Source organism: Pseudophryne corroboree, chromosome 2, assembly GCF_028390025.1.
Source record: "Pseudophryne corroboree isolate aPseCor3 chromosome 2, aPseCor3.hap2, whole genome shotgun sequence".
NCBI classification, from domain to species: Eukaryota; Metazoa; Chordata; class Amphibia; order Anura; family Myobatrachidae; genus Pseudophryne; species Pseudophryne corroboree.
The window spans coordinates 901,860,149-901,932,237 of record NC_086445.1 but is presented as its reverse complement, the minus strand read 5'-3'; the positions used below and the strand labels follow the sequence as shown (position 1 = coordinate 901,932,237).

The following is a 72,089-nucleotide window of genomic DNA, read 5'->3' as shown; positions in this document are numbered from 1 at the left end:
TAAACAAATAATAAATAGTGCATCTTTAACAGGTCTTACAGAAAAACATTATTATTTAAATTGTTATTAGATCATATCTCACTCATTTCTCCAAGATATAAAGAATTGTAGAGTCTATGTACTAAGACTTGGCGAGAGATAAAGTGGAGAGAGATAAAGTACCAGCCAATCAGCTCCTAAATTCCATGTTAGAGGCAGGATTTGAAAAATGACAGTTAGGAGATGATTGGCTGGTACTTTATCTCTCTCCACTTTATCTCCATCCAAGGTTTAGTACATAGAACCCTATCACCTTTAGAAAGTTACTTTTTTTCTATTAATCTTCTGTGAGTAGGTGAGTTGGTGAAAGCTCAACAATATTCTGAATGCACTCCTGATGCATGGGTGAAAGTTCTAAAGGATTGCACATGCCTAATCCAGGTAAAAAATATTGTGCATCAGGCTGCACACACAGAATTGCTTATCACACCAGCACTACACCATAATTCCCAACTGTCCCGCTTTTAGGCGGGACAGTCCCACCTTTTTGGGACTGCCCCCCTGACCCTGCGCAGTCCACAGGGTCCTGATTTTACCAACTGCAATGTTGTATGCCACACTGATGCAATGCTAGGGGTCAAATGATCCCTGGAGGGGTGTGTTAGTCCACCACCCCTCTAGCTACTGTTTTCATTAATTTCAGCGCTAAAACATCCTTATCGTGGCGATGCAGGATGTCTCAGCGCTAAGATAAAAATAAGATTTTAAACCTACCGGTAAATCTTTTTCTCCTAGTCCGTAGAGGATGCTGGGGACTCCGTAAGGACCATGGGGAATAGACGGGCTCCACAGGAGACATGGGCACTATAAAGAAACTTTAGAATGGGTCTGCACTGGCTCCTCCCTCTATGCCCCTCCTCCAGACCTCAGTTAGAGAAACTGTGCCCAGAGGAGATGGACAGTATGAGGAAAGGATTTTGTTAATCCAAGGGCAAGATTCACACCAGCCCACACCATCCACACCGTATAACCTGGAATATACGAACCAGTCAACAGTATGAAACAGAACAGCATCAGTCAAAGACTGAACAAAACTGTAACATAACCCTTATGCAAGCAATAACTATATACAAGTCTTGCAGAATGTTGTCCGCACTGGGACGGGCGCCCAGCATCCTCTACGGACTAGGAGAAAAAGATTTACCGGTAGGTTTAAAATCTTATTTTCTCTTACGTCCTAGAGGATGCTGGGGACTCCGTAAGGACCATGGGGATTATACCAAAGCTCCAGACCGGGCGGGAGAGTGCGGACGACTCTGCAGCACTGACTGAGCAAACGCAAGGTCCTCATCAGCCAGGGTATCAAACTTATAGAACTTTGCAAAAGTGTTTGAACCTGACCAGGTAGCTGCTCGGCAAAGCTGTAAAGCAGAGACGCCTCGGGCAGCCGCCCAAGAAGAGGCCACCTTCCTAGTGGAATGGGCCTTTACCAAATGTGTTAACGGCAATCCTGCCGTAGAATGAGCCTGCTGAATCGTGTTACAGATCCAGCGAGCAATAGTCTGCTTCGAAGCAGGATCGCCAACTTTGTTGACTGCATACAGGACAAACAGTGCCTCTGTTTTCCAAACTCGAGCCGTCCTGGCTACATAGATTTTTAAGACCCTGACTACATCCAGGGACTTGGAATCCTCCAAGTCACTCGTAGCCACAGGCACCACAATAGGTTGGTTCATATGAAATGAAGAAACCACCTTAGGCAAAAATTGAGGACGAGTCCTCAACTCCGCTCTATCCACATGGAAGGTCAAATAGGGGCTCTTGTGAGGCAAGGCCGCCAATTCGGACACCCGCCTTGCAGATGCAAAGGCCAACAACTTAACCACTTTCCAAGTGAGATACTTTAATTCCACGGTTTGAAGAGGCTCAAACCAGTGAGACTTAAGGAACTGTAACACCACGTTAAGGTCCCATGGTGCCACTGGGGGCACAAAAGGAGGCTGGATATGCAGCACTCCCTTCACAAAAGTCTGGACTTCTGGTAGAGAAGCCAATTCATTCTGAAAGAAAATGGACAGGGCCGAAATCTGTACCTTAATGGAACCCAATTTTAGGCCCAAATTCACTCCAGTCTGTAGGAAGTGGAGAAAACGGCTGAGATGGAATTCTTCCGAAGGAGCATTCTTGGTCTCACACCAAGACACATACTTCCTCCAGATACGGTGATAATGTTTCGCTGTCACCTCCTTCCTAGCCCTTATCAGAGTAGGAATAACCTCATCCGGAATGCCCTTTTCAGCTAGGATCCGGCGTTCAACCGCCATGCCGTCAAATGCAGCCGCGGTAAGTCTTGGAACAGACAGGGCCCCTGTTGCAACAGGTCCTCTCTGAGAGGAAGAGGCCACGGATCTTCTGTGAGCATTTCCTACAGATCCGGATACCAGGCCCTTCGAGGCCAATCTGGAACAATGAGAATTGCCTGTACTCCTTTTCGTCTTATGATTCTCAATATTTTTGAGATGAGAGGAAGAGGAGGGAACACATAGACCGACTGAAAAACCCACAGAGTCACCAGGGCGTCCACTGCTACCGCCTGAGGGTCCCTTGACCTGGCACAATACCTCGGGAGCTTTTTGTTGAGGCGTGACGCCATCATGTCTATTTGAGGCAGTCCCCACTGACTTGCAATTTCTGCAAAGACTTCTTGATGAAGTCCCCACTCTCCTGGATGGAGATCGTGTCTGCTGAGGAAGTCCGCTTCCCAGCTGTCCACTCCCGGAATGAAGACTGCTGTAAGAGCGCTTTCATGATTTTACGCCCAGCGAAGAATTCTGGTGGCTTCCGCCATTGCCACTCTGCTCCTTGTTCCGCCTTGGCGGTTTACATGAGCCACTGCCGTGACGTTGTCTGACTGAATCAGAACCGGTAGGCCGCAAAGAAAATTCTCCGCTTGACGTAGGCCGTTGTATATGGCCCTCAATTCCAGTACGTTGATGTGCAGACAAGCCTCCTGGCTCGACCACAAACCCTGGAAGTTTCTTCCGTGTGTGACTGCTCCCCATCCTCGGAGGCTCGCGTCCGTGGTCACCAGAACCCAGTCCTGAATGCCAAACCTGCGACCCTCTAGAAGGTGAGCACTCTGCAGCCACCACAAGAGAGATACCCTGGCCCTGGGGGACAGGCTGATCATCTGATGAATATGTAGATGTGACCCGGGCCACTTGTCCAGAAGGTCCCACTGAAAGGTCCTCGCATGGAACCTGCCGAATGGAATGGCCTCGTAAGACGCCACCATCTTTCCCAGAACTCGAGTGCATTGATGGACTGACACCCTTTTTGGCTTTAACAGGTCCCTGACCACGTTCTGGAGTTCCTGGGCCTTTTCCATCAGGAGAAAAACCCTTTTTTGTTCCGTATCCAGAATCATGCCTAAGAAAGGCAAACGGGTCGTTGGAACCAACTGTGACTTTGGTAGATTGAGAATCCAGCCGTGCTGCTGCAACACCCTCAGGGAGAGCGATACGCTGTTCAGCAGCTGTTCTCTCGATCTCGCTTTTATTAGGAGATCGTCCAAGTACGGGATAATTGTGACTCCCTGCTTGCGTAGGAGTACCATCATTTCCGCCATTACCTTGGTGAAAATCCTCGGGGCCGTGAAAAGCCCAAACGGCAACGTCTGAAATTGGTAATGACAATCCTGTACAGCAAATCTCAGGAACGCCTGATGAGGAGGATATATGGGGACATGAAGGTATGCATCCTCTATGTCCAGGGACACCATATAATCCCCCCCCTCCAGGCTGGCGATGACCGCTCTGAGCGATTCCATCTTGAATTTGAACCTTTTCTAGTATAGGTTTAAGGATTTTAAATTCAGAATGGGTCTGACTGAACCGTCCAGTTTCGGGACCACAAACAGGGTTGAGTAGTACCCCGTCCCCTGTTGAAGCAGGGGCACCTTGACCACCACTTGTTGAAGACACAGCTTTTGAATTGCATTTAAAACTACTTCCCTCTCAGGGGAATAAGCTGGTAGGGCCAATTTGAAAAACCGTCGAGGAGGCCCCTCTTCGAATTCCAGCTTGTAACCCTGGGAAACAATGTCTATTGCCCAGGGATCCACCTGTGATTGAATCCAGACGTGGCTGAAAAGTCGAAGACGTGCCCCCACTGGGGCGGACTCCCTCAGCGGAGCCCCAGCGTCATGCGGTGGATTTTGTAGAAGCCGGGGAGGACTTCTGCTCCTGGGAACTAGCTGTAGTTGGCAGCTTTTTCCCTCTGCCCTTACCTCTGGCAAGAAAGGAAGATCCCCGTACTCTCTTGGATTCAGAGCCGGCCTTAGCTATAGGCAGACTAGGCATTTGCCTAGGGCATTCAAGCATGTCTAGGGGCATCCAAGCATGTCCCTGCAGTATCTCATGCTGAGAGGGACAGTCCGCAAACTAACTGTTACTTTCCAAATGTATTCAATCAGTACTTGTATACACTGCTGTTTACATTTGTCAAAAAAAATGCACACTGTGCCTTAAACTTCCTCTGACATGCTTGAATGCCCCTGACTTGTGAGAACTCAGACAGACAGCAGAAGCCCAGTAAATGCAAATCCTGGACCTGTGACATTTTTACTGACTATATAAGGTTATTACTGGATGGCTCCTTATGATAACACATGTGTATTTTGGAAGACTGCTTCACAGAAACCTGACATCACCTATCCTGCTTGTGCACATGGGGGAGGGGGACCCTGCCATCCTGTGTGTGTCCCTTATCCCTGTGCAAACCCCAGGTGTCTGCAGGGACATAACATGGGCAGTGTTCTCCCCACACTTTATTTCCTAGTCAGTCCATACCGTAAAATTCCCCTGCCAGCTAGCACTGTAACGTGGTCAGTAAGTTGCGTTGTGCTATTTCTATATGAAACATCAGTGCAGCGTGACTTTCAGACACATCAGACTGGAGGGCAGAGCATTTAGCTCCCACAGTATAAAGTAAAGTGCATGCAGTTAACGGGAGTAAGAGACACCAGCAAACACACTGAATAGTGAAGAGAATGGACAGTTTCTACATGTTTGATACTGATCTTTTTGTATAACCAGCAAGTGTGGCAGTATCTGTGGCAGTATATGTGTATTATGGGCATTACTAATGTGGGGCATATGTGTAAGGTGCATTACTGTGTGGCATTATGTGTATTATGGGCATTACTAATGTGGGGCATATGTGTAAGGTTCCTTTACTGTGTGGAATTATATGTATTATGGTCATTACTGTGTGGCATTGTGCAGAGTTGAACTGGCCCACAGGGTAACCCCCCGGTGGGCCCCACTACCTGAGCATTGCAGGTACAGATGCAGAACTAGCGGCGGAGCTAGGGGGCACCAGACAAAATTTTGCCTAGGGCATCAAATTGGCTAGGGCCGACTCTGCTTGGATTTATGCGACTGAAAGGACTGCATCTGATAATGAGGCGTTTTCTTAGGCTGTGAGGAAACATAAGGCAAAAAAGTTGATTTACCTGCAGTAGCTGTGGAAACCCGGTCCGTGAGACCTTCCCCAAATAAGTCCTCACCCTTGTAAGGCAAAACCTCCATATGCCTCTTCGAGTGGGCATCACCCGTCCATTGTCGGGTCCATAGGGCTCTCCTAGCAGAAATTGCCACAGCGTTGGCTCTGGAACCCAGTAGGCCAACGTCTCTCTGAGCATCCCTCATATATAGGACAGCATCCTTAATATGACCCAGGGTCAATAAAATGGTTTCCTTATCCAGCGTATCAATATCAGCAGATAAGGTATCTGTCCACGCTGCAACAGCGCTACAAACCCAAGCCGACGCTATCGCCGGTCTGAGTAACGTACCAGTATGTGTGTAAATTGACTTCAAGGTAGTTTCCTGCCTGCGATCAGCAGGATCCTTGAGTGTTGCGGTATCTTGAGACGGCAGCGCTACCATCTTTATAAGCGTGTCAACGCTTTGTCCACCGTTGGGGAGGATTCCCACCGTATCCTGTCCTTAGCCGGGAAAGGATACGCCATAAAATAAGAATTTACTTACCGATAATTCTATTTCTCGTAGTCCGTAGTGGATGCTGGGGACTCCGTAAGGACCATGGGGAATAGCGGCTCCGCAGGAGACTGGGCACATCTAAAGAAAGCTTTAGGACTATCTGGTGTGCACTGGCTCCTCCCCCTATGACCCTCCTCCAAGCCTCAGTTAGGATACTGTGCCCGGACGAGCGTACACAATAAGGAAGGATCTTGAATCCCGGGTAAGACTCATACCAGCCACACCAATCACACCGTACAACTTGTGATCTGAACCCAGTTAACAGCATGATAACAGAGGAGCCTCTAGAAAAGATGGCTCACTACAGCAATAACCCGATTTTTTGGTAACAATAACTATGTACCAGTATTGCAGACAATCCGCACTTGGGATGGGCGCCCAGCATCCACTACGGACTACGAGAAATAGAATTATCGGTAAGTAAATTCTTATTTTCTCTAACGTCCTAAGTGGATGCTGGGGACTCCGTAAGGACCATGGGGATTATACCAAAGCTCCCAAACGGGCGGGAGAGTGCGGATGACTCTGCAGCACCAAATGAGAGAACTCCAGGTCCTCCTCAGCCAGGGTATCAATTTTGTAGAATTTTACAAACGTATTTGCTCCTGACCAAGTAGCTGCTCGGCAAAGTTGTAAAGCCGAGACCCCTCGGGCAGCCGCCCAAGATGAGCCCACCTTCCTTGTGGAGTGGGCATTTACAGATTTTTGGCTGTGGCAGGCTTGCCACAGAATGTGCAAGCTGAATTGTACTACAAATCCAACGAGCAATAGTCTGCTTAGAAGCAGGAGCACCCAGCTTGTTGGGTGCATACAGGATAAACAGCGAGTCAGTTTTCCTGACTCCAGCCGTCCTGGAAACATATATTTTCAGGGCCCTGACAACGTCTAGCAACTTGGAGTCCTCCAAGTCCCTAGTAGCCGCAGGCACCACAATAGGTTGGTTCAGGTGAAACGCTGAAACCACCTTAGGGAGAAACTGAGGACGAGTCCTCAATTCCGCCCTGTCCGAATGGAAAATCAGATAAGGGCTTTTACAGGATAAAGCCGCCAATTCTGACACGCGCCTGGCCCAGGCCAGGGCCAACAGCATGACCACTTTCCATGTGAGATATTTTAACTCCACAGATTTAAGTGGTTCAACCAATGTGACTTTTGGAACCCAAAAACTACATTGAGATCCCAAAGTGCCACTGGAGGCACAAAAGGAGGCTGTATATGCAGTACCCCTTTTACAAACGTCTGAACTTCAGGGACTGAAGCTAGTTCTTTTTGGAAGAAAATTGACAGGACCGAAATTTGAACCTTAATGGACCCCAATTTCAGGCCCATAGACACTCCTGTTTGCAGGAAATGTAGGAATCGACCCAGTTGAATTTCCTCCGTCGGGCCTTACTGGCCTCGCACCACGCAACATATTTTCGCCAAATGCGGTGATAATGTTTTGCGGTTACATCCTTCCTGGCTTTGATCAGGATAGGGATGACTTCATCCGGAATGCCTTTTTTCCTTCAGCATCCGGCGTTCAACCGCCATGCCGTCAAACGCAGCCGCGGTAAGTCTTGGAACAGACAGGGTCCTTGCTGGAGCAGGTCCCTTCTTAGAGATAGAGGCCACGGATCCTCCGTGAGCATCTCTTGAAGTTCCGGTTACCAAGTCCCTCTTGGCCAATCCGGAGCCACGAATATAGTGCTTACTCCTCTCCATCTTATCAATCTCAGTACCTTGGGTATGAGAGGCAGAGGAGGGAACACATACACTGACTGGTACACACACGGTGTTACCAGAGCGTCTACAGCTATTGCCTGAGGGTCCCTTGACCTGGCGCAATACCTGTCGAGTTTTTCCCAACGGTTTATAATCATGTGGAAGACTTCTGGGTGAAGTCCCCACTCTCCCGGGTGGAGGTCGTGCTGAGGAAGTCTGCTTCCCAGTTGTCCACTCCCGGAATGAATACTGCTGACAGTGCTATCACATGATTTTCCGCCCAGCGAAGAATCCTTGCAGCTTCTGCCATTGCCCTCCTGCTTCTTGTGCCACCCTGTCTGTTTACGTGGGTGACTGCCGTGATGTTGTCCGACTGGATCAACACCGGCTGACCTTGAAGCAGAGGTCTTGCTAAGCTTAGAGCATTGTAAATGGCCCTTAGCTTCAGGATATTTATGTGAAGTGATGTCTCCAGGCTTGACCATAAGCCCTGGATATTCCTTCACTGTGTGACTGCTCCCCAGCCTCGCAGGCTGGCATCCGTGGTCACCAGGACCCAGTCCTGAATGCCGAATCTGCGGCCCTCTAGAAGATGAGCACTCTGCAACCACCACAGGAGGGACACCCTTGTCCTTGGTGACAGGGTTATCCGCTGATGCATCTGAAGATGCGACCCGGACCATTTGTCCAGCAGGTCCCACTGGAAAGTTCTTGCGTGGAATCTGCCGAATGGGATTGCTTCGTAGGAAGCCACCATTTTACCCAGAACCCTTGTGCATTGATGCACTGAGACTTGGCTCGGTTTTAGGAGGTTCCTGACTAGCTCGGATAACTCCCTGGCTTTCTCCTCCGGGAGAAACACCTTTTTCTGGACTGTGTCCAGGATCATCCCTAGGAACAGAAGACAAGTCGTCGGAACCAGCTGCGATTTTAGAATATTGAGAATCCAATCGTGCTGCCGCAACACTACCTGAGATAGTGCTACACCGACCTCCAACTGTTCCCTGGATCTTACCCTTATCAGGGAATCGTCCAAGTAAGGGATAACTAAAATTCCCTTCCTTCGAAGGAATATCATCATTTCGGCCATTACCTTGGTAAAGACCCGGGGTGCCGTGGACCATCCATACGGCAGCGTCTGAACTGATAGTGACAGTTCTGTACCATAAACCTGAGGTACCCTTGATGAGAAGGGTAAATTTTGACATGAAGGTAAGCATCCTTGATGTCCCAAGACATCATGTAGTCCCCTTCTTCCAGGTTCGCAATCACTGCTCTGAGTGACTCAATCTTGAATTTGAACCTCTGTATGTAAGTGTTCAAAGATTTTAGATTTAGAATCGGTCTCACCGAGCCGTCCGGCTTCGGTACCACAACAGTGTGGAATAATACCCCGTTCCCTGTTGCAGGAGGGGTACCTTGATTATCACCTGCTGGGAATACAGCTTGTGAATGGCTTCCAAAACTGTCTCCCTGTCAGAAGGAGACATCGGTAAAGCCGACTTTAGGAAACGGCGAGGGGAAGACGTCTCGAATTCTAATTTGTACCCCTGAGATATCACCTGAAGGATCCAGGGGTCTACTTGCGAGTGAGCCCACTGCGCGCTGAAATTCATTGAGACGGGCCCCCCACCGTGCCTGATTCTGCTTGTAAAGCCCCAGCGTCATACTGAGGGCTTGGCAGAGGCGGGAGAGGGTTTCTGTTTCTGGGAACTGGCTGATTTCTGCAGCCTTTTTCCTCTCCCTCTGTCACGGGGCAGAAATGAGGAACCTTTTGCCCGCTTGTCCACGAAAAGACTGCGCCTGATAATACGGCGTCTTCTCATGTTGAGAGGCGACCTGGGGTACAAACGTGGATTTCCCAGCTGTTGCCGTGGCCACCAGGTCTGAAAGACCGACCCCAAATAACTCCTCCCTTTAATAAGGCAATACTTCCAAATGCCGTTTGGAATACGCATCACCTGACCACTGACGTGTCCATAACCTTCTACTGGTAGAAATGGACAACGCACTTAGACTTGATGCCAGTCGGCAAATATTCCGCTGTGCATCACGCATATATAGAAATGCATCTTTTAAATGCTCTATAGGCAAAAATATACTGTCCCTATCTAGGGTATCAATATTTTTAGTCAGGGAATCCGACCACGCCAACCCAGCACTGCACATCCAGGCTGAGGCGATTGTTGGTCGCAGTATAACACCAGTATGTGTGTAAATACATTTTAGGATACCCTCCTGCTTTCTATCAGCAGGATCCTTAAGGGCGGCCATCTCAGGAGAGGCTAGAGCCCTTACAAGCGTGTGAGCGCTTTATCCACCCTAGGGGGTGCTTCCCAACGCACCCTAACCTCTGGCGGGAAAGGATATAATGCCAGTAACATTTTAGAAATTATTAGTTGTTATCGGGGGAAAACCACGCATCATCACACACCTCATTTAATTTCTCAGATTCAGGAAAACTACAGGTAGTTTTTCCTCACCGAACATAATACCCCTTTTTGGTGGTACTCGTATTATCAGAAATGTGTAAAACATTTTTCATTGCCTCAATCATGTAACGTGTGGCCCTACTGGAAGTCACATTTGTCTCTTCACCGTCGACACTGGAGTCAGTATCCGTGTCGGCGTCTATATCTGCCATCTGAGGTAACGGGCGCTTTAGAGCCCCTGACGGCCTATGAGACGTCTGGACAGGCACAAGCTGAGTAGCCGGCTGTCTCATGTCAACCACTGTCTTTTATACAGAGCTGACACTGTCACGTAATTCCTTCCAACAGTTCATCCACTCAGGTGTCGACCCCCTAGGGGGTGACATCACTATTACAGGCAATCTGCTCCGTCTCCACATCATTTTTCTCCTCATACATGTCGACACAAACGTACCGACATACAGCACACACACAGGGAATGCTCTGATAGAGGACAGGACCCCACTAGCCCTTTGGGGAGACAGAGGGAGAGTTTGCCAGCACACACCAGAGCGCTATATATATACAGGGATAACCTTATATAAGTGTTTTTCCCCTTATAGCTGCTGTATCTTTAATACTGCGCGTAATTAGTGCCCCCCCTCTCTTTTTTAACCCTTTCTGTAGTGTAGTGACTGCAGGGGAGAGACAGGGAGCTTCCCTCCAACGGAGCTGTGAGGGAAAATGGCGCCAGTGTGCTGAGGAGATAGGCTCCACCCCCTTATCGGCGGCCTTATCTCCCGTTTTTCTATGTATTCTGGCAGGGGTTAAATGCATCCATATAGCCCAGGAGCTATATGTGATGCATTTTTTGCCGTCCAAGGTGTTTTTTATTGCGTCTCAGGGCGCCCCCCCCCCCAGCGCCCTGCACCCTCAGTGACCGGAGTGTGAAGTGAGAGCAATGGCGCACAGCTGCAGTGCTGTGCGCTACCTTGTTGAAGACAGGACGTCTTCTGCCGCCGATTTTCCGGACCTCTTCTGCCTTCTGGCTCTGTAAGGGGGCCGGCGGCGCGGCTCTGGGACTCATCCAGGCTGGGCCTGTGATCGTCCCTCTGGAGCTAATGTCCAGTAGCCTAAGAAGCCCAATCCACTCTGCACGCAGGTGAGTTCGCTTCTTCTCCCCTTAGTCCCTCGATGCAGTGAGCCTGTTGCCAGCAGGTCTCACTGAAAATAAAAAACCTAAACTAAAACTTTCACTAAGAAGCTCAGGAGAGCCCCTAGTGTGCACCCTTCTCGTTCGGGCACAAAGATCTAACTGAGGCTTGGAGGAGGGTCGTAGGGGGAGGAGCCAGTGCACACCAGATAGTCCTAAAGCTTTCTTTAGATGTGCCCAGTCTCCTGCTGAGCCGCTATTCCCCATGGTCCTTACGGAGTCCCCAGCATCCACTTAGGACGTTAGAGAAAAATCCTTTTGGGAATCTGCAGTTTTTTGTCTGGAGTTTCCCAAGCCCCTTCAAACAACTCGTTTAGCTCATGTGAAGGGCGAAAAGTAACCTCAGGCTTCTTTTCTTTAAACATGTGGACCCTCGTGTCAGGTACAGAGGGGTCATCTGTTATATGCAACACGTCTTTTATTGCAATAATCATATAATGAATACTTTTTGCCAACCTTGGCTGCAACTTCGCATCATCGTAGTCGACACTGGAGTCAGAATCCGTAACGGTATCAGTGTCTACTACTTGGGATAGTGGGCGCTTTTGAGACCCAGACGGTCCCTGCGACATAGTGAAAGTCAGGGCTTGACTCCCTGTACATTCCCTGGACTCCGCTTTTTCCAGCCTTTTGTGTAATAAATTCACATTTGCATTTAAAACATTCCACATATCTAACCAGTCAGGTGTCGGCGTTGCCGACGGAAACACCACACTCATTTGCTCCACCTCCTCCCTAGAAGAGCCTTCCGCTTCAGACATGCCGACACACTCATACCGACACCCCACACACTCAGGGAAATCTCTAATCTGGAGACAGTTCCCCAACAAGGCCCTTTGGAGAGACAGAGAGAGAGAATGCCAGCACACACCCAGCGCCAATGACCCTGGAAAAAAAATCCCAGATATATATAGCGCTTTTTATGATATATCAACTGCGCCAAATTATGTGCCCCCCCCTTCTTTAAAACACTCTGTCACTGTGTTCAGCAGGGGAGAGTCCAGGGAGCCAGCTTCTCAGCGGTGTGCTGTGCAGAAAATGGCGCGGGTTAGTGCTGAGGGATCAAGCTCCGCCCCCTCAGCGGCGGGCTTCGGTCCCGCTCGATTTCTTTAAAAACTGGCGGGGGTTTTCTATATACAGCCCTCAGAGCCTATATATAATGTCTGGCCAGTCCTAGAGGTTTAAAATTGCTGCCCAGGACGCCCCCCCTGTGCCCTGCACCCATCAGTGCCTGCCTTGTGTGTTGTGTGTGGGAGCAATGGCTGCGCGTCACCTCAGCGAAGATCTGAAGTCTTCTGCCGCCTCTGAAGTCTTCTATCTTCTTATACTCACCCGGCTTCTATCTTCCGGCTCTGTGAGGAGGACGGCGGCACGGCTCCGGGACGAACGGCGAGGGGAGGCCTGCGTTCCGACTCCCTCTGGAGCTAATGGTGTCCAGTAGCCTAAGAAGCAGAGCCTAGCATTTAAGTAGGTCTGCTTCTCTCTCCTCAGTCCCACGATGCAGGGAGCCTGTTGCCAGCAGGGCTCCCTGAAAATAAAAAACCTAACAAAATTCTTACTTTCAGAGAAACTCAGGAGAGCTCCCTGTAATGCACCCAGTCTCCTCTGGGCACAGTATCAAACTGAGGTCTGGAGGAGGGGCATAGAGGGAGGAGCCAGTGCACACCCATCCTAAAGTTTCTTTATAGTGCCCATGTCTCCTGTGGAGCCCGTCTATTCCCCATGGTCCTTACGGAGTCCCCAGCATCCTCTAGGACGTAAGAGAAAAGACATTTTAATACTAGTCCGGCATGATGTGACGTTTCCAACTATTCTTTATAAAACGAGCAACAAGGTACTGACTACTTTTTACAACTCTGAAAACATAATGGGGCAGATGTAACAAGCGTTGGAGACTGATAACGTGGAAAGAGATAAAGCGGGAGATGTATTATAGCATCACGGATCGGCCGCTATAACACTTCCTGCTTTGCCTCATGACCGAGACGAAGCAGGAAGGAACAACGACTAGATGTAAGAACATCTTGTCTGCCGAAGCAGGGCAGTGAAAACTCCCCCCTCTGGCGATCCTTGCCTGAGACCACAGCACATCAAGTTAGTGCTGATGCGCTGTCTCCCTGCCTGGCTGGCTGTAGTTCGCATGTGCGAGATCTTGCTATTCACACGAGATGTCACATACAGCCAGCAAGCACTGCTGTCCCTGATGTGGAGCTAGAGCATCAACACCTGCATCCAGAGGCGGATTGGCCATAGGGTTTACAGGGAAGATTCCCGGTGGGCCGACGCACCTGCGGGGCCTGTTTTGTTTGAGGACATGTGGTCTTTTTTATAGACATAATGAATAAGATGCAAAATAATTTGCATATATGAAAATGACTTTGCCACTTAGCCTGTGATTGCAGATGATCTAGTGTATGCTCTGTCTGCCTGCTTGGCTGACATATAAGATTGAGTGGATAGTGATTGGGATATTTCTAAAGAATGATATAGTTTCCTAAATTCTGAAGGTGTATCATATAATGTGCTCATAATATTTAATTTTATTTCTTTTTAACTTCCCCCTTGATGATGGACATGCCCACTATCTGGAAAGTCTTGGGGGGAGGGTGCTGCTGCCATGACCCATGGCTAAACCTTACACCTCTGGTGCTGCCCATGTGGGGCCACTAGTACACATTTTTCCAGGGCCGCTTTTTGTTCCCAATCCGCCCCTGCCTGCAGCTGTCGAAATCGATACATCATACATTCAAACATTGTCCTGACTGGCTGGTACATTACCTCTCTACAGTTTTTACTCCAAGGTTTAGTACATATCATACCTCCCAACATGACCCTCTCCAGGAGGGACAGAATGCTCTGCTCCTGGATTTCCCTCTTAATGTATGATTGCCGTCACCTGTGCTGAAACACCTTGCTTATCATTAACCTGTTCAAAACAGGTGCCGGCAATCACAAATTAAGAGAAAAGTTCAGGAGCAGAGTATTTTGTCCCTCCTGGAGAGGGTCATGTTGGGAAGTATGCAAACATCTCCCCCAATGTATTATATTAATTAAATGCCTTTAACTGCTTCACGCTCAGATGCTGGAGCAGGAGTATTCGTGTGTCAGTTGTGTCGAATGTGTGAGCGCAAAACTATAGGAGAGATTTACCCAGTAATGTAACCATGGAAACAGCTGCAGCCAATGAACGCCAGAGTTGTTGTTGTTATGGCAACACTGAGGACGCGGCGAGGAGTAGGCCGCAGATAGTTACATATTACAGACCGATGATCAGAGCCGGAGACCCGGGGAGGAGACGTGTGCTGCCGGCTATTAGACCCGTCTCTCGCTGGCTGCGCCTCCCCAGCTCTCTTTACATCCAGCGTGAGGATGCTTAAGGCAAAGGTCCTGGTTGTTGGCCCTAGTGAGGTATGGGCACCATCATTATATACTGATATCTGAGTTACCACTTCCATCCAGTCTATGGAGTGTGGAGTATTGGCCATAGGTAGATGTCACTGCGTGGCTACAGTTATGGTTTCCTTGTTTTGTTGGCAGGGTGATGCAGTGTATTGTGATGATGGGAAGCTGGTTAGTTGTTGTATATGTCTTATGTCTGTATAAAGTGTGGTATATGGGTCTGTTTACTAAGCCCTGGAGAGAGATAAAGTACCAGACAGTCCGCTCCTAACTGCCGGGTTACAGGCTGTGTTTGAAAAATGACAGGAGCTGATTGGCTGGTACTTTATCCCCGTCCACTTTATCTCTTTCCAAGGCTTAGTATGTAGACCCTAGTTTGTAGTCTCTTATGGTGGGTATGTGGTCTCGCTACAAATAGGCATTTGGGTCCCCATATAAAATTTTGGAAAAACATACATGTACTGGCCACGAGTGGAAAAACATAGATACATATACTGTATGACTAGGAAGGCGCTATCTCTCCCTTCCCGTGCTGCAGGCTCCCCAGCAGACATATTCCATACTGCTATTTACCAGTTATTTTATATAGCACACACATATTCCACAGCGCTGTACAGAGAGACTATTTTGCCCATTCACATCAGTCCCTGCCACAGTGGAGCTTACAATCTATATTCCCTACCACATGTACACACTAGGGTTAATTTTTGTTGGGAGCCAGTTAACCTACCAGTATATTTTTGGAGGGTGGGAAGAAACCAGAGCACCCGGAGGAAACCTACGCAAGCACAGGGAAAATATACAATCGCCGCACAGTTAGGGCCATGGTGGGAATCGAACCCATGATCTCAGTGCTGTGAGGCCGTAATGCTAACCATTACACCATCTATACTGCCATGGCAATTTCACCTTCAGGCACTCCATGTAGAGTGCAGTAGCATTGTAATGTACACCATGTCAGATCTTTTCTATAGCAATATGTATTTGGGAAGATGTCATCAGCACAGTGAATTATAAATCATGTTATTGTGAATTCTGACAAGGCCTTGTACTAAATAGTATTTCTCTAACGTCCTAGTGGATGCTGGGGACTCCGTAAGGACCATGGGGAATAGACGGGCTCCGCAGGAGACATGGGCACTTTAAGAAAGAATTTAGATTCTGGTGTGCACTGGCTCCTCCCTCTATGTCCCTCCTCCAGTTTGAATCTGTGCCCGGACGAGCTGGGTGCTTTTCAGTGAGTTCTGAGCTTGCTGTGAGAAAGTATTTTGTTAGTTTTTTTTTATTTTCAGGGAGCTCTGCTGGCAACAGACTCCCTGCATCGTGGGACAGAGGGGAGAGAAGCAGCCCTACTCTCTGAAGATAGGTCCTGCTTTTTAGGCTACTGGACACCATTAGCTCCAGAGGGATCGTACACAGGATCTCACCCTCGTCGTCCGATCCCAGAGCCGCGCCGCCGTCCCCCTCGCAGAGCCGGAAGACAGAAGCCGGGTGAGCATGAGAAGCAAGAAGACTTCGAAATTGGCGGCAGAAGACTCCGGTCTTCACTGAGGTAACGCACAGCACTGCAGCTGTGTGCCATTGCTCCCACACACCTCACATACTCCGGTCACTGTAAGGGTGCAGGGCGCAGGGGGGGGGGGGGGGCGCCATGGGCAGCGCCATGGGCAGCATTTGGACCTCTTTTTGGCAAAAGTGAACATATATACAGTTGGGCACTGTATATATGTATGAGCCCCCGCCAAGAAAATGTATATTTAAGCGGGACAGAAGCCCGCCGTCGAGGGGGCGGGGCTTCTTCCTCAGCACTCACCAGCGCCATGTTTTTCTCCACAGCACCGCTGAGAGGAAGCTCCCCAGCCTCTCCCCTGCAGATACACGGTAGAAGAGGGTAAAAAGAGAGGCGGGGCACATAATTCGGAGCAAAAATCAATATAAACAGCAGCTACTGGGTTAACATTAAGTTACTGTGTTATTCCTGGGTTGATAGCGCTGGGGTGTGTGCTGGCATACTCTCTCTCTGTCTCTCCAAAGGGCCTTGTGGGGGAATTGTCTTCAGATGAGCATTCCCTGAATGTGTGGTGTGTCGGTACGTGTGTGTGTCGACACGTCTAAGGTAAAAGGCTCCCCTAAGGAGGAGATGAGGCAAATGTGTGTGTAAGGGGTGTCTCCGTCAACAACGCCGACACCTATTTGGATATGTGTAATTAAGTGCTAAGGTGAATTTATTGCACAAAAGATTAGGGAACAGACAGGGAATCTACCCATGTCTGTCCCTATGTCGCAGAGACCTTCAGAGTCTCTCAATGCTCACTATCCAAAATAATAGACACTGATATCGACACGGAGTCTGACTCCAGTGTTGACTACGATAATGCAAAGTTACAGCCAAAATGGCAGGAAAGTATTCAATATATGATTATTGTAATAAAAAATGTTTTGCATATCACTGATGACTCATCTGTCCCTAACGCAAGGGTACACATGTTTAAGGGGAAGAAAGCTGAGGTAAATTTCCCTCCTCTCATGATGAAAAAGAGCGGGAATCTCCAGACAAGAGACTGCAGTTTCCCACAAAGAATTCTCAGGGAGTATCCTTTCCCTACTAGGGCCAGGATACGGGTGGTAGTCATGTGACCGCCGGTCGGCTGACCGACAGTCACATGACCTCCTCCGTGAGCCCGACGGCTCACTATCCCGATGGTCGGCATGCCGACCAACAGGGACTATTTCCACTCGTGGGTGTCCACGACACCCATAGAGCGGGAATAGAACCCGTGGCGACCGCAGGTCGCCACCGAGCCCGCAGCGTGGCGAGCCCGCAAGGGGCTTGCTGCACTCGCCCCTCCCCGCCGGGATCCCGGCGTCGGTATGCTGCCGGGATCCCGGCGTCGGTAAGGTGACCGGCGGTCAGGAGACCGCCGGTCACCCGTACTACACCCCCAGGATACGATGGGAATCTTCCCCTAGGGTGTCAAGTTTGCCCAAAAGGTAGCGCTGACTTAACAGCTATCCTCAGGGATCCTGCAGATAGCGTGCACATTCTGGTACACTACTCAGACCGGCGATTGTGTCGGCATGGGTTTATAGCGCTGTAGCAGCATGGACAGGTACCTTATCAGCAGGGATTGAGACCCTAGTATGTATGTGTGTGTATATATATATATATATTTCTCTGACGTCCTAGTGGATGCTGGGGACTCCGTCAGGACCATGGGGAATAGCGGCTCCGCAGGAGACAGGGCACAAAATTTAAAAGTTTGACCACTAGGTGGTGTGTACTGGCTCCTCCCCCTATGACCCTCCTCCAAGCCTCAGTTAGGTTTTTGTGCCCGTCCGAGCAGGGTGCAATCTAGGTGGCTCTCATAAAGAGCTGCTTAGAGTAAAAGTTTTGATAGTTTTATTATTTTCAGTGAGTCCTGCTGGCAACAGGCTCACTGCAACGAGGGACCTAGGGGAGAAGAAGTGAACTCACCTGCGTGCAGGATGGATTTGCTTCTTAGGCTACTGGACACTAGCTCCAGAGGGACGATCACAGGTACAGCCTGGATGGGTCACCGGAGCCGCGCCGCCGACCCCCTTGCAGATGCCGAAGTAAGAAGAGGTCCAGAAACCGGCGGCTGAAGGCTTTTCAGTCTTCATGAGGTAGCGCACAGCACTGCAGCTGTGCGCCATTGCGCTCAGGCACACTTCACACCGGCGGTCACTGAGGGTGCAGGGCGCTGGGGGGGGCGCCCTGGGCAGCAATGTTAATACCTTTCTGGCTAAAAAGAATACATCACATATAGTCCATGAGGCTATATGGATGTATTTCACCCCTGCCAGGTCTCAGAAAAACCGGGAGAAGAGCCCGCCGGAATAGGGGGCGGGGCCTATCTCCTCAGCACACAGCGCCATTTTCCTACACAGCTCCGCTGCTAGGAAGGCTCCCAGGCTCTCCCCTGCACTGCACTACAGAAACAGGGTAAAAAAACAGAGAGGGGGGGCATTTTTTGGCGATATTATATATATTTAAGCAGCTATAAGGAAACAACACTTATATAAGGTTGTTCCTATATAATTATAGCGCTTTGGTGTGTGCTGGCAAACTCTCCCTCTGTCTCCCCAAAGGGCTAGTGGGGTCCTGTCTTCTATCGGAGCATTCCCTGTGTGTCTGCTGTGTGTCGGTACGTGTGTGTCGACATGTATGAGGACGATGTTGGTGTGGAGGCGGAGCAATTGCCGGTAATGGTGATGTCACCCCCTAGGGAGTCGACACCGGAATGGATGGCTTTGTTTATGGAATTACGTGATAATGTCAGCACGCTGCAAAAGTCGATTGACGACATGAGACGACCGGCAAACCAGTTAGTACCTGTACAGGCGTCTCAAACACCGTCAGGGGCTGTAAAACGCCCTTTGCCTCAGTCGGTCGACACAGACCCAGACACGGACACCGAATCTAGTGTCGACGGTGAAGAAACGAACGTATTTTCCAGTAGGGCCACACGTTATATGATCACGGCAATGAAGGAGGCTTTGCATATCTCTGATACTGCAAGTACCACAAAAAGGGGTATTATGTGGGGTCTGAAAAAACTACCTGTAGTTTTTCCTGAATCAGAGGAATTGAATGACGTGTGTGATGAAGCGTGGGTTACCCCTGATAAAAAACTGCTAATTTCAAAGAAGTTATTGGCGTTATACCCTTTCCCGCCAGAGGTTAGGGCGCGCTGGGAAACACCCCCTAGGGTGGACAAGGCGCTCACACGTTTATCCAAACAAGTGGCGTTACCGTCTCCTGATACAGCCGCCCTCAAGGATCCAGCTGATAGGAGGCTGGAAAATACTCTAAAAAGTATATACACACATACTGGTGTTATACTGCGACCTGCAATCGCCTCAGCCTGGATGTGCAGTGCTGGGGTGGCTTGGTCGGATTCCCTGACTGAAAATATTGATACCCTGGATAGGGACAGTATTTTATTGACTATAGAGCAATTAAAGGATGCATTCCTTTATATGCGGGATGCACAGAGGGATATCTGCACTCTGGCATCAAGAGTAAGTGCGATGTCCATATCTGCCAGAAGAAGTCTATGGACACGACAGTGGTCAGGCGATGCGGATTCCAAACGGCATATGGAAGTATTGCCGTATAAAGGGGAGGAATTATTTGGGGTCGGTCTATCGGATTTGGTAGCCACGGCAACAGCCGGGAAGTCCACCTTTTTACCTCAAGTCCCCTCCCAGCAGAAAAAGACGCAGTCTTTTCAGCCGCAGTCCTTTCGTTCCTATAAGAACAAGCGAGCAAAAGGACATTCATATTTGCCCCGAGGCAAAGGAAAGGGTAAGAGACTGCAGCAAGCAGCCCCTTCCCAGGAGCAGAAGTCCTCCCCGGCTTCTGCAAAGGCCTCAGCATGACGCTGGGACCTTACAAGCGGACTCAGGGGCGGTGGGGGGTTGCCTCAAGAATTTCAGCGCACAGTGGGCTCACTCGCAGGTGGACCCCTGGATCCTGCAGGTAGTATCTCAGGGTTACAGGTTGGAATTCGAGAAGTCTCCCCCTCGCCGGTTCCTAAAATCTGCTTTGCCAACGTCTCCCTCAGACAGGGCGACGGTATTGGAAGCCATTCACAAGCTGTATTCTCAGCAGGTGATAATCAAGGTACCCCTTCTACAACAGGGAAAGGGGTATTACTCCACGCTATTTGTGGTACCGAAGCCGGACGGCTCGGTAAGACCTATTCTAAATCTGAAATCTCTGAACCTGTACATACAAAAATTCAAGTTCAAGATGGAGTCACTCAGAGCAGTGATAGCGAATCTGGAAGAAGGGGATTTTATGGTGTCCTTGGACATCAAGGATGCTTACCTTCATGTCCCAATTTGCCCTTCACACCAAGGGTACCTCAGGTTCGTGGTACAAAACTGTCATTATCAGTTTCAGACGCTGCCGTTTGGATTGTCCATGGCACCCAGGGTCTTTACCAAGGTAATGGCCGAAATGATGATCCTTCTTCGAAGAGAAGGCGTATTAATTATCCCTTACTTGGACGATCTCCTGATAAGGGCAAGATCCAGAGAACAGCTGGAGGTCGGAGTAGCACTAACTCAAGTAGTGCTCCAACAGCACGGGTGGATTCTGAATTTTGCAAAATCCCAACTGATCCCGACGACACGTCTGCTGTTCCTAGGGATGATTCTGGACACGGTTCAGAAAAAGGTATTTCTTCCGGAGGAGAAAGCCAGGGAGTTATCTGAACTCGTCAGGAACCTCCTAAAACCAGGGACAGTGTCTGTGCATCAATGCACAAGAGTCCTGGGAAAAATGGTGGCTTCTTACGAAGCGATTCCATTCGGCAGATTCCATGCACAAATTTTTCAGTGGGATCTGCTAGACAAATGGTCCGGATCGCATCTGCAGATGCATCAGCGGATAAAATTGTCGACAAGGACAAGGGTCTCTCTGCTATGGTGGTTGCAGAGTGCTCATCTGTTAGAGGGCCGCAGATTCGGCATACAGAACTGGGTCCTAGTGACCACGGATGCCAGCCTGAGAGGCTGGGGAGCGGTCACACAAGGAAGAAACTTCCAGGGCGTGTGGTCAAGCCTGAAAACGTCTCTTCACATAAATATACTGGAACTAAGAGCAATCTACAATGCTCTAAGCCTGGCAAAACCTCTGCTTCAGGGTCAGCCGGTGTTGATCCAGTCGGACAACATCACGGCAGTCGCCCACGTAAACAGACAGGGCGGCACAAGAAGCAGGAGGGCAATGGCAGAAGCTGCAAGGATTCTTCGCTGGGCGGAAAATCATGTGATAGCATTGTCAGCAGTGTTCATCCCGGGAGTGGACAACTGGGAAGCAGACTTCCTCAGCAGACACGATCTTCACCCGGGAGAGTGGGGACTTCATCCAGAAGTCTTCCACATGATTGTAGTCCATTGGGAAAGACCAATGGTGGACATGATGGCGTCCCGCCTCAACAAAAAACTGGACAGGTATTGCGCCAGGTCAAGAGACCCTCAGGCAATAGCTGTGGACGCTCTGGTAACACCATGGGTGTACCAGTCAGTGTATGTGTTCCCTCCTCTGCCTCTCATACCCAAGGTACTGAGAATTATACGGCAAAGGGGAGTAAGAACGATACTAGTGGCTCCGGACTGGCCAAGAAGGACTTGGTACCCGGAACTTCAGGAGATGCTCACGGAAGATCCGTGGCCTCTACCTCTAAGAAGGGATCTGCTTCAGCAGGGACCGTGTCTATTCCAAGACTTACCGCGGCTGCGTTTGACGGCATGGCGGTTGAACGCCGGATCCTAAGGGAAAAAGGCATTCCGGAAGAGGTCATCCCTACCCTGGTCAAAGCCAGGAAGGAGGTGACTGCACAACATTATCACCGCATTTGGAGAAAATATGTTGCATGGTGTGAGGCCAGGAAGGCCCCGACAGAGGAATTTCAACTGGGTCGATTCCTACATTTCCTGCAAACAGGATTATCTATGGGCCTCAAATTAGGGTCCATTAAGGTTCAAATTTCGGCCCTGTCGATTTTCTTCCAGAAAGAATTGGCTTCAGTTCCTGAAGTCCAGACTTTTGTAAAAGGAGTACTACATATACAGCCCCCGGTTGTGCCCCCAGTGGCACCGTGGGATCTCAATGTAGTTTTGGATTTTCTCAAATCCCATTGGTTTGAGCCACTCAAATCGGTAGATTTGAAATATCTTACATGGAAAGTAACCATGCTACTGGCCCTGGCTTCAGCCAGGAGAGTGTCGGAATTGGCGGCTTTATCGTATAAAAGCCCATATCTGATTTTCCATTCGAAGCAGACGATTGCTCGTTGGATTTGTAGCACAATTCAACTGGCACATTCTGTGGCAGGCCTGCCACAGCCTAAATCTGTCAATGCCCACTCCACAAGGAAGGTGGGCTCATCTTGGGCGGCTGCCCGAGGGGTCTCGGCATTACAACTCTGCCGAGCAGCTACGTGGTCAGGGGAGAACACGTTTGTAAAATTCTACAAATTTGATACCCTGGCTAAGGAGGACCTGGAGTTCTCTCATTCGGTGCTGCAGAGTCATCCGCACTCTCCCGCCCGTTTGGGAGCTTTGGTATAATCCCCATGGTCCTGATGGAGTCCCCAGCATCCACTAGGACGTCAGAGAAAATAAGAATTTACTCACCGGTAATTCTATTTCTCGTAGTCCGTAGTGGATGCTGGGCGCCCATCCCAAGTGCGGATTGTCTGCAATACTTGTACATAGTTATTGTTACAAAAAAATCGGGTTGTTGTGAGCCATCTTTTCAGAGGCTCGTACGTTATCATACTGTTAACTGGGTTCAGATCACAAGTTGTACGGTGTGATTGGTGTGGCTGGTATGAGTCTTACCCGGGATTCAAAATCCTTCCTTATTGTGTACGCTCGTCCGGGCACAGTATCCTAACTGAGGCTTGGAGGAGGGTCATAGGGGGAGGAGCCAGTACACACCACCTAGTGGTCAAACTTTTAAATTTTGTGCCCTGTCTCCTGCGGAGCCGCTATTCCCCATGGTCCTGACGGAGTCCCCAGCATCCACTACGGACTACGAGAAATAGAATTACCGGTGAGTAAATTCTTATTATATATTAATTAAAGATGCTGTCTTAGAGATATATATATATAGATATAGATATAGATATATATAGATATAGATATAGATATATATAGATATATATATATATATATATATATATATATATATATAAAAACATGCCCAAAGAGACATTAGTCTACTGGGTTCTAGAGTCAACGCTATGTCGATTTCTGCTTGACGTGTCCTGTAGAATATGCAATGGACAGGTGATGCCGACTTAAGAGGCATATGGAAGGCTGAGGATTGTGTGGAGAAGGGATCTCGGACCTGGTCTCCACAGCTATAGCTGGTAATTCTGATCTTTTGCCTTATATTCCTGCACAGCCTAGGAAAGCACGACATTATCAAATGCAGCCTTTCGATCACAAAGAAACAAAGAAAGTCCGAGGTGCGTCCTTTCTTGCCAGAGGCAGGGGCAGAGGAAAGAAGCTGCACAACACAGCTAGTTCCCAGGAACAGAAGTCCTCCCCGGCCTCTACAAAATCCACCGCATGTCGCTGGGGCTCCACAGGCGGAGCTAGGCCCGGTGGGGGCACTTCTTCGAAATTTCAGCCACAAGTGGGTTCACTCCCTGTTGAATCCCTAGGCAATAGATATTGTGTCTCAGGGATACAAGCTGGACTTCGAGGAGATGCCCCCTCACCGACGGCCCTGCCGGCTTCCCCCCACGAGAGGGAAATAGTGTTAATTGCAATTCACAAATTGTATCTTCAACAGGTGGTGGTCAAGGTTCCCCTCCTTCAACAAGGAAGGGGTTATTATTCGACCATGTTTGTAGTACCGAAACCGGACGGTTCGGTCAGACCCATATTGAATTTAAAATCCCTGAACATGTACCTGAAAAGGTTCCGGTTCAAGATGGAATCGCTGAGAGCGGTCATCGCAAGCCTGGAAGGGGGGGTTTTATGGTGTCTCTGGACATAAAGGATGCATACCTTCATGTCCCCATTTATCCACCTCATCAGGCGTACCTCAGATTTGTGGTACAGGATTGTCATTACCAATGTCAGAAGTTGCCGTTTGGTCTCTCCACGGCTCTGAGAATATTTACCAAGGTAATGGCGGAAATGATGGTACTCCTGCGGAAGCCTGGGGTCACAATTATCCCATACTGGGACGATCTCCTCATAAAAGCGAGGTCAAGAGAGCAGTTGCTGATCAGCGTAGCACGTTCTCTGGAAGTGTTACGGCAACACGGCTGGATTCTAAATATTCCAAAGTTGCAGTTGATTCCTACGACTCGTCTGCCTTTCCTGGGCATGATTCTGGACACAGACCAGAAAAGGGTTTATCTCCCGATAGAGAAAGCTCAGGAACTCATGACACATCTTCAGAGGCATCGGTTAATCACCCTATCCCCCAGGGCCAGGGTGTCTCTCCTCTGGTGGCTGCAGAGTGCTCACCTTCTCGAGGGCCGCAGATTCGGCATTCAGGACTGGGTCTTGGTGACCACGGATGCAAGCCTCCGAGGGTGGGGGGCAGTCACACAGGGAAGAAATTTCCAAGGTCTGTGGTCAAGTCAGGAGACTTGCCTTCACATCAACATCCTGGAACTAAGGGCCATATACAACGCCCTACGTCAAGCGGAGACCCTGCTTCGCGACCAACCGGTTCTGATTCAGTCAGACAACATCACTGCTGTGGCTCATGTAAACCGACAAGGCGGCACAAGGAGCAGGGTGGCGATGGCGGAAGCCACCAGAATTCTTTGCTGGGCGGAGAATCACGTAAGCACACTGTCAGCAGTGTTCATCCCGGGAGTGGACAACTGGGAAGCAGACTTCCTCAGCAGGCACGACCTCCACCCGGGAGAGTGGGGACTTCATCAAGAAGTCTTCACGCAGATTGCAAGTCGGTGGGAACTGCCACAGGTGGACATGATGGCATCCCGCCTCAACAAAAAGCTACAGAGGTATTGCGCCAGGTCAAGAGACCCACAGGTGATAGCTGTGGGCGCACTGGTGGCACCGTGGGTGTTCCAGGCGGTCTATGTATTTCCTCCTCTTCCTCTCATACCCAAGGTGCTGAGAATCATATGAAGAAGAGGAGTGAGAACAATACTCATTGTTCCGGATTGGCCAAGAAGGACTTGGTATCCAGATCTGCAAGAAATGCTCACAGAGGACCCGTGGCCTCTGCCTCTAAGACAGGACTTGTTGCAACAGGGGCCCTGTCTGTTCCAAGACTTACCGCGGCTGCGTTTGGCGGCATGGCGGTTGAACGCCGGACCCTAGCAGAGAAAGGCATTCCGGATGAGGTTATTCCTACGCTGATAATGGCTAGGAAGGACATGACAGCTCAACATTATCACCGTATATGGCGAAAATATGTTGCTTGGTGTGAGGCCAGGAATGCCCCTACGGAGGAATTCCAGCTGGGCCGTTTCCTTCACTTCCTACAGTCAGGAGTGACTTTGGGCCTAAAATTGGGTTCCATTAAGGTCCAGATTTCGGCCCTATCCATTTTCTTTCAAAAAGAGCTGGCTTCTCTACTTGAAGTTCAGACGTTTGTAAAGGGAGTGCTGCATATTCAGCCCCCTTTTGTGCCTCCAGTGGCACCTTGGGATCTTAACGTGGTTTTGAGTTTCCTGAAATCCCACTGTTTGAACCACTCAAAACGGTGGAATTGAAATATCTCACGTGGAAGGTGGTCATACTACTAGCCTTGGCTTCGGCTAGGCGTGTGTCAGAATTGGCGGCTTTGTCACATAAAAGCCCCTATCTGGTTTTCCATGTGGATAGAGCAGAATTGAGGACCCGTCCACAATTCCTGCCGAAAGTAGTTTCATCTTTTCATATAAACCAACCTATTGTGGTGCCTGTGGCTACTACTGACTTGGAGGATTCCGAGTTGCTTGATGTGGTCAGGGCTTTGAAGGTTTATGTAGCCAGAACGGCTAGGGTCAGGAAAACAGAGTCTTTGTTTATCCTGTATGCTTCCAACAAGCTTGGTGCTCCTGCTTCAAAGCAAACTATTGCTCGCTGGATCTGTAACACGATTCAGCAGGCTCATTCTGCGGCTGGATTGCCGCTGCCAAAATCAGTTAAGGCCCATTCCACTAGGAAGGTGGGCTCTTCTTGGGCGGCTGCCCGAGGGGTCTCGGCATTACAGCTGTGCCGAGCGGCTACTTGGTCAGGTTCAAACACTTTTGCAAAGTTCTATAAGTTTGATACCCTGGCTGAGGAGGACCTTGTGTTTGCTCAATCGGTGCTGCAGAGTCATCCGCACTCTCCCGCCCGTTTGGGAGCTTTGGTATAATCCCCATGGTCCTTACGGAGTCCCCAGCATCCACTAGGACGTTAGAGAAAATAAGATTTTACTTACCGGTAAATCTATTTCTCGTAGTCCGTAGTGGATGCTGGGCGCCCGTCCCAAGTGCGGACTTCTTCTGCAATGCTTGTATATAGTTATTGCTTAAATAAGGGTTATGTTATAGTTGCATCAGGGTTGAACTGATGCTCTGTTGTTGTTCATACTGTTAACTGGGTAAGTTTATCACAAGTTATACGGTGTGGATGGTGTGGCTGGTATGTATTTTGCCCTGGATTACCAAAATCCTTTCCTTGTACTGTCAGCTCTTCCGGGCACAGTTTCTCTAACTGAGGTCTGGAGGAGGGACATAGAGGGAGGAGCCAGAGCACACCAGAATCTAAATTCTTTCTTAAAGTGCCCATGTCTCCTGCGGAGCCCGTCTATTCCCCATGGTCCTTACGGAGTCCCCAGCATCCACTACGGACTACGAGAAATAGGTTTACCGGTAAGTAAAATCTTATTTTATGTAGGGTACAACCATGCAGAAACTTAATTTTCCACACGGTTTAAGAACCAGGGCAATAAAAAAAAATAAAAAATAAAAAATGGCCAAAACATACATAAGGCAAACTAACACTGCTTAACTGTCATTATTATCAATGGGAATGGGTTCTGGCCAAATGTACCACTGTACAAAGCTCCCAACAGCTTATCTTTTTGGAGCTTGGCCCCATTAGGTAACGCCATCTTCTGAACTCTATAAGGGGATTATCCCCAATAATTTCCATTAGTCCCCTTGCTCCTTTCTGGTCACTTATCACAACATAGGGGGAAATTCAGATCTGATCGCTGCTGTGCGTATTCGCACTGCGCCGGCGTGTCGCATGGCTGCAACAGGGATCGCTTGTCAGCGACGTGTTTGTGCGAATGATCCATTCGCACGGGCGTTCGCAAGGAGAATGACAGAGGGCGTTTGTGGGTGTCAACTGACCGTTTTCAGGGAGTGTCTGGACAAACGCAGATGGGACCAAGCGTTTGAAGGGAGGGTGTCTGACGTCAAATCCGGTCCTGGGCAGGCTGATGTGATCGCAGCGGCTGAGTAGGTCCTGGGCTGTGCAGAGACTGCACAAAATGAGTTCTGCTACACATGCGATCGCACACTTGCACAGCGAAAATACACTCCCCTGTAGGCGGCGACTATCTGAACGCAGGACAGCAAAAATCGCTGACTAGTGATCAGATCGGAATTACCCCATAGATGAAACCATAACAATAAACACATAACCTCATACATACCCCTCCATAGTTAAATAAAACATTCATACAACGTTGTTGGCAGTAAAGATCACAGCTGTATTCATTGAATAATAATGAATCAAACTACAGGGTGGCAATGAAAGCATGAACTGCAGTCCAAGACAACCTAAATACACAGTGGCAAAACGTACAGTGGCAGATGCATCCTGCACCATGGAGAAACCACCCCTCTTTACTGCCAGACTGGATGCTACTCAAGGACAGGCCCAGGTCTTCTCTTAAGAGCAGGACAGGACACCTCGCCTCCCTTTTAACCACTTAACTGGCATGGTCAGATTTCATGCAACTGCGCCGTCCCACCCTGTGCCCCCGTTTTTGTCGAGGAGATCCGTTCTGCAGATGTGCATAATATAATGTTTAAATATTAAAAAAAAAAAATTTTCAACTTTATTAAATAAAATAAATTTTAAAAACAATGTTGTTAACGCTTTTGAAGGGATAAATCGTCAGTTAAGTGGTTTTAAAGGGGAGGTGCCCCTCAATCACATCTTAAATCAGCAATAACCACTAGAGAGTTAGCATGACTTTCAACCTAGCTGTACCTCATCTGTAATAAACAAGGTTAGTGGAATACACACGACTGTATATTGGTAAAACAAAAAGTAAACCGGAAGAACAAACAACTTACATGGTGGGTGAGTGGGAAGTGTAACTACAAAACAAGGGCCCTCATTCCGAGTTGTTCGCTCGCTAGCTGCTTTTAGCAGCATTGCACACACTAAGCCGCCGCCCTCTGGGAGTGTATCTTAGCATAGCAGAATTGCGAACGAAAGATTCGCAAAATTGCGAATAGAAATTTATTAGCAGTTTCCGAGTAGCTCGACACTTACTCTGCCACTGCGATCAGTTCAGTCAGTTTCGTTCCTGGTTTGACGTCACAAACACACCCAGCGTTCGCCCAGGCACTCCCCCGTTTCTCCAGCCACTCCCGCGTTTTTCCCAGAAACGGCAGCGTTTTTTCACACACACCCATAAAATGGCCAGTTTCCGCCCAGAAACACCCACTTCCTGTCAATCACACTCCGATCACCAGAACGAAGAAAATTCCTCATAATGCCGTGAGTAAAATACCTAACTTTTGAGTAAAATAACTAAGCGCATGCGCACTGCAAACATTGCGCATGCTCAGTAAGCGAATAATCGCAATATAGCGAAATTCGGCAACGAGCGAACAACTCGGAATGAGGGCCAAGAACAGAGGTTGAGCCATTGCTTAACCTAAACCTAGCCTTACTCGCCTAGTGTAAATAGGCTAGCAGAACAGCTAAGGACCCAACTTGCAAGCTTTTTTTAAATTTATTTTTAAAGGTCCCATCCTGTAGAGTCCCAGAGGCAGCAACCATATCCAGGTGGTGTGTTGGTGGGGGTGTTGTGGCCTATGCCATTTTACAGCGGGTGTTGAGACCACAATGATGAGATACAATGTGAATCATGTCCTCGAATCCCTGGGACACCCACTTCAATCAAGAAGGTGGCAGCATGCTGGAGACTGGCCACATTTTTGGAACTCCAGGGGGTATATTTACTAAAATTCGTATTTTTCTGAATTAGGTTAAAGTTCAAACACGAATGACATCGAATGTGTGAATTTGCAACTTTTTGAATTTTGTACGCCTCATTAACTATGCTGTCGTATTCTGCATTTTTTAGTTTTTTTCCGATGTCGATGTCATTCGTATTTTCGGCCAGTGTTTTACGGGAGTGAATAGTAAAACACTGCCGAAATTAACACAATAAATCTCGGCCGGATCTGTGAGATCCGTGCAGGGCTTCATTGTGCACCTTTAAAAAAAAAAAAAAAAATGTAAGTATTAAAAATCATGAAAAAATTTGCGTGGGGTCCCCCCTCCTAAGCATAACCAGCCTCGGGCTCTTTGAGCCGGTCCTGGTTGTAAAAGTATGGGGAAAAAATTTACAGGGGTTCCCCCATATTTTAACAACCAGCACCGGGCTCTGCACATGGTCCTGGTGCAAAAAATATGGGGGACAAAATAAAGCGTCGGGGTCCCCCGTATTTTTGAACCAGCACCGGGCTCCACTAGTCAGAGATAATGCCACAGCCGGGGGACACTTTTATCTTGGTCCCTGCGGCCCTGGCATTAAATCACTAACTAGTCACCCCTGGCCGGGGTACCTTGGAGGAGTGGAACCCCTTAAATGAAGGGGTCCCCCCCCTCCAGCCACCCAAGGGCCAGGGGTGAAGCCCGAGGCTGTCCTCCCCCATCCAAGGGCGGCGGATGGGGGGCTGATAGCATTAGTGTAAAAAAAAGAATATTGTTTTTTGTAGCAGTACTACAAGTCCCAGCAAGCCTCCCCCGCAAGCTGGTACTTGGAGAACCACAAGTACCAGCATGTGGGGGGGGGGGGAACGGGCCCGCTGGTACCTGTAGTTCTACTACAAAAAAAATACCCCCAAAAAAACAGAACACACACACCGTGACTGTAAAACTTTATTACATACATGCACACCTACATACACACATACTTACCTATGTTCACACGAGGCTCGGTCCACTTCTCCACGTAGAATCCACGGGGTACCTGTAAATAAAATTATACTCACGCAATCCAGTGTAGCTCCGTCCTCTTTGTAATCCACGTACTTGGCAAAAAACAAACCAAAAAACCCGAACCACGCACTGAAAGGGGTCCCATGTTTACACATGGGACCCCTTTCCCCGACTGCCGGGACCCCCGTGACTCCTGTCAAAGAGGGTCCCTTCAGCCAATCAGGGAGCACCACGTCATGGCACTCTCCTGATTGGCTGTGCGCTCCTGAGCTGTCAGTCAGGCTGCGCACTGAAGATACAATGTAGTGCATAGGCGCTCCATTGTATCCAATGGTGGGAACTTTGCGGTCAGCGGCTGACCGCGAGTAACCTCAACCGCTGACCAAGATAAAAGTGTCCCCCGGCTGTGGCATTATCTCTCTGACTAGTGGAGCCCGGTGCTGGTTAAAAAAATACGGGGGACCCCTACGCTTTTTGTCCCCCGTATTTTTTGGACCAGGCGCAGAGCCCGGTGCTGGTTGTTAAAATATGGGGGAACCCCTGTCAATTTCCCCCCCATATTTTTACAACCAGGACCGGCTCAAAGAGCCCGAGGCTGGTTATACATAGTAGGGGGGACCCCACGCAATTTTTTTTTCTTCTGATTTTTTTACCCTTTCACACCCCTTCCCACTGATAAACATGCATGGATCTCACAGATCCGTGCATGCCGATCAGAACACGTAAAAAAAAAAAAAGCAGGTCTATTTTAAAACTGCTTCTTTTTTTTTTTACGATTTGTATTTTTTCTCGGCAGTGTTTGGCTATTGCTGGCAGTGTTTGTGAATTAGAATTTTTAGTGAATTACCGAGTTGTATAAAATAACAGGCGCATTTGACCGATGGTGTATTCATTCGTATTTTCTCTAACGTCCTAGTGGATGCTGGGAACTCCGAAAGGACCATGGGGAATAGCGGGCTCCGAAGGAGGCTGGGCACTCTAGAAAGATTTATGACTACCTGGTGTGCACTGGCTCCTCCCACTATGACCCTGCTCCAAGCCTCAGTTAGATTTCGTGCCCGGCCGAGGTTGGATGCACACTAGGGGCTCTCCTGAGCCCTTAGAAAGAAAGTATAGATTTAGGTTTTTTATTTTCAGTGAGACCTGCTGGCAACAGGCTCACTGCAGCGAGGGACTAAGGGGAGAAGAAGCGAACTCGCCTGCTTGCAGCCGGATTGGGCTTCTTAGGCTACTGGACACCATTCGCTCCAGAGGGATCGACCGCAGGCCCAGTCCTTGGTGTTCGGTCCCGGAGCCGCGCCGCCGTCCCCCTTACAGAGCCAGAAGCAAGAAGAGGTCCGGAAAAACGGCGGCAGAAGACATCAGTCTTCACCAAGGTAGCGCACAGCACTGCAGCTGTGCGCCATTGCTCCTCATACACACTTCATACTCCGGTCACTGAGGGTGCAGGGCGCTGGGGGGGGGCGCCCTGAGAAGCAATAAAAACACCTTGGCTGGCAAAAACTCCACAATATATAGTCCCAGAGGCTACATATGTGGAAAATACCCCTGCCAGAATATGGAAAAAAGCGGGAGAATAGGCCGCGGAAAAGGGGCGGAGCTATCTCCTGCAGCACACTGGCGCCATTTCTCCTTCACAGATCCGCTGGAAGGAAGCTCCCTGGCTCTCCCCTGCAGTCTACACTACAGAACAGGGTAAAAACAGAGAGGGGGGGCACTAAATTTAGGCGCAATATATATATATATATTCTATAAAACAGCAGCTATAGGGGACATAACTCAGTTAGTCCCTGCATTATATAGCGCTCTGGTGTGTGCTGGCATACTCTCACTCTGTCCCCCCAAAGGGCTTTTGTGGGTTCTGTCCTCATTCGGAGCATTCCTTGTGTGTGTGCGGTGTGTCGGTACGGCTGTGTCGACATGTTTGATGAGGATAATGATGTGGAGGCGGAGCAGATGCCTTTAGAAGGGATGTCACCCCCTGCGGGGCAGACACCTGAGTGGATGGGCTTATGGAAAGTAATGAGTGCACGTATAGACTCCCTATATAAGAAAATCGACGACATGCCAAATGTGGGACAGCCGACTTCTCAGCTCGTGCCTGCCCAGGCGTCGCATGGGTCATCAGGGGCTCTAAAACGCCCGCTACCTCAAGCAGACCCAGATGTCGACACTGATACTGACACCAGTGTCGACGACGATGAGTCTAACCTGATGCCCACTAAGGCCATTCACTGCATGATTGAGGCAATGAAAGAGGTGTTACACATTTCTGATATAACTACAGGTACCACTAAAAAGGCTATTATGTTTGGAGAGAAAAAACTACCCGTAGTTTCTCTAACGTCCTGAGTGGATGCTGGGGACTCCGTAAGGACCATGGGGAATAGCGGCTCCGCAGGAGACTGGGCACATCTAAAGAAAGCTTTAGGACTATCTGGTGTGCACTGGCTCCTCCCCCTATGACCCTCCTCCAAGCCTCAGTTAGATCTCTGTGCCCGAACGAGAAGGGTGCACACTAGGGGCTCTCCTGAGCTTCTTAGTGAAAGTTTTAGTTTAGGTTTTTTATTTTCAGTGAGACCTGCTGGCAACAGGCTCACTGCATCGAGGGACTAAGGGGAGAAGAAGCGAACTCACCTGCGTGCAGAGTGGATTGGGCTTCTTAGGCTACTGGACATTAGCTCCAGAGGGACGATCACAGGCCCAGCCATGGATGGGTCCCAGAGCCGCGCCGCCGGCCCCCTTACAGAGCCAGAAGACAGAAGAGGTCCGGAAAATCGGCGGCAGAAGACATCCTGTCTTCACCAAGGTAGCGCACAGCACTGCAGCTGTGCGCCATTGCTCCTCAGCACACTTCACACTTCGGTCACTGAGGGTGCAGGGCGCTAGGAGGGGGCGCCCTGAGCAGCAATAAAAACACCTTGGCTGGCGAAAATACATCACATATAGCCCCCAGGGCTATATGGATGAATTTTAACCCCTGCCAGAATCCATAAAAAAGCAGGAGAAAAGTCCGCGAAAAAGGGGCGGAGCCTATCTCCTCAGCACGCTGGCGCCATTTTCCCTCACAGCTCAGTTGGAGGGAAGCTCCCCTGGCTCTCCCCTGCAGTCACTACACTACAGAAAGGGTTAAAAAAGAGAGGGGGGCACTAATTAGGCGCAGTATTAACAATACAGCAGCTATAAGGGGAAAAACACTTATATAAGGTTATCCCTGTATATATATAGCGCTTTGGTGTGTGCTGGCAAACTCTCCCTCTGTCTCCCCAAAGGGCTAGTGGGGTCCTGTCCTCTATCAGAGCATTCCCTGTGTGTGTGCTGTATGTCGGTACGTTTGTGTCGACATGTATGAGGAGAAAAATGATGTGGAGACGGAGCAGATTGCCTGTAATAGTGATGTCACCCCCTAGGGGGTCGACACCTGAGTGGATGAACTGTTGGAAGGAATTACGTGACAGTGTCAGCTCTGTATAAAAGACAGTGGTTGACATGAGACAGCCGGCTACTCAGCTTGTGCCTGTCCAGACGTCTCCTAGGCCGTCAGGGGCTCTAAAGCGCCCGTTACCTCAGATGGCAGATATAGACGCCGACACTGATACTGACTCCAGTGTCGACGGTGAAGAGACAAATGTGACTTCCAGTAGGGCCACACGTTACATGATTGAGGCAATGAAAAATGTTTTACACATTTCTGATAATACGAGTACCACCAAAAAGGGGTATTATGTTCGGTGAGGAAAAACTACCTGTAGTTTTCCTGAATCTGAGAAATTAAATGAGGTGTGTGATGATGCGTGGTTTTCCCCCGATAACAACTGATAATTTCTAAAATGTTATTGGCATTATATCCTTTCCCGCCAGAGGTTAGGGTGCGTTGGGAAACACCCCCTAGGGTGGATAAAGCGCTCACACGCTTGTAAGATACCCTCTCCTGAGATGGCCGCCCTTAAGGATCCTGCTGATAGAAAGCAGGAGGGTATCCTAAAATGTATTTACACACATACTGGTGTTATACTGCGACCAGCAATCGCCTCAGCCTGGATGTGCAGTGCTGGGTTGGCGTGGTCGGATTCCCTGACTGAAAATATTGATACCCTAGATAGGGACAGTATATTTTTGCCTATAGAGCATTTAAAAGATGCATTTCTATATATGCGTGATGCACAGCGGAATATTTGCCGACTGGCATCAAGTCAAAGTGCGTTGTCCATTTCTACCAGTAGAGGGTTATGGACACGTCAGTGGTCAGGTGATGCGTATTCCAAATGGCATTTGGAAGTATTGCCTTAATAAGGGGAGGAGTTATTTGGGGTCGGTCTTTCAGACCTGGTGGCCACGGCAACAGCTGGGAAATCCACGTTTGTACCCCAAGTCGCCTCTCAACATGAGAAGACGCCGTATTATCAGGCGCAGTCTTTTCGTGGACAAGCGGGCAAAATGTTCCTCATTTCTGCCCCGTGACAGAGGGAGAGGAAAAAGGCTGCAGAAATCAGCCAGTTCCCAGGAACAGAAACCCTCTCCCGCCTCTGCCAAGCCCTCAGTATGACGCTGGGGCTTTACAAGCAGAATCAGGCACGGTGGGGGGCCCGTCTCAATGAATTTCAGCGCGCAGTGGGCTCACTCGCAAGTAGACCCCTGGATCCTTCAGGTGATATCTCAGGGGTACAAATTAGAATTCGAGACGTCTCCCCCTCGCCGTTTTCCTAAAGTCGGCTTTACCGATGTCTCCTTCTGACAGGGAGACAGTTTTGGAAGCCATTCACAAGCTGTATTCCCAGCAGGTGATAATCAAGGTACCCCTCCTGCAACAGGGAACGGGGTATTATTCCACACTGTTGTGGTACCGAAGCCGGACGGCTCGGTGAGACCGATTCTAAATCTAAAATCTTTGAACACTTACATACAGAGTTTCAAATTCAAGATTGAGTCACTCAGAGCAGTGATTGCGAACCTGGAAGAAGGGGACTACATGATGTCTCGGGACATCAAGGATGCTTACCTTCATGTCAAAATTTACCCTTCTCACCAAGGGTACCTCAGGTTTATGGTACAGAACTGTCACTATCAGTTCAGACGCTGCCGTATGGATGGTCCACGGCATCCCGGGTCTTTACCAAGGTAATGGCCGAAATGATGATATTCCTTCGAAGGAAGGGAATTTTAGTTATCCCTTACTTGGACGATTCCCTGATAAGGGTAAGATCCAGGGAACAGTTGGAGGTCGGTGTAGCACTATCTCAGGTAGTGTTGCGGCAGCACGATTGGATTCTCAATATTCCAAAATCGCAGCTGGTTCCGACGACTTGTCTTCGGTTCCTAGGGATGATCCTGGACACAGTCCAGAAAAAGGTGTTTCTCCCGGAGGGGAAAGACAGGGAGTTATCCGAGCTAGTCAGGAACCTCCTAAAACCGAGCCAAGTCTCAGTGCATCAATGCACAAGGGTTCTGGGTAAAATGGTGGCTTCCTACGAAGCAATCCCATTCGGCAGATTCCACGCAAGAACTTTCCAGTGGGACCTGCTGGACAAATGGTCCGGGTCGCATCTTCAGATGCATCAGCGGATAACCCTGTCACCAAGGACAAGGGTGTCCCTCCTGTGGTGGTTGCAGAGTGCTCATCTTCTAGAGGGCCGCAGATTCGGCATTCAGGACTGGGTCCTGGTGACCACGGATGCCAGCCTGCGAGGCTGGGGAGCAGTCACACAGGGAAGGAATATCCAGGGCTTATGGTCAAGCCTGGAGACATCACTTAACATAAATATCCTGAAGCTAAGGGCCATTTACAATGCTCTAAGCTTAGCAAGACCTCTGCTTCAAGGTCAGCCGGTGTTGATCCAGTCGGACAACATCACGGCAGTCACCCACGTAAACAGACAGGGTGGCACAAGAAGCAGGAGGGCAATGGCAGAAGCTGCAAGGATTCTTCGCTGGGCGGAAAATCATGTGATAGCACTGTCAGCAGTATTCATTCCGGGAGTGGACATCTGGGAAGCAGACTTCCTCAGCACGACCTCCACCCGGGAGAGTGGGGACTTCACCCAGAAGTCTTCCACATGATTATAAACCGTTGGGAAAAACTCGACAGGTATTGCGCCAGGTCAAGGGACCCGCAGGCAATAGCTGTAGACGCTCTGGTAACACCGTGGGTGTACCAGTCAGTGTATGTGTTCCCTCCTCTGCCTCTCATACCCAAGGTACTGAGATTGATAAGATGGAGAGGAGTAAGCACTATATTCGTGGCTCCGGATTGGCCAAGAAGGACTTGGTAACCGGAACTTCAAGAGATGCTCACGGAGGATCCGTGGCCTCTACCTCTAAGAAGGGACCTGCTCCAACAAGGACCCTGTCTGTTCCAAGACTTACCGCGGCTGCGTTTGACGGCATGGCGGTTGAACGCCGGATCCTGAAGGAAAAAAAAGGCATTCTGGATGAAGTCATCCCTATCCTGATCAAAGCCAGGAAGGATGTAACCGCAAAACATTATCACCGCATTGGCGAAAATATGTTGCGTGGTGCGAGGCCAGTAAGGCCCGACGGAGGAAATTCAACTGGGTCGATTCCTACATTTCCTGCAAACAGGAGTGTCTATGGGCCTGAAATTGGGGTCCATTAAGGTTCAAATTTCGGCCCTGTCAATTTTCTTCCAAAAAGAACTAGCTTCAGTCCCTGAAGTTCAGACGTTTGTAAAAGGGGTACTGCATATACAGCCTCCTTTTGTGCCTCCAGTGGCACTTTGGGATCTCAATGTAGTTTTTTGGGTTCCAAAAGTCACATTGGTTTGAACCACTTAAATCTGTGGAGTTAAAATATCTCACATGGAAAGTGGTCATGCTGTTGGCCCTGGCCTGGGCCAGGCGCGTGTCAGAATTGGCGGCTTTATCCTGTAAAAGCCCTTATCTGATTTTCCATTCGGACAGGGCGGAATTGAGGACTCGTCCTCAGTTTCTCCCTAAGGTGGTTTCAGCGTTTCACCTGAACCAACCTATTGTGGTGCCTGCGGCTACTAGGGACTTGGAGGACTCCAAGTTGCTAGACGTTGTCAGGGCTCTGAAAATATATGTTTCCAGGACGGCTGGAGTCAGAAAATCTGACTCGCTGTTTATCCTGTATGCACCCAACAAGCTGGGTGCTCCTGCTTCTAAGCAGACTATTGCTCGTTGGATTTGTAGTACAATTCAGCTTGCACATTCTGTGGCAGGCCTGCCACAGCCAAAAATCTGTAAATGCCCACTCCACAAGGAAGGTGGGCTCATCTTGGGCGGCTGCCCGAGGGGTCTCGGCTTTACAACTTTGCCGAGCAGCTACTTGGTCAGGAGCAAATACGATTGTAAAATTCTACAAAATTGATACCCTGGCTGAGGAGGACCTGGAGTTCTCTCAATTGGTGCTGCAGAGTCATCCGCACTCTCCCGCCCGTTTGGGAGCTTTGGTATAATCCCCATGGTCCTTACGGAGTCCCCAGCATCCACTTAGGACGTTAGAGAAAATAAGAATTTACTTACCGATAATTCTATTTCTCGTAGTCCGTAGTGGATGCTGGGCGCCCATCCCAAGTGCGGATTGTCTGCAATACTGGTACATAGTTATTGTTACCAAAAAATCGGGTTATTGCTGTAGTGAGCCATCTTTTCTAGAGGCTCCTCTGTTATCATGCTGTTAACTGGGTTCAGATCACAAGTTGTACAGTGTGATTGGTGTGGCTGGTATGAGTCTTACCCGGGATTCAAAATCCTTCCTTATTGTGTACGCTCGTCCGGGCACAGTATCCTAACTGAGGCTTGGAGGAGGGTCATAGGGGGAGGAGCCAGTGCACACCAGATAGTCCTAAAGCTTTCTTTAGATGTGCCCAGTCTCCTGCGGAGCCGCTATTCCCCATGGTCCTTACGGAGTCCCCAGCATCCACTACGGACTACGAGAAATAGAATTATCGGTAAGTAAATTCTTATTTTTTCCCCCATCAGATGAATTAAATGAAGTGTGTGAAGAAGCGTGGGCTTTCCCTGATAAAAAATTGGTAATTCCTAAGAAGGTACTAATGGCGTTCCCTTTCCCGCCAGAGGATAGGTCACGTTGGGAAACACCCCCTAGAGTGGATAAAGCGCTCACACGTTTGTCTAAAAAGGTGGCACTACCGTCTCCGGATACGGCCGCCCTCAAGGAACCTGCTGATAGAAAGCAGGAGGCGATCCTGAAGTCTGTATATACACACACAGGCATTATACTTAGGCCAGCTATTGCGTCAGCTTGGATGTGCAGTGCTGCCGCTGCGTGGTCAGATAAACTGTCAGAAAATATTGACACATTAGACAGAGACATGATCCTGTTAACCATAGACCATATAAAAGACTCAGTCTTATATATGAGAGATGCACAGAGGGAAATCTGCCGACTGGCATCTAAAGTAAGTGCATTGTCCATTTCTGCTAGGAGAGGCTTATGGACTCGCCAGTGGACAGGAGATGCGGATTCAAAAAAACACATGGAAGTGTTACCATATAAGGGCGAGGAATTATTTGGGGATGGTCTCTCGGACCTAGTTTCCACAGCAACGTCTGGGAAGTCAGCATTTTTACCCCATGTCCCCTCACAGCCTAAGAAGGCGCTGTTTTATCAGGTTCAGTCCTTTCGGACCCAGAAAAACAGGCGTGGAAAAGGCGGGTCCTTTCTGTCCAGAGGCAGAGGTAGGGAAAAAAGGCTGCAACAAACAGCAGGTTCCCAGGAGCAAAAGTCCTCCCCCGTTTCGTCTTCCAAGTCCGCCGCATGACGGTGGGGCTCCACAGGCGGAGCCAGGTACGGTGGGGGGTCGCCTCAAAAATTTCAGCGATCAGTGGGTTCGCTCACAGGTGGATCCCTGGATCCTGCAAATAGTATCTCAGGGGTACAAGCTGGAATTCGAGGCGTCCCCACCCCACCGGTTCCTAAAATCTGCCTTGCCGATTGCTCCCTCAGACAGGGAGGCGGTGCTAGCGGCAATTCACAAGCTGTATTCCCAGCAGGTGATAATCAAGGTACCCCTACTTCAACAAGGCCGGGGTTATTATTCCACACTATTTGTGGTACCGAAACCGGACGGTTCGGTGAGACCCATTCTAAATTTGAAATCCTTGAACACGTACATAAAGAAATTCAAGTTCAAGATGGAATCGCTCAGGGCGGTTATTGCAAGCCTGGACGAGGGGGATTACATGGTATCCCTGGACATCAAGGCTGCTTACCTACATGTCCCCATTTACCATCCTCACCAGGAGTACCTCAGATTTGTGGTACAGGATTGCCATTACCAATTCCAGACGCTGCCGTTTGGACTGTCCACGGCACCGAGGGTATTTACCAAGGTTATGGCGGAAATGATGATACTCCTTCGAAGAAAGGGAGTTTTAATTATCCCGTACTTGGACGATCTCCTAATAAAAGCGAGGTCCAAGGAACAGTTGTTGGTGGGAGTAGCACTATCTCAGGAGGTGCTGCACCAGCACGGCTGGATTCTGAATATCCCAAAGTCACAGCTGGTTCCGACGACACGGCTACTGTTCCTGGGTATGATTCTGGATACAGTCCAGAAGAAAGTGTTTCTCCCGGAGGAGAAAGCCAGGGAGTTGTCATCTCTAGTCAGAGACCTCCTGAAACCAAAACAAGTATCAGTGCATCGCTGCACACGGGTCCTGGGGAAGATGGTGGCTTCTTACGAAGCAATTCCCTTCGGCAGGTTCCATGCCAGAATCTTTCAGTGGGACCTGTTGGACCAGTGGTCCGGATCGCATCTTCAGATGCATCGCTTAATAACCCTGTCTCCAAGAACCAGGGTGTCTCTACTGTGGTGGCTGCAGAGTGCCCATCTTCTAGAGGGCCGCAGGTTCGGAATACAGGACTGGGTCCTGGTGACCACGGATGCCAGCCTTCGAGGCTGGGGGGCAGTCATACAGGGAAGAAACTTCCAAGGACTATGGTCGAGTCAGGAGACTTCCCTTCACATAAATATTCTGGAACTAAGGGCCATCTACAATGCCCTAAGTCGAGCAAAAGCCCTGCTCCTACACCAGCCGGTGCTGATCCAGTCAGACAACATCACGGCAGTCGCCCATGTAAATCGACAGGGCGGCACAAGAAGCAGGATGGCGATGGCAGAAGCCACAAGAATTCTCCGATGGGCGGAGAATCATGTACTAGCACTGTCAGCAGTGTTCATTCCGGGAGTGGACAACTGTGAAGCAGACTTCCTCAGCAGACACGACCTCCACCCGGGAGAGTGGGGACTTCACCCAGAAGTCTTCCAGATGCTGGTAAACCGTTGGGAAAAACCACAGGTGGACATGATGGCGTCCAGTCTCAACAAAAAGTTAAAAAGATATTGCGCCAGGTCAAGGGACCCTCAGGCGATAGCTGTGGACGCTCTAGTGACACCGTGGGTGTACCAGTCGGTTTATGTGTTCCCTCCTCTGCCTCTCATTCCAAAGGTATTGAGAATAATAAGAAAGCGAGGAGTAAACACAATTCTCGTGGTTCCGGATTGGCCAAGACGAGCGTGGTACCCGGAACTTCAAGAGATGCTCTCAGAGGACCCGTGGCCTCTACCGCTCAGACAGGACCTGATACAGCAGGGGCCCTGTCTGTTCCAAGACTTACCGCGGCTGCGTTTGACGGCATGGCGGTTGAACACCGGATCCTAAAGGAAAAGGGTATTCCGGAAGAAGTCATTCCTACGCTTATTAAGGCCAGGAAAGATGTTACGGCAACGCATTATCACCGCATATGGCGAAAATATGTTGCATGGTGCGAGGCCAATAAGGCCCCAACAGAGGAATTTCAACTAGGTCGATTTCTGCATTTCCTGCAAGCAGGAGTGGATATGGGCCTAAAACTAGGCTCCATTAAAGTACAGATCTCGGCTCTGTCGATTTTCTTTCAAAAAGAACTAGCTTCAATACCTGAAGTTCAGACTTTTGTAAAAGGAGTGCTGCATATTCAGCCCCCGTTTGTGCCTCCTGTGGCACCTTGGGATCTCAACGTGATGTTGAGTTTCTTAAAATCACATTGGTTTGAGCCACTAAAAACCGTGGATCTGAAATATCTCACGTGGAAAGTGGTCATGTTATTAGCCTTGGCTTCAGCCAGGCGAGTGTCAGAATTAGCGGCTTTATCATGTAAAAGCCCTTATCTGATTTTCCATATGGATAGGGCAGAGTTGAGGACTCGTCCTCAATTTCTCCCTAAGGTGGTGTCAGCGTTTCACCTGAACCAGCCTATTGTGGTGCCTGCGGCTACTAGTGAATTGGAGGACTCCAAGTTGCTAGACGTTGTCAGGGCCCTGAAAATATATGTTTCCAGGACGGCTGGAGTCAGGAAAACTGACTCGTTGTTTATCCTGTATGCACCCAACAAGCTGGGTGCTCCTGCTTCTAAGCAGTCTATTGCTCGCTGGATTTGTAGTACAATTCAGCTTGCACATTCTGTGGCAGGCATACCACAGCCAAAATCTGTAAATGCCCATTCCACAAGGAAGGTGGGCTCATCTTGGGCGGCTGCCCGAGGGGTCTCGGCTTTACAACTTTGCCGAGCAGCTACTTGGTCAGGGGCAAACACGTTTGCAAAATTCTACAAATTTGATACCCTGGCTGAGGAGGACCTGGAGTTCTCTCATTCGGTGCTACAGAGTCATCCGCACTCTCCCGCCCGTTTGGGAGCTTTGGTATAATCCCCATGGTCCTTTCGGAGTTCCCAGCATCCACTAGGACGTTAGAGAAAATAAGAATTTACTCACCGGTAATTCTATTTCTCGTAGTCCGTAGTGGATGCTGGGCGCCCATCCCAAGTGCGGATTGTCTGCAATACTTGTACATAGTTACTGTTAACTAAAGGGTTATTGTTGAGCCATCTGTTGAGAGGCTCAGTTGTTTTTATACTGTCAAACTGGATATAGTATCACGAGTTGTACGGTGTGATTGGTGTGGCTGGTAAGAGTCTTACCCGGGATTCTAAATCCTTCCTTATTATGTCTGCTCGTCCGGGCACGGTGTCCTAACTGAGGCTTGGAGGAGGGTCATAGTGGGAGGAGCCAGTGCACACCAGGTAGTCATAAATCTTTCTAGAGTGCCCAGCCTCCTTCGGAGCCCGCTATTCCCCATGGTCCTTTCGGAGTTCCCAGCATCCACTACGGACTACGAGAAATAGAATTACCGGTGAGTAAATTCTTATTTTTTTTCTTTGACTTCCAAAAAAATACGAATGCCCTCATCACTGCCGAGATTTGAGTTTAGTAAATTCCCAAGATGACACTTTGAAGAAAAAACACCAACTCTGTCAAAATCGGGACTTTAGTAAATATACCCCGTGGAGAGCACCCCAAGATTTGTGACTCTGCCAGTCATTCCGGGAGCGTTGTCAAACATGCTGAGGACCTGTCAATAAAATAACACCAATGGTATCAGCTATATGTGTTTTCAACCTTATTCAACACTTCTGTGTTTTCCTTAATGATAAATAGGCCCCCAAAGCTTAATTGTGCAACTATATAAGAAGAACTAGGTTATTATACAGTCAAATACCTTTTACTTCCGCCTTCCTGAGAACAATTCCTGGGTTTTCTCTTTCAGTGTGGAAAGACTGCCTTGGCAAACTTTATAGCGGATGCCACAGAATATATTGGTGGGGAATATAGTCCAACTCAAGGTGTAAGGTAATATACAACAGATATTTTATTAACAGTGCCTACATAATATGCCTTGCTAAATTATATACATCAGTCCCTGCCCCCGTGGATTGTACAATCTATCTCACACACACACACACTAGAGTTATTTTTTGTCTAAAGCCAATTCACCTACAAATGTTTCTAGACCATGGTAGGAAATCAAATAACCTGGATGAAATCCGCACAAACATGGGGACACATATAAACTCCACACATAGATCCTAGGTTAGGATTGAACCCATGACCCTAGAAATGCTAACCACTGTGCCACCTGTGTTATCTTCCCTTTGAAGTGTTAGGCCTATAAGTGTTAAGGAGCTGATGATGATTCCAGCACATTGGTCCCTGCCCCAGTACAGATTATAATGTATAAAGAAACACATGGCAATTTTGTCAGAATCCCATTATGCAGGCAGTATAAAAGATGGAGCCACGTTCATCTTGGCTTCTCTGCTGCGCCTAGGTGCACCAAGGTTTATTAGCATAAGCCCTTCATCTATTGTTCTCAGCTGCAATACAATACATAGAGAACAATACAGCAGGGGATTAAATCATTACAGCAGGGGATTAAGTCCAACTGCCCTGGCTCAGTTAATCCTATTAAAGGCATAGATGAGGAGGGCTCCTTCTGTAGTAAATATGAATTGCAGGAGGAAGCTCATTCGAACACCGGAAAAACATACTGTAGAAACTCTGCAAAGATTGTTTCCAGGTTAGAATTGAACTCAAGGCTCCTATGCATAATACAAATGGGACCAAAACATATTTTACTTTTAGTTTTAGTTTTATTCTAGCCTTTGGGCTCAATGCAGTTATCAGATTTATTATGCAGAATACTAAAGACTTGAGATGGTTTGCAACAGTAGAGACGCTTCTGGTGAAATTGTATGTTTCACTGACCCTTTAATAACTTCCTTGGCACTGTAGTATGGGATTCATAATAACAGCATCAATATTGCATCATACATTTATGAATTTCTAAATAGAGAGCCAACTCACCTGGAGGCACGCCAATTTAGAAATACGGTGCTTTTATCATGTAGTAGAATACACCAGAGCAGAGATGCCTTCCTGTGGCTGGTGGCTTACCATATGTTTGCAAATATATTGAACTGTGATCTCTGCATTGCTATTATCATGTAGGCTGTATGTCTCATTTGCTGGTCCATCATGGTGTGCTGGGGGAATTTCATTGTTTTTTTCTAGTCTATATTAACCTTCCCTTACATGCGCCTGTGATGGACCAAGAAATTGATTTGAGCAACTGCCATTCTGTGTATCATATGTTGTATTTCGTAAGAAGTCAGAGCATCTATCTTTTTATATGGGTGCTCAAATGTTTGCACGTTTCAATCTGTTCAGCAAATAAATAATAATTGTGCATTAAACTATGCAGACATTTGTCATATTTGAGTTTACACTCAGTAGCAGATAGCAGTGCTCCTCACAGTGATTATATAGCAGGCGGTGTATCTGTGAATAGACATCATCCCCACCCAGCCCCAACATTTGTTTATTTTATCTTTGTTGTTTTTGGAGTCCTCTGGATACTGGGCTTCAGGATAATACATCCCACATGAGTTTTCTTTTAATATTTTTCTTATTGTAGCCTTCAATAAAGATAGAGAATGAAAAAAAACCTGCAGAAATGTTTCCACAAAATACTAAAACGAAAGAAATAACAATAGATATTCGTTTCTATGTACTTTTATCTTTCTTTTTATTGTTTGTTTTATCTCGTGCATGTGTTTTATATTCTCGGGATCAGAAAGCTGTTTAGATTTCTTTTGTACTCTATAACAAAGACACCATTCTAGTCATGAACAGATGTGCCGAGTGTACGAAGACTTATTGTGAAGTCTTCAGACTATAAGATAATGGGCATTACTTCAGGAGAGTAATGTAAATAATCATATTAAAATGCTGATCTTGCTAAATATTTGTTCTTTTATGGCTTTACTACATAATAACCAATCTATTTTTTTTAATTTGCAGAATATTAGAATTTGAATGTCCAAGTGTTAATGGGAACAAGGGACTCGGATGTGAAGTTGAACTGTGGGACTGTGGAGGCGATCACAAGTAAATGCCTATACCTTGCTTTAGGACAGGGATGGGGAACCGTTGGCCCGCCATCTGTTGTTGAACTACACATCCCAGCATGCCTTGCAATAGTTTTAGCATGGCCAGATAGCAAAACTGTAGCCGGGAATGCTGGGATGTGTAGTTCAACAACAACTGGAGGGCCAAAGGTTCCCCACCCCTGCTTTAGGACAATAACAAACTTCGATGTAAAACTAGTCTCTCTATGGTAGAACGTATAACGCCATTGTCATTGTAACAAGCACTCTCCCACTCTGACAGCCGGTACAAGTTTATATGTGAAATCCTAACAATAAAGGCTGTTAATACAGCTGATCGGCTAGGCTTAAACCAGCTGCATCAACATGTCCCACGTTTTCATCCAAACATTTCCTAGCTGTTGGCCTAGAAGAAGTATTTGTTGGGGGATCTAGTAATTAGGAAAGAGCGGTTTATTTTTGGAAATTGTTTAGTTCCCATTTTTTTTTTAAATTGTTTTGGTTTTTATCATTCAGAAAAAATGCCGAAATGTTAATCCTGTCCTATTTATTTTGTTTGTATTATAATAATAACTGGGAATTTAGGGCCTGATATAGAGGGTATCCGGATAACAGATCTATACTGTCTAGATCAGTGGTTTACCAAACTGTGGGGTCTATTTACTAAGCCTTGCATGGAGATACTTTATCTCCATCCAAGTTATCAGCCAATCAGCTCCTTCTGCCATGCCACAGGCTGGTTTTGAAAAATGACAGGAGCTGATTGGCTAGTACTTTATCTCCGTCCACTTAACCTCCATTCAAGGCTTAGTAAATAGACCCTTCTGTCCTAAAGGACAGCTGCATATCATTTTAATAATCAGAAGCTGCTTGTACACATTACATTACATCGAAGACGCATTTTTTGCAGAATAAAACGTAAAAAAAAGATGCTCGGCGCCACTGAGTCACACGGCACTCATGTGTTATGTGTAACGCAACTTATAATGCACAGAGCAAAGCTGTAAGTAGACACATCTGTATATCTAAACTTGGCCACAGGTGACTTAATTAGTACCACTTTGATAAAAATCATCTGTGCTAAGCCATGTATATTTTTTAAATCCTGGACTGTTAGGGGTCCTTGGGGACCGAGTTTGGGAATAATCGGTCTAGATAGTCAATAGGTCGACACTATTTGGTGGACATGGTATCTGGTCTATAGATCTACACTAAAAAGGTCTACAGTCAATATGTCGACATGTAAAAGGTAGACAGTTCAATAGGTTGACACACATAGTCGACTTTTAATTTATTTTGAATTTTTCATACTTTACCATCCACGTGGACTACGATTGGGAATAGTAACTTGTGCGAGACGCCTTGCCTGAAGCATGTGCGGCGACGTAATACACTTATGGGGCTTTTTCTGTGGCAGAAAAGTGACAAAATTTCCCTCCCAAAAAATGAAGTCTGTCTTTTTGGTGCTGACCATTTCCATGTTGACCTTTTGACCCTGTCAACCTTTTCACCCTGCCGACCTTTTCTACTGTGTACCTATTCTATTTCAACCTTTTGACCCTGTCGACCTAATGCATGTCTACCATTAGAGGTAGACGTATTGACTGTAGACCTTTTTAGTGTAGATCTAATAATTCACACCCAGTCGAAACCATATGGCGACATGGTCAAAAGGTCAACAGGTAAATGGTACAGTGCTTATGGTCGACAGGTTTAAAAGAGCGACATGACAATGGTCAACACACATATGGTCGACCAAAACTTTTTTGTGGTTTTTCATATATTTTTCAACTTTTGCTTAAATCTACCTTCCACATGTACGACGATTGGGAATAGTAACCTAGAAAATGACGCCAAAAAAACTTGTTTCAACCTTTAAACCCTGTCGACCTAATGCATGTCAACCATATGGGGACAACCTCATGATTGTCTAACTAATTACTGTAGAGCTTCTATACCTCACCCATACAGAGATGTATGCTAATGCCACCGCTGCTGCGAAGATGTACGCCGTGGCTGTATTGTATTGAGATGAACTGCAGCTTCAGTACAAAGACGCAACCATCAGATGCTCATTGGGCAAACATACACATTCTGCGTTACCCTATGTTTGCGCAGCATGGCCGCTGGCAGTAAGGCGAAAGAGCGAATTTAACTGCATACAGAATGGCAGTCGCAAGCTGTGACACGTCCCAGAAATGGTTGTGACGCGCTACATTTGAGTAGGCACTTCCCCACTACCGCCCACAAACATTCCCTGACTGTCAATCAGTTTGCAACTAAATCCTCACTGCGAACACCATTGCAAGACCATTGCGGACCATGTGCAGGGCGACTTATGTGCAGTGGCAACAAATCACTCCGACGTATACAAAAACAACATTGCGTACAACTCTGAATCAGTCCCACAAATTACATGGCAGCCTATATGGCAATTTTTTTTTTTAAGTGTATGTCCACCTATCTAGAGTTTCTGCAGCAGACATTGGGTTCCACAGGGAAACATCGGGGTGTAGAGTGGATCTTGATCCAGCGGCACCAATAGGCTAATGCTTTAGGCTGTCCCAGGATGCATTTGTGCCTCCTCTGTAACACACCTACAGGCACTTTGAGCTTAGTTTCAGTTGATGTCTGCAGCAGCAGGTCACTTAACAGGAGGGCTGCACTTGGCAGCCCTGAAAAAGCTTTTTCTGACAGAGAATGTCTTCAAAACTGGGCTGTCAGCGCTGTACATCATGGTGACACTTCAGCGCTGCAGCTCCATCACCTCCCAAGTGGCGTCACATACTCCTGCGGCCTGTTCCCGGGTACTTGCGGCTGAGACGCTTCGGCTCTAGGCACAAGGTCGCAGTTGCTCTCCTGGTTCAAGTGGCTGCTACGGGGAGGAGGTAAGAGGGTCCTCCAGGCGGGACCCGCCATTAATTCGTGTTCCGTCCACGACCTAGGTAGATGGGTCGTAGCTCTGGCGTAGACACTGTCACCGAGCAGGGACTACACTAGACTACCAGGGCAATAGAGCACAGGTCGGGTGTACTAACGCCCAATTTAATAAGGCTCGCTAGTACCTTGGGTGGAAGTCCAGCATAGGGGAGCCGTCGCTTGACCTGTAGCCTCTCCCCGGCCAAAGGTGCCATCTACTGCATATTTTCCCGCCCTAGAGCTGCCTCACACTCCCTCACTCCCTGACTGAGACGCTGGGTGCCATCTTATAAGCATAGATGCGGCTGGTCTCTGGGACTGCCGGGCAAGGTCTCTCTTGTAAAGCCACTTGTATACAGCGCTGTGACTTTACAAACCCTTGAGTATTCTACATGTCTTTATACAGACTGCGTTAGTTAAGAAAAAGTGTACCTATTACAGGATATATTGTGCGAGTATTCTACCTCCGGTCTAGGACTGTGCTGTGTTTTATTTATATTTATATATATATATATATATATATATATTGTACTGCAGAGAATGTCTGCACACACAATTCCTATAGCAGCTTGTTGGGGTGTCACCAAATCTTCATGTTTAGAGAAAAGCAATCCTCTGGCATGAATATTTATAATAGTTCAAAGTGCACTCACCAATCCAATATAACTCCACTAAAGTTTTATTTGTGGCAAATAGGCATAGACATCATTCCGACGTTTCAGTCCCCCCTGGGACCTTTGTCAAGGTTCAGGTGCTATACACAAACTGCCTCCCTATATCCCCCCACCCTACATAAAACATAAAGCAATCCCAAAAACATGGCATGTACAGGGATCCACCAGTATTACATAAACATAGACAAACAATCATATACATAGATAGATATATCAGGCACATTTCCAGCTCTTACCAGTAACTCCAGACTCTCTTAAACCTCACCTGTAGAATCATATTCTCATATACGCGCGCGTCCCGCTGGTGGAACGCACGCAACCAGAAGTAGACTGGGCGGTGAACCGCATAGTGTTTCCTCCCGGCTGCAGCATCTCAATTAAACCAACAGAAGGGGCAGGCACCATGCTCTCACCAAAATGCCTTCCCCCTGCAACACAGCACCACAGGACAATCGTCCACGTGTGTAAAAGTGTATTACTGATTAAGCAGCATTGCTGCACATCTATAAATGAGAACATTATTTAATATTGGTTTAGTTACATATAGGTATTAATACTATATCCAAATATAATAGTAAGCGGGCAATGGTTATGAGCTGAAAATGTGACCTGAAAAAAAAGAAAAAAGAAGAATAAGAGAAACAGACTGAGGACTGTCATAGATCACAGCCTGAGATATCACATGTAAAATATCCGCAACCTATTTACAGCATCTTTATGAACACATCACTGCACAGCTCCACCGATCGCCCCACACTCCAAACCTATATATATATATATATATATATATATATATATATATACACAAACAAAGAACCCAGCACTCACCAAAGTAAACTCACTTATCCTCAACAATTCAATAAATAAATGATGGGGGTTTAGTTGGTGGATTGGCCAATGCACGGAAGCCTGCATACCGATTTTCAAGGTACCCCACCTTCATGCAGGTCCTACACTATCACAGAGTCTTAAAACCTGACCACTTCACTGCTGTTACACATATCATCTGCCTGCTAGATTTAATGTGTACCTGCCACAGACTTTATGGCTTTTAAAGGCACACTAGTCACCTATTGCACTGGCTCAAAGATGATTGTTAAGGAACAGCTGAGACAGGTTCAGGATAATAAAGTCCACACAGGGGTGCATGAGAAAGCTAGTGGCCACGGTTAATAAGAGCTAACCATAGATTAACCCCATCGTATACACACAGAGAAAAAACCACAGCACTCACCACACCAGAAGCGGGGCACAGCTATGCACTTACCACTCACAGGGTGGGGTGCATGTAACACAGCACTCTCCACCACAAAAGCGGGGTACACAGCTGTACTTACCACTCACAGGGCGGGGTGCATGTAGCCCATGACCACATCGCTCTAATAAATACAAACAAAGAACCCAGCACTCACCAAAGTAAACTCACTTATCCTCAACAATTCAATAAATAAATGATGGGGGTTTAGTTGGTGGATTGGCCAATGCACGGAAGCCTGCATACCGATTTTCAAGGTACCCCACCTTCATGCAGGTCCTACAAGACTCTGTGATCGTGTAGGACCTGCATGAAGGTGGGGTACCTTGAAAATGTATTGAATTGTTGAGGATAAGTGAGTTTACTTTGGTGAGTGCTGGGTTTTTTGTTTGTATTTATTAGAGCGATGTGGTCATGGGCTACATGCACCCCGCCCTGTGAGTGGTAAGTACAGCTGCGTACCCCGCTTTTGTGGTGGAGAGTGCTGTGTTACATGCACCCCACCCTGTGAGTGGTAAGTGCATAGCTGTGCCCCGCTTCTGGTGTGGTGAGTGCTGTGGTTTTTTCTCTGTGTGTGTGTGTGTGTGTGTGTGTGTGTGTGTGTGTGTGTGTGTGTGTGTGTGTGTGTGTGTGTGTGTGTGTATGTATATATATATATATATATATATATATATATATATAATATAATATAATATGCATAAAAAATATACATATAAAATACACAAAGTAAAAAATGAGAAAAAATGGAAAAAAATCATATAGACGAGAGTGATTCGCCCCTTAGAAAGCCACACACTTATAAAGGTCCGGACATGTCACAGGAAAATGCTCCAATGTATTGTACCGTTCAGGCCTTTTGGCCACACAGTGTCAAGTCTGTGTATCCAGTATGCTTCTCTGCGTAAGAGGATTTTCGCACGGTCACCCTCTCTCGACAATGGAGGTATTCTGTCAATTAGCATATATCGCAGTGATGACAGTTGATGCTGATGTTGGACAAAATGCCTTGCCACAGGTTTGTCGGAGTTACCAGATTTCAGTGCCAGACGTATATTGGATCGGTGGTTAGATATCCTCTCACGAAATGATGTCGTTGTTTTGCCCACATATACTAGTGAGCACGGGCATAATAGTATATATACCACAAAGTCTGACGTGCATGTCAATCGGTGTCGGATTTGTATCCTCTGACCACCATGTGGATGAGGGAAGGTGTTACCCGTCATCATACTTCTGCATGTGACGCAATTCGGGCATTTGTAGAATCCCAGCTTCGCAGAGGGTAACCAACCCTCCTTTTCTTTACCTATAGACATGTCAGGGCGCATATGTATGTCACGAAGATTCGAACCCCTTCTATACGCAATAAGGGGTCTTTTAGGGAGCGACTTCTTAAGGACATTGTCAGTTGCCAAAATATCCCAATCTGGTAACTCCGACAAACCTGTGGCAAGGCATTTTATATATTTATCTTTACATATACTAGTCCAGCGCAGTTTTATTGTTATAATCATTATCTGCGTTGCCTGTAACTATGTGTGCCTGTATCTGCTGTGTGGTTTCACTTTCAGTGTTTCCCAGATATATCCATCACTATATTCTGTACCTTAAGAGACTAGGGGGTAAATTTACTAAGATGGGAGTTCTATTTAAGATGGGATGTTGCCCATAGCAACCAATCAGATTCTACTTCTCATTTATCTAGCACCTTCTAGAAGATAATACCTGGAATCTGATTGGTTGCTATGGGAAACATCCCATCTTAAATAAAACTCCCATCTTAGTAAATTTACCCCCAGGTGCGTCAGGGTCATATTTGACAGCTTTCTTCTTGAACCAGCTTGCTGTTTGGTGTTAAGACCCATGAGTGCCGTGTCCCTTTGCTTTGTATATATGTATATATATATATATATAAATATATATATATATATATATATATATATATATATATATATATATATATATATATATATATATATATGTGTGTGTGTATATATATATATATATATATATATATATATATATATATATATACAAAAGTCCGTGCGCAAGTCTATTCTCCAATCCGTGGAACCACAAGTCCCAGCTTCCAGAATATAATTTCCAAGACCAACCAGGTGTGTCCTATGGTATCTATAGGTCTCCGTTGCACATTAGATCCTTGAGATCGGCGTCTCCTTTAAGCCAGTATCCACTACCAGCAGACAATGATTTCTAAAATATGAATGAAAAAGGGCGCCTCATAGTGCATAAACCAGTTTTGAACAAGGATTTATTTTCACTTCTTTATACACACTCAGTTTAAAAGTGACGTACCAGATGCGGCGGTCTCAACCACCGTAAGTATACACGTATAGTAACACATGAGTGGGTATACCACCAGCAGTATCGATCAGCAGGCTCACCACCGACGTCTGCTCCTTCACGCCAGGCCACACCCCTACGCGTTTCGTCACGATGGACTTCGTCAGAGGGTTGGCCCGGCGTAGCACAACCTTCCAATAAATAATAACACTCATCCAATCTAGGTAACGGCATTATTACCACATTTAGATAAAAATATATATATCCACTAGGTGGGGATGCACTCTTGCTGTAATGAAACCAATCAATGTCATGCGTGTGACTGCATGTCACACGCATGACGCCTCCGGTCCTGACACTGTGAACATTAACAGCTGTGGCTGCATCCACTTTTGATGATGTCTATATATACAAGCTTGATGGACATTGAGCCCTTCGCCATCTGCATAAATCATTTTGTTATGTATATTGAATGAACCCCTGCGGACTTATGGTGTGTGACAGATACTTTTTTGTCTTGGTTAATGCAATTGAATATCTGATCTGATGAATCACCTGTCTTGAGAAAGGCCTGTTAACAGGCCGAAACGTCGTCATTAAAAAGCTACGGTGACATTCGACTGTTCTACATTGATTGGTTTCTTCACAGCGAGAGTGCATCCCCACCTAGTTGATATCCTCTATATAATAGTGGGCCTTATGGTTTATTGGAAGCACCCGCCTTGTATGTCTTTTATTTGAGGATGTGAGTGCAGGAGCGCCCCTGGAGAGAGAGAGATATATATATATATATATATATATATATATGTCCCAATACAGAAGACAGCGGCACTCAGGGATTTTAGAAATGTAAAGTTGTATTCAAAAAGTACAACAAAAGCCGACGTTTCGGGGCTCACCCGCCCCTTTGTCAAGGGTTACACACCTTGACAAAGGGGCGGGTGAGCCCCGAAACGTCGGCTTTTGTTGTACTTTTTGAATACAACTTTACATTTCTAAAATCCCTGAGTGCCGCTGTCTTCTGTATTGGGACTCTGCAAAATTTCTCACTAGAAGGCACCAGGGTAATCTTAAGCATTTGGGAGGAGTTGCTTCAGCAAGTACCATGTCTGTTCCAAGACTTACCGCGGCTGCGTTTGACGGCATGGCGGTGGAACGCCGGATCCTAAGGGAAAAAGGCATTCCGGAAGAGGTCATTCCTACCCTGGTCAAAGCCAGGAAGGAGGTGACCGCACAACATTATCACCACATGTGGCGAAAATATGTTGCGTGGTGTGAGGCCAGGAAGGCCCCACGAAGAAATTTCAACTCGGTCGATTCCTGCATTTCCTGCAAACAGGAGTGTCTATGGGCCTCAAATTGGGGTCCATTAAGGTTCAAATTTCGGCCCTGTCAATTTTCTTCCAGAAAGAATTGGCTTCACTTCCTGAAGTCCAGAAGTTTGTCAAGGGAGTACTGCATATACAACCCCCTTTTGTGCCTCCAGTGGCACTGTGGGATCTCAACGTAGTTCTGGGATTCCTCAAATCACATTTTAAACCGCTCAAATCTGTGGATTTGAAATATCTCACATGAAAAGTGACCATGCGGTTGGCCCTGGCCTCGGCCAGGCGAGTGTCAGAATTGGTGGCTTTGTCTCACAAAAGCCCATATCTGATTGTCCATTCGGACAGGGCAGAGCTGGGGACTCGTCCCCAGTTTCTCCCTAAGGTGGTGTCAGCGTTTCACCTGAACCAGTTTATTGTGGTACCTGCGGCTATTAGGGACTTGGAGGACTCCAAGTTGCTAGATGTTGTCAGGGCCCTGAAAATATAGGTTTCCAGGACGGCTGGAGTCAGGAAAACTGACTTGCTGTTATCCTGTATGCACCCAACAAACTGGGTGCTCTTGCTTCTAAGCAGACGATTGCTAGTTGGATGTGTAGTACAATTCAGCTTGCACATTCTGTGGCAGGCCTGCCACAGCCAAAATATGTAAATGCCCATTTCACAAGGAAGGTGGGCTCATCTTGGGCGGCTGCCCGAGGGGTCTCGGCTTTACAACTTTGCCGAGCTGCTACTTGGTCAGGAGCAAACACGTTTGCAAAATTCTACAAATTTGATACCCTGGCTGAGGAGGACCTGGAGTTCTCTCATTCGGTGCTGCAGAGTCATCCGCACTCTCCCGCCCGTTTGGGAGCTTTGGTATAATCCCCATGGTCCTGACGGAGTCCCAGCATCCACTAGGACGTCAGAGAAAATAAGAATTTACTTACCGACAATTCTATTTCTCGTAGTCCGTAGTGGATGCTGGGCGCCCATCCCAAGTGCGGATTGTCTGCAATACTTGTACATAGTTATTGTTACAAAAATCGGGTTATTATTGTTGTGAGCCATCTTTTCAGAGGCTCCGCTGTTATCATGCTGTTAACTGGGTTCAGATCACAGGTTGTACAGTGTGATTGGTGTGGCTGGTATGAGTCTTACCCGGGATTCAAAATCCTTCCTTATTGTGTACGCTCGTCCGGGCACAGTATCCTGACTGAGGCTTGGAGGAGGGTCATAGGGGGAGGAGCCAGTGCACACCACCTGATCCTAAAGCTTTTACTTTTGTGCCCTGTCTCCTGCGGAGCCGCTATTCCCCATGGTCCTGACGGAGTCCCAGCATCCACTACGGACTACGAGAAATAGAATTATCGGTAAGTAAATTCTTATTATATATATATATATATATATATATATATATATATATATATATATATATATATATATATATATTATAGTACGTAACAGTATTTACCCATTACGTGTGTATTCTACTGTGTACTCTGTCACACAATACTGGATTTAATCGCTGGTGTTGTGTACTATGTTAACAGTCACATACTAACGGATTTATTCGCAGGTATTGTACTCTGGCTTTATCGTACTAAGGCCCTCATTCCGAGTTGATCGCTAGCTGCTTTCGTTCGCAGCGCAGCGATTAGGCAAAAAAAACGGCAATTCTGCGCATGCTTATGGGGTGCAGTGTGCACGCGCGTCGTACTTTCACAAAAGCCATTGCAGTTTCACACAAGGTCGAGCAACGCTTTTCAGTCGCACTGCTGGCCGCAGAGTGATTGACAGGAAGTGGGTGTTTCTGGGAGGTAACTGCCTGTTTTCGGGGAGTGTGTGAAAAAACGCAGGCAAGCCAGATAAAAACGCAGGAGTGGCTGGGGAAACGTAGGCTTGGTTGGCCGAACGCAGGGCGTGTTTGTGACGTCAAAACAGGAACTAAATAGTCTGAAGTGATCGCAAGGTAGGAATAGGTCTCGAGCTACTCTGAAACTGCACAATCTTTTTTTTGTAGCAGCACTGCGATCCTTTCGTTCGCTCTTCTGCTAAGCTAAGATACACTCCCAGAGGGTGGCGGCTTAGCGTTTGCACTGCTGCTAAAAGCAGCTAGCGAGCGATCAACTCGGAATGAGGGCCTAAGTCACACTGTTGTTGCATTTGTGTACAATGTCTAACAAGAAGGGCAGTAAGTCTGTGGATGCTCCTGCATCATGCAGAGCATGCACCAAAGATTTACCAGAGGGGGAAGCTGCGTGTGATGGTCTGTGTACTATATGTCATACATCTCCCAGTCAGTCCGCAGCACCTGTAACCAATCAGGAGCCACCATGGGCTGCATTCACAAACCTACTGGGTACTCTGGTGGAATGCCTTACGGGACCTATGGGACCACCTGTGCCATTACAGCCACAAAATGGTCCTATGGTTATTCCACCTTAGGTGGAAAATTTGTCTAACCAGTTGCAGCAATAAAATCATTCCTTGGTCAAGCAAAAATCTACTCCAGGTCACTCTCGTGTCTCTGGGTCATTTAAGCGGGCTGCTACCTCCTCACAATCCACTAATCTCTCAGATGTTTCATCTGAAGAGGAGGGGGAGCATACTGTCCTGTCAGACACTGAATCGAGTGTTTCTGACGAGGATTCTCCATTGCAAATTGGCATCCCTGTCTTTGTGGTTTCTTTTAAGCAAATCCTACCAATCACTGATTATGAGGATTGCACTATTGTGGCTAAGAAAACTGATTTGTTTAAACGGCAGAAGGTGGTTAAAAATCTATTACCCCATTCTGACCATTTGGTGGACATCAGGCAGGAGCCCTGGTCTAATCCAGGGAAGAAATTCCCTCTGTCTGAATGGATCCTGGCTCGCTATCCTCTTCCTGCAGAGTTATGTAACAAGTGGGAAAATTAACCGCCGGTGGGTTCTCATGTCACCCGCCTAGTGGTGTCACCACTGTCAGTTCACTGAAGGAACCGACAGATAGGCGTGTGGAGGGATGCCTGAAGCCTATTTACTCCCTTACAGGTGCTGTACATAGACCCACTATAGCGGCCTATTGGGCTGAAAAAGGAATTGAAGCATGGGTTCAGGCATAAGAGGAAGAGCTGCCCGAGGATCTATCTGACAATGCCAGACAATACCTGTCTCATGTTCCCACCGCCACCTATTACATGCAGGAGATGTTCTGTGAGGCGGATGTGTTGGCAGCCAAGGCGTCGACTACGTCTGTCCTGGCTCACTGTATTCTGTGGTTGAGGTCATGGCAGGTGGACCTAGACTCCAAAAAAACCTTGGCGGTACTTCCCTTTAAGGGGGGAATTTTGTTTGGGGAAGACCTAAATAAAATTATGTCTGAATTAGCGGCTGCTAAGACTGCCTTTCTCCCAAATACTAATCCTTCTGCACAGGAGGCTATAGGTACCACTTTTCGTTCCTTTCAGCCTCAAGGGAAAGCACCCCAAAACCACTAAGCCCAACGCAAAGCAGTCCTGGGCGGCCCGTCAGACTGCTATTAAACAAGGCAAGCCTGCCGCATGACGGGGTGGGCCTCCCCCCGAGGGACCCTAGGGTGGGAGGCCAACTTCTACAGTTCACCCAGGTCTGGTTAAAGACCACTTCAGACGCATGGGTGCGGGAAATTGTCTCTCACGGGTATGCAGTCTCCTTCAAGAGACTTCCCCCCCTCGCCAGTTTTGCACCACGGTTATCCCTTCGGATCCGTTAAAGGCACAAGCTCTACAAAAGGTTGAGGGTTCCCTCCTGAATACAGAAGTGGTAGTGCCGGTTCCTTTAGCCCAGAGAGGCAGAGATTACTACTCGACCCTGTTTCTAGTTCCCAATCCCAATGGGTCTTTCCGACCAATACTCAACCTCAAATCACTGAACAAGTTTGTGAGAGTGTCCAAGTTCTGTATGGAAACACTGCGCTCAATTGTACTGGTTATGGTACCTGGAGACTATATGGTATCCCTGGATGTACAGGATGCATACATGCATATACCTATTGCCATGTCGCATCTGCAGTATCTGCGGTTTGCTATTGGCAACCTCCACTATCAGTTTCAGGCTCGAACATTTGGATTGGCTATGGCTCCTCTGATCTTTCCCAAGGTCATGGCCGTAATGACGGCTCATCTCCGTCACCAGGGAGTCATGATATGGACGACTTGCTGGTTCTGGCAAACTCCCATGATGTCCTCCTCAGTCATCTGCAACTGATGGTAAGCTTCCTACAAGCCCATGGGTGGCTCATCAGTTGGAAGAAATCCTCGCTGGTCCGAGCTCAGAGCATGGTGCACCTGGAGGCACTCCTGGACACACACAGTCAACGACTGTTTCTGTCTCCAGAAAAAGTCCTAAGACTTCAAGACAGGATAAGATGCTTCCTTTGTCACCCCAGAGTGTCGATACACTCTGCGATGCAAGTACTTGGCCTGATGGTGTCGGCATTCAACATGGTACAGCACACACAATTTAATTCTCACACTCTGCAGAGGTTAATCCTTTCCAAGTGGGATGGCCTACCTCATCAGATCAGATCTCACATGATCACTTTAACTCCGGAGGTTCGTCTGTCGCTGACCTGGTGGCTACAGGACAGCAATTGAACAGGGGCCGTCCCTTCTGGATCCCCGACTGTGTCCTGCTGACAACGGACACCAGTCTGAGGGGATGGGGTGCGGTGTTGGAGCAACACTCTTTTCAGGGTCGCTGGACCAAGCAGGAGTCGCTCCTCCCAATAAACATTCTGGTGTTCAATGCATTGACTCTCGCCCTGCTTCTGGTACAGAACAGGCCGGTTCAAGTACAGTCAGACAATGCCACTATTATGGCATACATAAACCGTCAAGGCGGCACTCGAAGCCGCATGGCTATGATGGAAGTGTCAAAAATACCTCGTTGGGCGCAGCGCCATCTGCCAGCAATATCGGCACTGTTCATTCGTGGCGTCCTAAACTGTGAAACGGACTTCCTCAGTCGTCAGGACGTGCACACTGGAGAGTGTAGTCTTTATCCAGAAGTCTTTCAACTCCTAGTGGACAAGTGTGGCCTACCACACGTAGACCTGATGGCGTCTCGACACAATCACAGGGTTCTTGTCTTCGGATCAGAACTAGAGATCCTCAAGCAGCGTTCGTGGACGCACTGGCAATTCCATGGAACTTACAGCTGCCCTTCATGTTCCCTCCAGTGTCACTCCTGCCCAGGGTCCTGCGGAAATCTACTTCCAGTCATTCTAGCATGGCCCAGACGGCATTGGTTCTCAGACCTGCAGGGTCTATCGACAGAGCGTCCTCTTCTACTTCCTCAGCGCCCAAACCTCCTCGTATAGGACCCTTGTCTTTATCCGGACCTGGCTGGCTTTGACGCGTGGCTCTTCTCTGAGGGGGGTCACCCAAACTATGTTAAAAGCCCGTAAACCGGCTTCAGCTCAGATTTATTACAGGGTCTGGAGTTCTTACTTCACCTGGTGTGCAGATAAGAATTATGATGCATACAGATTCAGAAGTTCGAGAATTCTGGCTTCTCTGCAATGAGGCCTGGACTTAGGCCTTCATCTGGCCTTCCTCAAGGTTCATATATCTGCTTTGTCGGTATAGTTTCAGAGAAAAATTGCATCTATACCTGACTTTCATACATTCACTCATGGTGTGTTATGGATTCAGCCTCCCTATGTCCCTCCTGTGGCTCCATGGGAACTGGCTGTTGTCCTGAATGCCTTGCAAGAGTCTCCATTTGAACCTCTTGAGACTGTGGACCTTAAATGGCTCACAGCCAAGGTCTTGTTTTTACTGGCTATTGCCTCTGCTAGAAGGGTGTCAGACTTAGGCGCATTGTCCTGTCGTCCACCCTTTCTAATATTTCATTGTGACCGGGCAGTTCTTAGATCTCACCCAGGTTATGTACCTAAGGTGGTGTCATTTTTTCACCTTAACCAAGAGATTGTGGTTTCGGGCTTTATCTCTTCTGATTTCTCCTCCAAAGAGCGGTCTTTGGATGTGGTACAGGTTCTCCGTATATGTGTGGAGCGGACTGCCTCTATCAGGAGGTCGGACTCCCTTTTTGTCTTGTTTGGTTTTCACCTGCGAATAAGCAAACCTTGGCCGGATGGATCAGAATGGAGATTGCACACGCTTATGCGCAGGCTGGTCTCCTAGCTCCTGCTGCTATTAATGCCCAATCTACTCAGTCTGTTGGACCTCCTTGGGCGGCTCGCCGTGGCGCGTCCGCAGAACAATTGTACAAGTCGACCACATGGTTCTCTGTGCACACGTTTATTGGGTTCTGTGGTTTTGAAACTTCCCCCTCCCAGGATGCTTCTTTGGACGCTGGGTTCTCATACCCGCTAAGGCGCGTCCCCTCCCTTGAGGAACTGCTTTAGGACATCCCCGATGTAACTCTGTGGAAACCAAGGTAACCTGCTGCAGAAAAGGAGAGTTATGGTAGACTTACCATTGTTAACTCTCTTTCTGCAAGGTGCATTGGGTTCCACAGTGTGCCCACCCTGACGCACTTAACTTCTATGGGTTTGTATGGCATTAGCCGCTGGTCCCTTCTCCTGTCATGAGAATGTAGTTCTATGTGACTAACATCTACCTTCTCTCTTACCTGATCGTGCATTGGACTGGTTAACGAAACTGATCTCACAGTGCCTGGAGGCGGGATTATAGAGGAGGCACCAATGCATCCTGGGACAGCCTAAAGCTTTAGCCTGTTGGTGCCTCTGGATCAAGATCCACTCTACACCCTGATGTTTCACTGTGGAACCCAATGTACCTCGCAGAAAGAGAGTTAACAATGGTAAGTCTACCATAACTCTCCTTTTTTCTCTTTCAAGGAGTTAAATGTGTAGAATAGCCACAGAGGTACTATAATGCAAACATTACAGGTATCCTACCATATCTATAGCATTTGCTGTATAAGGCATATAAAGTGTTTTGTATTATTTTTTATTTGTTTGTTTTGTGTTATTTCACGATTTGATTTATACTATATTTTGTCTTTTCATTCGCTACTGCAGGTTTGAGAGTTCCTGGCCTGCCCTAATGAAAGATTCCCATGGGGTAATCATTGTTTTTAATGCAGACATTCCAAGTCACCTGAAAGAAATTGAAATGTGGCACATTAACTTTATCCAACAACAGCGATTACAAGACAGCCAGTGTCTTCTGATAGCACATGTCAAGCCAGGATCAGGTGATCAGGCAGAGAGGCCACATTTATGTAAGTATGTCGTCATTCTCCCAATTCACTTCGGTGAAGGTGCAGTGTTTAATGAGATCAAGTTGGAGGCTGTGGATGGTAATATGAAAGAGTTCTCTACCTAACAATTAAAAAGTAACTTTATATTGCTTATGGAAAGCTCGTAATTATGCCATATTACTTATGTGCCTCCGTGGCCTGGTTGCAATATGGTATGTATCTGTTCAGAATTAGCAAATTACAAATGGTATCAGGCCACAAAGGTGTGGTCAAATCTGCAACCTAAAGAAAAATAGCTCAATTATCTCTTTTTTTTAAATGGTTAAAAAATTGTTGTGAAGATTAGTTTAAAAATATAAGTGTACACTCTTTTCGCTATTTCAGACAAAGGCTGGGGATGTAATGAGAGCCGAGTTTTGCATCGTGAAAAAAAGTCTGACAAACTCAGACATTATAACGTGCAACTTTTTCCTGGAACTCTGTCAATGTAATGGCGTGCATCTTTTGTACTCACAGGGCCTAATTCAGGTTGAATCGTAAATCGCCAAGGCGGAGACGGAGCGTGGCGCCTCCGAACGGTGGCGGCGGCATTATCGGGGCGACTGTGTGACGTCACACGCAGCCGCTCCTATAAAAAAAATGGCGGTGGGCCTCCTGCCGTCGCAGCCAGGCTGCGCCGGCAGGAGGCTTCCCTTATTTCATAAAAACTGCTGTAGCCTAGAGCAGTTAGGGTGACCTAAAAACTGCTGTAGCCTAGAGCAGTTAGGGTGACATAAAAACTGCTGCAGCCTAGAGCAGTTAGGGTGACATAAAAACTGCTGTAGGCTAGAGCAGTTAGGGTGACATAAAAACTGCTGTAGGCTAGAACAATTATGGTGACCTAAAAACTGCTGTAGGCCTAGTGCTGTTAGGGTGACATAAAAACTGCTGTAGCCGAAGGCATGTAGGGTGACATAGAAACTGCTGTAGCCTAGTACAGTAAGGGTGACATAAATACTACTGTAGCCAAGGGCATTTAGGGTGACATAAAAATTGCTGTAGCTGAAAGCATTTAGGGTGACCTAAAAACTGCTATAACCTAGTACAGTTAGGGTGACATAAAAACTGCTGTAGCCAGGGGCATATAGGATGATACACAAATTGCTGTAGCCTAGTGCAGTTAGGGTGACATAAAACTGCTGTAGCCTAGTGCAGCTAGGGTGACATCAAAACTCCTGTAGCCTAGTACAGTTAGGTTGACATAAATATGCTGTAGCTTAGAGCAGTTAGGGTGATATAAAAACTGCTGTAGCCTAGAGCAGTTAGGGTGACATAAAAACTGCTGTAGCCTAGAGCAGTTAGGGTGACATAAAAACTGCTGTAGCATAGAGCAGTTAGGGTGACATAAAAACTGCTGTAGCCTAGTGCAGCTAGGGTGACATAAAAACTGCTGTAGCTGAGGGTATATAGGATGACATAAAAACTGCTGTAGCCAAGGGCAGTTAGGGTGACCTAAAAACTGCTGTAGCCTAGTGCAGTTAGGGTGACCTAAAACTGCTGTAGCATTAAGCAGTTAGGGTGACCTAAAACCTTCTGTAGCCGAGGGCATTTAAGGTGACATAAAAAGCAACAGAAATGTAGAAGACACTGTTGTTTATGTAGAAATAAAATTATTTAAAAAAAATATTCTATTGTTTTAATATATAAATATAACAACCCATATTGTTTTGCGTTTTGAAACTTATCTCAAGGGAGAAATATACTGTTTATTATTTTATTTTTATTTTTTTAATCTGTCACATACCAATTACGTTTGCAAGTATACCAAAACCGCATATTTGCTCATGTGATGTCAGACTTTTAACACTAGGTGGTAGTATAATACCAGTGTTGTTAGTTCTTTGGAATTTAAATGGCTTTAACTGACAAAGACTAATGACTAGAATGTAAGAATATACAGTACATCCATAACAACAACTTGTATATGCCAAAAGATTGATAATTGAGATTTCCCTAAGGGGATTCCAAAATATCAAGGAAAGAATCATGGATTTACATTTAAGAGGATTAATTCCCTAATTCGTTTTTTTGCCCTGGCTGCAGGGACTCCGGACAGGTAAGTAATAAAACATGGGTGCGTTATGGGCCCCCCTGGACCCAGGGCCCGATATGCACGAGCACACATTACACCCATTATAGAAATGCCAATGATTCTGTAAGACAGAGTGGACATTTTATAAGGATACTATAAGGGGGGATTAACAAAGCTTGGAGGGAGTTAATGTACCAACCCACCCATCACTCCGAACGGTCATTTTTCAAACACAGGGGCAGATATATTAACCTGGAGAAGGCATAAGGAAGTGATAAACCAGTGATATGTACAAGGTGATAACGCACCAGCCAATCGGCTCATAACTGTCAATTTACATCTTGGAGCTGATTGGCTGGTGCGTTATCATCTTGCATTTATCACCGCTTTATCACTTCTTTATGCCATCTCCAGGCTTAATACATGGTCTGTTAAATGACAAAAGCTAATTGTAACAAATGTTTTTATTACAATTGGCACGATTCAATTTGATGACAGTTGAATATCGCTGGGAATTAACTCTATTCAATAGAGCGCCATGTGACACCCAACGACAGATTTTATTCTCACACCCCCGGAGGGGACAAAAGTGCTGGCACGATGCTGATTTCTGTCCTTAGTGCGGCGGAAACAGCGTTGCGCCGGGCACTTAAGTCGGAGAATGCCGGTTCTCCCGACAAAACTCCCTGTTTAGTCCGGGAGAACGGGCATTCTCCGACTTACCGCTGCACTGTATTGAATAGCACGGCACTATTCAACAGTCATCGAATTGAAGCGAGCCCAATGAGGACCAATTCAGTGGATACCATCAGCTAGAATGCGTTGCCCTGCCTAATGCCATGACTTTCATTTTATGTGCTCCATGTTTTTTCACTCCTCTACACTTTACTGTCTTCAAACCTGACTGCATTCTTTGTGCACAGGCAGTTACATACAGAGTTATGTAGGTATATGTAGGTATATGATGAGCCACTGATGAGGTGCATTAAAAAAAAATCTTATTTTACAATTAGACATCCAAAAACATTTTTACAGATCTGTCTAGGTGTGTGTCTTCATGAAATTCTCAATATTGGCATAGGCTATAGTGAAGAAGTGGATTTTGAGGGCGCTCTTAAAAGTCTGAAAAAGAGAGGCAGGGTAAGGGGTAGTAGCATGGGAGTGACAAGTGAGCTGCAAGTCAGGGGCATAGCTAATAGGGCATTATGGTGACTATTACATGCAGTCTATGGTCAGAGATGTATGACCGGAAGGCATTGGTAAAGGACTTTAAAGGTGAGAGTGTATCACCAAGAATGGGAGTGGTTGGGTCCATGGATTGAATCTATCAGAGAGCGAAGCTGCCAGGGACGTGCAATGAGGTAAATAGCTCAGGAGGCACTGGCTAGTACCAGAGCCAGATTTACACACAATATATGAGCCAAAGGTTACATTTGGCCATTATACAAAGGTGCAGAGGTATAAACTCCCTGGAAATTTGGTGAGTTTTGATCAGAGATGTGCTGAAAAGATAGACACTGCCTCACCTGCCATAGACTTTTTACTCCAGAGTTTTGACTATAAAAATTAGTAAAATAATTCAAAGAAGATATTTCTAACATGTTCTTTGTATTTCTCTTACGTCCTAGAGGATGCTGGGGTCTACATTAGTACCATGGGGTATAGACGGGCCCACCAGGAGCCATTGGCACTTTAAGAGTGTGGGCTGGCTCCTCCCTCTATGCCCCTCCTACCAGACTCAGTTTAGAAAATGTGCCCGGAGGAGCCGGTCACAACTAGGGGAGCTCTCCAGAGTTTCTCTAGTAAAGTTTATCTTAGAGTTTATTATTTTACAGGGAGGCTGCTGGCAACAACCTCCCTTCATTGTGGGACTAAGTGGGGGGGAGTAGTGTCCGCCCTGCGGGGTCTGAGCCACTATCTCCGCTGACAGGACACTGAGCTCCTGAGGGGATAGATCGTTCCCCGCCACAGGGGATCGCTCACCCAGGCAGCATGCCGCCACCCCCTTACAGAGCTGAAGTCACCCTAGCAAGCGGGGGGCCGGTGGTATAAGGGTAGGAGCGCAGTATTAACTGCACTCCGGAGGCTCAGTGGTACATAGTGCAGCGCTGTGAGGGGCGCCCTGAGCCAGCGCCTACACCCTACACTGGTCACACAGCCTGTCGGGGTCTCCGGAGCTCAGCCAGCATAAATCCTCAGGCCAGTATAATCCTATGAAGAGCGGGAAAACAGCGCCATTAAGGGGGCGGAGCTTCTCAGAGAGGACCAAGCAGCCGGTTTAGCACCGATTCCAGCAAGGTAGCCTGAGTGGTTATCCTCTATCAAATCTATGATTTCTCAGATTTCAAATAGGGTTGCACAAAATGAATCTGCAACTCAGGCTTTACAGAACTCTATGGCAGTCTGGCCCAGTTCTGGTACATCAGGGCTCCCCGCTGTATATTCACATAAACGTGCTCTTGCTCAGATCATGCAGGATGATACCGATTCTGATACTGCAGACGTTGACGGGGATGTGTTGCGGGGGGCTGCATCTCTTGGAAAAGGGGTGCAGTTGAATATTGCTGATACAACATCCGAGCAGGTTGAGGAGGCTTACTTCACTGAGAATAAGAGAGCCTCGCTAACCTTCCCTGCGTCAAAGGAATTAAATGCTATATTTGAAAAGGCTTGGGAAAACCCGGATAAAAAATTCCAGATACCGAAAAGGGTTCTGGTAGCGTTTCCTTTCCCGGTAGAGGATAGTAAAAAATGGGAAAGCCTGCCTATTGTTGACGTGTCAGTATCCAGACTCTCAAAGGTGGTTTTACCTGCTCCAGGATCTACCGCCGTGAAAGAGCCGGTTGATCGTAAAATTGATAATACGCTCAAATCCATGTACACGGCTTCTGCGGCATTCCTACGTCCCACTATTGCCAGTGCTTGGATTGCCATAGCTATAGTAAAGTGGTCAAGCACGTTACTTTTGGACTTGGATACGATGGAGAAATGTGATGTTGAAATGTTTTTACGTAACATTCAGGATTTGGCAGGATTTCTGGTAGAATCCATGAAAGACCTGGGTTCCATGGCTGCGGGGATTTCCTCCATGTCAGTATCAGCTCGTCGAGGACTGTGGTTGCGCCAGTGGTCTGCCGACGCGGAATCCAGGAGAAGTGTGGAGGCCCTACCCTACACAGGTCAGGTTCTCTTTGGGGAAGCGTTAGATGCGTGGCTCTCCACGGCTACGGCTGGTAAGTCACCCTTTCTTCCCTCAGCTACACCTGCTCCGAAGAAACCCTTTTCTTCAGTTACATCACAGCCCTTTCGGTCTAACAAGCCCAGAAAGGCCAAGCCATCCGACACCTTCTTTCGGGGAAGTCGGCCCAAGTTCAAGAAACCTGCTGCTGCAGGTTCCCAGAAACAGAAACCTGCTTCAGGTACACCAAAGTCCTCCGCATGACGGTGGACTGCACACCTCGGAGGTGGGGCTGGTGGAAGCGAGACTCAGGCATTTCAGTCACGTCTGGGTGTCGTCCGTCCTGGACCCCTGGGTGCGAGATATTGTGTCCCAGGGGTACAGGCTGGAATTTCAAGATCTCCCTCCTCACCGATTTCTCAAATCAGGCTTGCCTGCTCTGCTGGCAGACAGGACTGTCCTGCAAGAAGCCGTCCAGAAGTTGGTGGAGGCACAAGTTATTGTACCAGTGCCTCCTCATATGCAAAACAAAGGTTACTATTCGAACCTTTTTGTGGTACCGAAACCGGATGGTTCTGTCAGGCCCATTCTGAACTTAAAATCACTAAACCCCTTTCTGAGGGAGTTCAAGTTCAAAATGGAGTCTCTACGGGCAGTGATATCAGGTCTGGAGGAGGGGGAATTCCTAGTATCCCTGAATATCAAGGATGCATACCTCCACATTCCGATTTGGCTTCCGCATCAAGCTTATCTTCGATTCGCATTGTTGGATTGTCACTTTCAGTTCCAGGCACTCCCATTCGGGCTCTCCACAGCACCAAGGGTATTCACCACGGTGATGGCGGAAATGTTGATTCTCCTCTGCAGACAGGGGGTGAACATAATTCCGTACCTGGACGATCTGCGGATGAAGGCATCGTCCAAGGAGAAGCTGTTACGGTCCATAACACTCTCACGACCCAGCTTCTCAGGGAACATGGTTTGATCCTGAATCTTCCAAAATCACAATTGGAACCAACCAGGAGGTTGTCCTTTCTGGGAATGATCCTCGACACGGAGGTGCAGAGGGTGTTTCTCCCAGAGGAAAAAGCGTTGGTGATTCAAACGATGGTCCGGGATGTCCTGAAGCCAGCTCGGGTTGCAGTTTATCAGTGCATTCGCCTTCTGGGGAAGATGGTGGCCTCTTACGAGGCTCTGCAGTACGGGAGGTTTCACGCTCGGTCTTTCCAATTGGATCTCCTGGACAAGTGGTCGGGATCCCATCTACACATGCACCAGAGAATACGTCTGTCGCCAAAGGCCAGGATTTCGCTCCTCTGGTGGCTGCAATTACCTCACCTTCTGGAGGGCCGCAGATTTTGGATTCAGGACTGGATCCATCTAACCAAGGATGCAAGTCTCCGGGGCTGGGGCGCAGTCAATCAATGGGAAACCTTCCAAGGAAGATGGTCAAGTCTGGAAGCTGGCCTGCTGATAAACATTCTGGAACTAAAAGCCGTCTACAATGGTCTTCTCCAAGCGGCCCATCTTCTGAGAAATCGGGCCATTCAAGTGCAGTCGGACAATGTGACAATGGTGGCTTACATAAACCGACAGGGCGGAACGAAGAACAGAGCTGCAATGGCAGAGGTAACAAGAATCATCCTCTGGGCAGAAAAGCACGCGTTGGCGCTGTCAGCAATCTTCATTCCAGGAGTAGACAACTGGGAAGCGGACTTCCTCAGCAGACATGATCTCCATTCAGGGGAGTGGGGTCTCCATCTGGAGATGTTCAAGGAGGTAACAGATCTTTGGGGTATACCCCAGATCGACATGATGGCCTCTCGTCTCAACAAGAAGCTTCGGCTGTATTGTTCCAGGTCGAGGGACCTGCAAGCAGTGGTGGTGGATGCCCTAGCGACTCCTTTGGTGTTCCAGTCAGTGTACGTGTTTCCTCCACTTCCACTCATCCCAAGAGTTCTAAAGCTCATAAGGAGAACAGACTGGCCAAGAAGGGCTTGGTACGCGGATCTTCTGGATCTACTGCAAGAAGAGCCGAGGCCTCTTCCTCTTCGGGAGGACCTGCTGCAGCAGGGGCCGTTCGTCTATCAAGACTTACCGCGGCTACGTTTGACGGCATGGCAGTTGAACGCCTGATACTAGCTCAGAAGGGCATTCCGAACAAGGTTATTCCTACCCTGATACAGGCTAGGAAAGGAGTAACGTCTAAACATTACCATTGAATTTGGAAAAATATGTATCTTGGTGTGAGTCCAAGAAATTTCCTGCGGTGGAGTTTCAACTGGGACGGTTTCTCCTCTTCCTACAAGCTGGTGTGGATATGAGTCTGAGGTTGGGATCTGTGAAGGTCCAGATTTCGGCCCTATCCATTTTCTTCCAAAAACAATTGGGTGCCTTCCCTGAGGTTCAGACCTTTTTGAAGGGAGTTCTGCACATCCAACCTCCCTTTGTACCGCCTACGGCGCCTTGGGACCTTAACGTGGTGTTGCAGTTACTCCAGTCGAACTGGTTTGAGCTTCTACAGTAGGTTGAGGTCAAATTTCTTACGTGGAAGGCTGTCACGTTGTTGGTGACGTGTGTCGGAGTTGGGGGCTTTGTCCTGTAAAATCCCATACTTGATCTTCCACGAAGATAGAGCTGAGCTCCGGACACGTCAGCAGTTTCTTCCGAAGGTTGTGTCGGCATTTCATTGTGGTGCCAGTGGCTACTGACTCCTCAATTTCATCAAAGTCCTTGAATGTTGTAAGGACTCTGAAAATATACATGAAGAGGACTGCTCGTCACAGGAAATCGGACTCTGTTTGTCCTGTATGATTCCAAGAAAATTGGGGGTCCTGCTTCTAAGCAGACGATCTCTCGCTGGATTAGGTTCACTATCCAGCATGTGTATTCTATGGCAGGCTTGCCGTGTCCTACGTCTGACAAGGCCCACTCTACTCGTAAGGGGTGGTCTTCCTGGGCGGCTGTCCGGGGTGTCTCGGCATTCCAACTTTGCCGAGCTGCAACTTGGTCTGGGTCGAACACGTTTGCAAAGTTCTACAAATTCGATACTTTGGCCTCTGATGATCTGAAGTTCAGTCAATCAGTTCTGCAGGAACCTTTGCGCTCTCCCTCCTGTTCTGGGAGCTTTGGTACAACCCCATGGTACTAAGGTGGACCCCAGCATCCTCTAGGACACCAGAAAATAGGATTTTGGTTACCTACCGGTAAATCCTTTTCTCGTACTCCGTAGAGGATGCTGGGCTCCCACCCAGCGCTTCGTTTTCCTGCAATTGTTATCTGGTTCAGTACAACTTTGTTTTTAGTTAAGTACTGCATTGTTACTTGGTAAGTAATATTTTCAGCAGTTGCTGAGTTTTCAAGCTATGTTAGCTTGATGTGCCTTGTATGTGTGAGCCATTATGAATCTCGCCACTATCTGTGTTAAATCCTCTCGAAGATGTCCGTCTCCTCGGGCAAAGTTTCTAGACTGAGGCTGGTAGGAGGGGCATAGAGGGAGGTGCAAGCCCACACTCTCAAACTCTTAAACTGCCAGTGGCTCCTGGTGGACCCGTCTATACCCCATGGTACTAATGTGGACCCCAGCATCCTCTAAGGGCTATGAGAAAAGGATTTACCGGTAGGTAACCAAAATCCTATTTTTTCATATACTTTATACAGTCAAAACTCTGGCGCAAGCGTTAGTATGACAGGAAAGGCTCTGCCTCACCCCACCGCACGTCACTGCAAGCTGTATACTGTAGTTTGTGAGACTGAGCCTTGGGAATGGTTGATGACTGTGCTGCGAAGGGGGAGTACAGAAAAGAGATGGGTTTTATGGACTTCAAAGCGGAGAAGGATTCTGAGAAATAACTTCATCTTTAGCTAGGGGAGAGTAGGAATTCTACATTGATGACCATGAGGAATATGGGTGAGGCAGATATGTCCATAATGGAGCAGGAAATGTATTTGACATATCTACCTGTGATTTCATCTTTTGCTTTCAATCCTGATATTTTTTTTTACAGTTAAACAAAGGTTCTTTGTTTTTCATTGCAGCTTCAGCGCTAGCCAAATTAACACTTGTATATTCCAATCTCGAAGAGGACCCAGAGGATGTAAGAAAGGAATTTGTAAAATATCTACAAGGTGTCGTCAGCTCATTATCAGAGAGCAGAGACCGGGAAGAGATGTCTATAATCACATAACATTGCACTGACGCCAGAGGCGCACGTCTGTTAATGACGAGTTTCAGTAGTAAAGCCCAGGCTTTGCTTAGCACATATTTATAGCAAAGGATTTCTCATTATATTAAAAGTCTATGTTTGTATAATAAATTTAAACTGTTTCCACAATGGTATACGTCAAACATATTTAGTGTACCAGAAACACTACTGTACAAAACCTTTACTTCTTCTGCTGTGTACAGCAGGGTCCAGCTAAGATACATTAGTAAATAAAAGTAAACATTATGTGTAATATGGTGAGATACTTTGTGTGCAATACCATGATAAATAATTTGTCTGCATTACCTGTTGTAACATACCCGGAAATCCTGCATATTCTATAAACCTATATCTTCGATATGCTATATTGTGTCCACCACAGTTAGGGCCAATGCCCAACATATAAACCATGTTTCTAATAAGTCCCTTTCCTTCATGACAACACCATGATACCAGCTTATATAGGTCCATTCCACTATAAAGTTGCATTAAAGCCACATTTTTAGCTCTGTGTCACTAACACTACTATACAGCTACATGCCACCAATCCAGTCCCATTCCTAGCTGATCTAGAACCCCGCTCTGGGTTACTGGGCTACTACTCTGTTCAGATGTCAACTCCAGCAGTACAATAGATGCAGCTTACTCATTGCTTACAGTACTGACTTCTTTTTCTATACAGGTCACTATAAACCAGTATAACCATAGCACTGAAATACCCAATAGCTTAATAACCTCATAGCTGTTGTCAGTATTATGAGTTATAGATCACTTTCAGCTTTAACTGTATTATCCTATTAGTCACTGGCTCTATTCTAGCCCCGATAAGCATAATTTCTTTTGCTGTATATCATGACAGTAAGAAATTGTGTAGTGTGTAGACAGCCTAATTGCCTTTAGAATGGAGACTAAAGACCCGTATTCACAGGCAGATCTGGGGAGAGATGTGTGCTGAGCGAACTGCTCCGCACACATCTCTCCCCCCGCTCAGCACAGCGAAATGTGTGCTGAGCGTGCAGGGGGGGACGCTCATTTCACCCAGCGGGTGAAATGAGCGACCTGTTAGATTGAGCCTGTGTGTGGTACACACTGAGCGATTATGCTTAAAATCTAAGCAATCTAGTCAGATTGCTTAGATTATCGCTCCGTGAGTACCCCCCTTAACATCTCCGCCATTGTTAAAAACACTGATGAACAAAGGCCATGGCTTATTTTTTAAGTCACAAAGTTGTTTATCATTTACCATGAGGTTAGTGTAACAAACTGTGGGGGAGATGTATGAAGTAGTGAAAAGATTGTAAAAGTGGCCCATGGCAACCACTCTGCTTTGAAGCAACATTCTATAAAATTATATTTAGTAGCTGATTGGTTGCCATGGGCAACTTCTCCACTGGCTCACTTCACTCTTCTCACTGTTTCATACATCTACCCCTAGGTCGAGATGGTTTCTCTGAGTCTTGTAAGCTGTACAATACAGTACTGCCCTCTCTTTCCTCATGCACTGTATTTGTTGACTGTAAAGGTGTGTACACACGGTGAGATTCGGACTAAACCCCGATTCTCACTATGCGATAGGGACTAGGTTGGTATTGCAAGCATAGATGACTGTGCTTGCGATACTGACTATGTACAGCAGGGATGGGGAACCTTCGGCCCTCCAGCTGTTGTTGAACTACACATACCAGCATGCCTTGCTACAGTTTTGCTATTTGGCCATGCTAAAAC

The 72,089-nt window shown here is 47.4% G+C and overlaps 1 protein-coding gene across 3 annotated transcripts; it reads left to right on the top strand.

The window, feature by feature from the left end:
* The first annotated feature begins 14,563 nt into the window (after window positions 1-14,563).
* IFT22 (intraflagellar transport 22) lies at window positions 14,564-70,617 on the top strand. Of its 3 annotated transcripts, XM_063956049.1 has the most exons (5): window positions 14,564-14,780; window positions 43,061-43,143; window positions 45,154-45,240; window positions 60,729-60,931; window positions 70,198-70,617. In XM_063956049.1, the coding sequence occupies exons 1-5, from the start codon at window positions 14,742-14,744 to the stop codon at window positions 70,344-70,346; spliced, it is 561 nt and encodes a 186-aa protein (XP_063812119.1). In that variant the 5' UTR covers window positions 14,564-14,741; the 3' UTR covers window positions 70,347-70,617. The 3 variants fall into 3 exon arrangements, with proteins under 3 accessions (XP_063812119.1, XP_063812121.1, XP_063812120.1); XM_063956051.1 differs by lacking the exon at window positions 43,061-43,143; XM_063956050.1 differs by lacking the exon at window positions 45,154-45,240.
* The last annotated feature ends 1,472 nt before the right edge of the window (window positions 70,618-72,089 follow it).

Coding starts and splice junctions, on each gene's coding strand:
- IFT22 (XM_063956049.1), top strand. CDS start 14,742: ATGCTTAAGGCAAAGGTCCTGGTTGTTGGCCCTAGTGAG. Junction 43,144..45,153: donor AGTCCAACTCAAGGTGTAAG/GTAATATACAAC, acceptor TTTAATTTGCAG/AATATTAGAATTTGAATGTC. Junction 45,241..60,728: donor GACTGTGGAGGCGATCACAA/GTAAATGCCTAT, acceptor TCGCTACTGCAG/GTTTGAGAGTTCCTGGCCTG.